The 72089-nt window shown below is 39.5% G+C and overlaps 1 protein-coding gene across 1 annotated transcript; it reads right to left on the reverse strand.

Moving 5' to 3' along the window:
- Positions 1–9883: 9883 nt before the first annotated feature.
- On the reverse strand, positions 9884–51028 carry LOC121379607 (solute carrier family 22 member 15-like). The gene is made up of 10 exons (XM_041508256.1): positions 50848–51028; positions 24938–25311; positions 22026–22254; positions 21204–21396; positions 19975–20208; positions 18162–18296; positions 15789–15992; positions 15239–15311; positions 11933–12196; positions 9884–10504 (listed from the first exon to the last, which is right to left on the reverse strand). The coding sequence occupies exons 1-9, from the start codon at positions 51026–51028 to the stop codon at positions 12014–12016; spliced, it is 1806 nt and encodes a 601-aa protein (XP_041364190.1). The 3' UTR covers positions 9884–10504; positions 11933–12013.
- Between the last annotated feature and the right edge of the window lie 21061 nt (positions 51029–72089).

Genomic DNA, 72089 nt, shown 5'->3' on the forward strand with positions numbered 1-72089 from the left:
CACGTGATTTTGAACAAATTTAACTCTCTTGATTGAGGGGTCGTCTCATATCTCCAAAAAATATTTATATCAACAGAGGTATGGTACAACATCTTTCCAGGGGTCGGTGGGAGATTTGCCTTGACATTTTAACAGTGGCCATCGGTTGGCATACGCGTTACATGTAAGGGGGTGTCAATAATTATGTAACGCTCTAGGGGGAGAGGAAGAGGTCTGAGTATTCGATTTATTTGTTATTTCTATTCATTACTTAGACCTAAAAAGGTGTGTGTGTGTGGGGGGGGGGGGTAATTGCGCGGTCGGTCTAGGATCGATCCCTATCGGCGCGCTCATTCCAGCCAGTGCGCCATGACTGGTATATAAAAGGCCATGGTATGTGATATCCTGTTTGTGGGATGATGCATATAAACGGTCCCTTGCAAAAACAATATAGCGGGTTTCCATGGCGCGTGTGCAGGGATTTTAGCGGGATTGGGGGTTATAGACTGTTGAGCGAAGTTTATATGGCGTCATGCTCCCCCAGAAAATATATTCCAATTTTGTTTAGCTTGGGCAGGTAAATGTTTCGACCCCCAATACCCTCCCCCTTTACATATACTCTAAGATTTTATGTCAAAATTACCAAATGCTTGACATCCAATAGCCGATGATTAATAAATCAATATGCTCTGACATTGATGTCGTTAAACAAAACAAACTTTCCATAGGAAAGAATATTTATTTGAATTTGTTGATTATAACACTCGTAAAATTAAGAAGTGAAAACGTCCAATGTCTGCTTTAGTATATTTTATATAAGAAATATACATGCTCAATGTGTTATACAAACTAAACTTTGAAAGTTCTACTAACACTTTACAAAATATTAATTCTGAAATAGGAAGGTATGATTGTCGATAACACTTTGTCAAGATCAAACCGGTTTTATTGAAAAACTAGTACCCTATACTCAACCGAACGTTCTTCGTACAGCGCAAGATTTCTCATTTAATTTATTGAGATGACCCCTACAATTTCAAATCCGCAGACGCACATGTTAACTGAAATTGACAACAGGCTGTCGCTTGTGCTTTGCCGAACAATGGAGGCACCGGCGACGAATCGAGCGTATACTTTTGACGATCTCCGTTTATAGCGAACTCACACAAGTTTTGTGAAAGTGCATTTGAGCTTGTATTTCATATTTGTACATGATGTTATAATATGGTAACCAGATAATGTAACTTTAAAGGGATATACCCTAGTTTCAGCCCATGAAAATGCACACCAAGTTTAGTTAATCTACAAACCTGTAGCACATTTGGATAAAGTTACAGTTGAGTGAAACATGAGTCTCTGACTTTGAAATAGTGAAATATCCTCTAAAAATAGACTAAAACTCTACTCCATAACTGTTACTTCTCAGAAGCGCGTTCGTTTTTAAAATATGAAAAATGCATTTTGTGATATTAAAAACAACACAATCACCAAAAACACTTTGAATGTATGGAAATGGATAATCTAAAAAATAAAATCTAAGTAAAGTGTGATTTCAGTTATCAAAAACGGCTCCAATAGTAAAAAAATATGTCTTAGTGTTTAAAAACTAGGGTATGCCCCTTTAAGGACGAGTTTTTCCAAATAGGACAGTTCCCTCCTGTTATCGGATGTGTAGTTGGCACACATCTTTCTGGGGTGCGTCTTTAACCTACCTCGTACTTTTGCGCCGAAAATAAATGTTCATTTTGAGAATAATTAGACTTTCTGCTTTTTTTGTTGCTGCATTTAACTCACAACTCATATCGAATGTTCAATACAGATGTAACTATTATCCTATCACAAAATTACCAGCATTACATTTGAAATGGACATGTGTGTACAAAATTGATATTGTGTTGTCAAGGATTGGACGTGTGCCAATATGCTTATCAGGCAACTATGGAGCAGCATGTTTAACATGTTTTATGAATTACGTTTTAGTTACCAGCTCTGTAGCAATGAACTAGGCATTTAGAAGCTTGCTAACATCTAGCAACCAACTAAGTTAGATGCCTTTTATGAATTTGGCCCCAGATGGGTTGTACCCCGTCAAGAAAACCCCTAGAATGACCTCGATGTGAAAGTACTATGCAGAGATGCTGGATCCGTCTGGACATGAGATAATAAGACTAGGGTATAACCCAGATTCACCAGGGTGGGTATATAAAAAAAGTTTGTTTTATTTAACGACGCCACTAGAGCACGTTGATTTTTTATCTTATCATCGGCTATTGGACGTCAAACATATGGTCATTCTGACTGTTTTTTAGAGGAAACCCGCTGTGGCTATTGGACGTCAAACATATGGTCATTCTGGCTGTTTTTTAGAGGAAACCCGCTGTCGCCACATAGGCTACTCTTTTACGACAGGCAGCAAGGGATCTTTTATTTGCGCTTTCCACAGGAAGGATAGCACAAACCATGGCCTTTGTTGAACCAGTTATGGATCACTGGTCGGTACAAGTGGTTTACACCTACCCATTGAGCCTTGCGGAGCACTCACTCAGGGTTTGGAGTCTGTATCTGGATTAAAAATCCCATGCTTCGACTGGGATCCGAACCCAGTACCTACCAGCCTGTAGACCGATGGCTAACCACGACGCCACCGAGGCCGGTCCAGGGTGGGTATAATGCGGATGGGCCTAGCTCCAGAGAGTACGAGAGATGGTACCAAAATAAAACGAAGTAAATTTTGTAAAGTGTAGCAGCAGCCGACCCAGCTTCATATTTCATATCAGAGGCGGATCTAGGGGGGAGGGGCATTCCACCTCATGTCACTGCCCCCCCCCCCCCCCCCAAATGGATTTTCTGGATTCGCCACTGCATATAGTAGTGAGACAGTCAGTTTTCCAGTGTTGCTAGGACAGGTAGAGACAAAACGTGAATAACCGTGGCATTCTGCAGAACGGCCGTCATATGAGTCGCTGAACGGGTCGACTAAAATCAGCCGCAAAATTATGTGGGGAAAGGAATCATGCTAGTAAAGAATCCGCCCTGGTGGTGCAGGCTGTCAAAAGGAGAAATGCTTTCGCATCCAGTCAGTACCAATGGCCGCATACACCCCAGTAGAAAACTCAATTGACAAAAACAACAAAATGGAAGATTCCCAAGTCAAGCACGAGAAAAGTACAAAGAACGTGTCCAGGAAATTGCGCAGAGTGATCTGTATTGTGGTGTGTAACGTGGGTTTTTTTTTTTTGGTTTGTGTGTGTGTGTGTGTGTGTGTGTCAGGTTATCCTAACCCCCGCACACACCGAAACACTTTTAATGGCACAGATGAAACGAAAATGTCTTAATGCAGCAAGCTCCAGGCTGAGGACCTACTATAGGACAAATACCAATCTTGTAATCTTGTTTCGTAATTCACACGAAACATGTTGTATTCCCTCAGGATAATTCGGAATGTTTTCAAATTATTTTCAAATCACTGGCATGATTCTGCAAGTAAGGTTTTGATTGGTGGACATGAGCTCCAACTGGCTGCTGTTAGATCCACATGTAATAGTGGAGCTAATTTTAATTAGATTGGACAAATACTATTTAATATATGGTCAAAACCTCTTAAATGTGTATTGTAATATATACTGTTACAAATAAATAGGGGATATTCCATTTTAAATATCAATAACGAAATGAGATATAAAACTTAAAACAAGTGCACAATGACAAAACGCACTCATTGTTTTGATCGCGAAGCACGTGCGAAGGGTGTGATTTGAAACTGAACACTTAATTTGTGTGTATGTTGTGTGCACCTTGCTGTCACAGTCTTTGCAACATTGTGTAACTTTTCAACAATGTGACGTCTCCAATGTCAGGAACGTTATGCTCCAAGTTGGCACCACCCAGCGAATTGTGGCCCGTAGACTTAATGTGTAACAATCAGTTATTACCGGCCTCGGTGGCGTCGTGGTTAGGCTATCGGTCTACAGGCTGGTAGGTAATGGGTTCGGATTCCAGTCGAGGCATGGGATTTTTAATCCAGATACCGACTCCAAACCCTGAGTGAGTGCTCCACAAGGCTCAATGGGTAGGTGTAAACCACTTGCACCGACCATTGATCCATAACTGGTTCAACAAAGGCAATGGTTTGTGCTATCCTGCCTGTGGGAAGCGCAAATAAAAGATCCCTTGCTGCCTGTCGTAAAAGAGTAGCCTATGTGGCGACATCGGGTTTCCTCTAAAAACAGTGTCAGAATGACCATATGTTTGACGTCCAATAGCCGATGATAAGATAAAAAATCAATGTGCTCTAGTGGCGTCGTTAAATAAAACAAACTTTACAATCAGTTTAATCGATTGTGGGCCCGATATTAACAGACCAGTATTTGGCCAAGGGCCACAACTCCGGTTTAGGAACGCTTCATAGGTTTGGCTAGTGCCCAATGTATTATATTAGTAATACAGTTGATAATTGTCACTAGCCGCGACAAAGGGCTAGTGAAGTTATCGAACCCTCGCATGTCGTCATCCTGATATAAATATCTCAAAATCTTGACTTATTATCTCGAGATCTCGACTTTTATTGAAATCGTGACTTTCTATCTCGCAATGTTCGAGATGTTGACTTATTACCTAGAGATGTCGACTTATTATTAGGGATGGGTATTATAATAATTTTTGTAGCGCCGTATGAGTTTCTTGTCTACCGATTTTAAGGATAGCATGTATTAGACCCCCCCCCCCCCCCAAAGAAAAAAAAAGTACACGATAAAAGTTTGTTTTAAAAGTTGTTTGTTTTGTTTAACGACACCACTAGAGCACATTGATTTATTAATCATCGGCTATTGGATGTTAAACATTTGGTGATTTTGACAGTCTTAGAAACGAAACCAGCTACAATTTTTCATTACTAGCAAGGGATCTTTTATATGCACCATCACACAGAGGTGATGACCAGGTCACCAGTGCCATGCATCCAATGAAAAACAACACGGTGGAAATAGATTATACTGACGTATAGTTAACCTGACAATCATGTGTCTGTGACGCGTAAGTTAATTACAAGTGCAACGGCTGTAAATAACTAAGTCGAGAAAGATTTTCTCAAAACCTGGTTTTTGAGGATATGTAAGAAACAGAATAACATTCGTGTCCGTTAGATATCATTTATTTCACAACTCATTGTTTAAAAACGTAACAACTCACTTTCGCTCGTTAGATACATTTTAAAACAACTCGCTGTGAGATAAATGGTATCTAAATGCCACTGTATTATTATCTATTTATCACATCTCAATCTAATTAAAATTAGCCCCACTGGTTAATTAGTATTACCTGTGGATCTAGCAGCACCCCGTTGGAGATCATGTCCAGTTGACCTTTTATTCGACCAATCAAAACCTTACTTGCAAAATCATGCTAGTGATTGAAAAAGAATTTGAAAACATTCGGGATTATGCCGAGGATATACGAAATTATTCGGATAATTACGAAGTGTGCCGGAAACTAATTTCAATATAAAAGTTTAAGACGAAAAAACAAACCCGTGATGGTATAGCCATAAAATCTGTTTATACTAGTATATAATCCAGAGTTTATTACTGCACCCCCCCCCCCCCCCCCACACACACACCTCTGTTTTTCAATGTTGAAACAGACCAACAAGTTCGCCTATTGCATAAATAGTCTCGCCCAATATTTTTAGAATTTGTATGCTCCCGATTAACGTTATAAAAGGCGAAGTGTAATTGGTCGATATTTAAATTGTTATTTATAGATGAAATGTCACCTGGGCACGGGAGTCCGCGCAGTGCTGTTATATCTACTAGTAGACAGTAGAGCTAATTTTAATCAGATTGATCACATCTTTGAACACAATTAAGAAAACCAGTCGAATCTAAGAGGTCGGGGTTTCCGATTGACAACATACGTGAAATACGGACATTAATAAGTGTAACGATACAGGTACGATATATCGTAATACGTAGTGATTAGCCTTTCAATCATAATATATCGGCATACCGATAATACCGCGCATCCCTATTTATGGGGTGGGGTTGCTGGTGGTGGTGGGGGGCAACTCAGTGGCATAGCGCTCGCCTGATGCGCGATCGATTTAGGATTGATTCCCGTCGGTGGGCCCATTGGGCCATTTCTCGTTCCAGCCAGTGCTCCACAACTGGTTTAGCAAAGGTCATGGTATGTACTATCCTGTCTGTGGGATGGTGCATTTAAAGATCCCTTGCTGCTAACCGAAAAAGAGTGGCCCCATGAAGTGGCGACAGCGGGTTTGCTAATTCAATATCTGGGAGGTCCTTAACCATATTCCCGACGCCATATAACCATAAATAAAATGTGTTGAGTGCGTCGTTAAATAAAACATTTCCTTCCTTCCTGTAAAGCTAGCTTTTCTTAGTACGGATTGGCCCTAATGCTCTTTCGCAAATACTATGATATAGGTATGGGTGTTTTTTTAAAATTTGACTGACATCACTACAGTAGCAAACTGGGTTCATGACCTTTCTGTTTTAGCTGAAAAGATTTTAATGTTAGGCCTAGTGTTAAAACTTGTATAATGTAATATTTATAGCAAGCGCCGTTTTGATGAGTTCTGTATTTTGAGGCAGGCACGAGACTGACTCGAGTGACAACATCAGCCCAACCCCACCTCATCCAGTAAAATTAATGTATGCCCATGCACCCCTTGTCTGTGGGGGCGATGATGATGATGATGACTAGTTTAACGTGCCCATATACCACTAGGGTTTCGCACACGCCCATCCGGTGGCCCGACTCGGGATGGGGGGGTGGGGGGGGGGGGTAGTGTTGAAAATGGGCAGAATTTTTAAAATAGCAATTAGTAAAATGGTTAAGAGGAATAATATAAAAAAAAAAAAAAGTTACGAGCCAAAAATAAGAATTGACTGCTCGGCCGAATATTTATATAATTTGGAGCATTTTAGGACAGTCCAAAAATAAATAAGAGAAAGAAGAGAGGATCGGACTATTTAATAATATTAAAAAAAGATAGTAATTTCGACATAAAAATGGCGCACGTTCCTTCTTCCTTCCTCCTCATCTCGTCGTCTTAGAGTCCGCGTCGCCGTAAACCAAAGTCACGGTCGCCCGTGACCCGGTATACGCGACGCGGAACTCCAGCAAAGTCCCGAACGAAGCTATCATACCTCCCAGGTGGGGGGGGGGGGGGGGGGGGGGGGGTGTAAATCGAGCGCACAAGGTACAGCGTCTTGTCTCTTCGCGAGCTCGAGTCGAAGTCTATGGGGGCGAGACGTAGCTCAGTGGTAAAGTGCTCGCTTGGTGCGCGGTCGGTTTGGGATCGATCCCCGTCAGTGGGCCCATTGGGCTATTTCTCGCTCCAGCCAGTGCACCACGACTGGTACACCAAAGGCCGTGGTATGTACTATCCTGTCTATGGGATGGTGCATGTAAAAGATCCCTTGCTGCTAATCGGAAAGAGTAGCCCATGAGGTGGCAACAGCGGGTTTCCTTCCTCAATATCTGTGTGGTCCTTAGGTCTCACTACACAGATGTCATCTGCCATTGAAACCCATGTTAAATTGCCCAACTTCAAACGAAGATTGCCAATAGAAAGGGTTCTCGTTGACACTAACAACTTACACCATTGCGAACATACATTATATAAGCATTTATTTTCACTCCAAAATTGAGAACATTTCCGTCTCAGTTTTTTGCTATATGATCGCATCTGGTTGTAGTACCGGTCCAAACAGGTGGTTCATTAACCGATTCACTCCGGCTGTCACTTGCGCTATACACCCATGTCCCAAAAGGTCGATGCACAATATTACAAAATAACATGGGCAAAATACAGCCACAAGGCTTACCATTAAACATACATGTTGTTTTAATTCTTCACCATTTCCTAGAAGTGAATATGTGAACCATAACGTGTGTCACAAGTAGGAACTACAGTGCACCATCATTAATCAACTCTCACCCGGAAGTGATCTGTGTAGTGAGACTGTAACCATATGTCCGACGCCATATAACCGTACATACAATGTGTTGAGTGCGTCGTTAAATAAACCATTTCCTTCCTTCCCCTGTCTATACGTCATTCACAAAAAACAAACGCCATAATATATTAGTTGTTCAGTTTCGTGGTTTTTATTCAATACGCAATAACAAATATTTCAATATTATACAAAACACACTTTAAAGTGCCATACCCTAGTTTAAAAACACTACAATGTATGTTTCACTATTAGGACCGGGTTTTTTTTTTCGTAATTTAATTATAAGCTGCTTTAATGTTATTGTTCAGATTATCTATTTTTATACATCGGGGCCCCGTTCCACTAAAGTATCTTAGCGCTACGATTACCTTAGCTACATGACTACTTTATGCTCTTATATTAAGATCTAGGGCCTCCACGAGTAGGCCTACTCGAGTACTCGGGCACGTATCGAGACTAACAGGACTCGAGTACCCGTTTAAGGAAGAGCACACTCATTTAATTATATTGTTTAATATCATTTTGCCATATGTTTCCCTCTGGTTACATTATAGGGCTATGAGACATGGAGGGCAGGGCCGTCTTAAGAATATTTGAGGCTCACGGGCAAAGCAATGTACTGGGTCTCCTATGCCCCCACAATTTTTATTTTTCAAATTGAATTTCGGGGCCCCTAAAATTGCTGGGCTCCCCGCAACTGCCCAGTAAAATAAGATGGCACTGATGGAAGGAAAACAAAAGCCAAATGTGCGGAAGGCAATACGATGGCATAATTTGGAATCCATGTTCAGCGCTGGAATTAAGATGCATAATGCTTGTTTAGTTTATTCCTTAGTCTCATTATCATCTATTGTAAGTGTCTGGTGCTCGGGTCTGGGTCGAGTTTGACCCTCGAGTATTCGAGTCCAATATTCGAGACTCGTGAAATCCCTATTAAGATCGCTTAGTGGAACAGGACCCTGAAGTGTTTGTGGTTATTCTGATTTTGTAATACCCCGAAATACATTTTTGTTAAGTCTAAAAAACCCAAATCACATACCTTTGAGAAGTAACGGTAATGGAGGCAAGCTCTATTGTAGACGGTATTTCCTTATTTAAACATCACAGATTTTAGTTTCACTCTTGCTGTTTCTTTACACAGATACATGTTGCAGGTTTGTAGATTAAACAAACTTGGTGTTAAGTTTAACGAGCTGATACTAGGGTATACGACTTTAAGGATATACAAATACCTTGGAAATACTAACATTCTAAACGACCCGTGATGCCCTTTGATACATAGCACACTATTACACACTGCATATCACAATCATCACTATATATGTACAGTAGACGTTTTCAAAATATCAAAATAATCTAATTTTCATGAACAGTTAAACAACAGTGCATTAGTAAATCCATCCAAAATCGCCCCGACGCAGTACCTAAAGTTCGCCCAGTGTGAAACCAACAGCAGGAACAAGGTATTTCTTAAAATCCGATTCTCTTTATGTTGAAAGCATATTTCACCAACATTTAAAGGCATACTGTCACAGATTTAAGGACGTTATTTCTCTAAAAATGGATAATAAATAAAAATTACATTAATTGTTAGAAACCAAATCTAGCTATTGCATCACCTTGAACCACGATGGAGTGAAATCCATGTCATCCTTCTCGGCAATTTTAGTTTTTGAATTATGAACCATTGCCATAATTCAGTTATTTTTACAAAATGTCATTAATTAATGGAGTATGGTCGTTATGAAGATGGTTGAATAAAATACATTTTAGGGACAAATCAAATTATATTTGTTCAGGTAATACTTTGTTAGATCATTGAATAGGTCAGTGGTCTGTGACAATATGCCTTTAAATGTTTAACTTTTGGTATTTAATTAATTAAAGGGACAGTCTTGAGTTTGTTGCCATTGTAAGATGTTCCGACTAATAAAATATTTTAACCATTAAAATTACATACTAAATATTGTTTCTTCTTTAGAATATAGGTGTTTGTATATTCAATGTTTCTTGTTGTCCTGTTATTTGTATGTAGCCCAAACTGGATTTGGTCTCCGAACAATATCGTACGTACGAACAAGGAAGGAAATGTTTTATTTAACGACGCACTCAACACATTTTATTTACGGTTATATGGCGTCGGTCGTACGAACCAAAATATTTATTGGGAAACGTAATGAAGTTTCAGCTAGTACAATACTGGGACGACCAGAAACACATTTAAATATACAAGCACTGATATTTTATACAGGAAAATGTATTTAATTCAAATCTGTTGTCCTTGAAACGTCTCTGGTAGTCCGCAACATCTTGACAACGGCAACAAACTCAGGACTGTCCCTTTAATGAAAACTAAAATTCGGTGATATTTAAAGATCAAATACAAACATTGTTATAGTTATATATGAAGTGGGCATAGTTTGTAGTTTAATAAAAAGGGACCGGTTTCCTTGGGGCCCCAAACTGGATCCGTCAATGAAATAAATGTTCTTGTGTTGGCCTCATCAAGTTCGTGATAGACATGTTCGTCCACAATAACTGGTCCCCTAAAACAAGAAAAAGCAAAAAAACATTAATTTTTTTATTTACCAATTTTGTGCTGTTAAATCAAATTAAATATTTTAAACGAAAACTTGTTGTAATATTTTCATATAATTAGTTTGTTTTGTATAATGACACCACATTGATTTATTAATCATCGGCTATTGAATGTCAAAGATTTGGTGATTTTTTTCATTAGTAGCAAGGGATCTTTTATATGTACAAAGAGGACAGCAGTCGTGGTGCATTTGCAGGTGAGAGAAATAGCCAAATGGGACTACCCACGGGGATCGATCCGAGATCGACCACGCATCAAGTGAATGCTTGACCACTTGGCTACGTCCCGCCACTAATCTTTAAACACTACTACTTTGAAAGTAATAAGCAAACTGCGTCAGCTAAACGTTATAAGTAAATAAAATGGCACATAGTAGCTGGGTCCCATTTTCATATCCAGAGTACTCTTCCCTTGGAGAAAAAGACGGAAATATGGAGCGAATATAACTCTCCAAATCCATCAAATGACTCCCCTAAATGTAATTTTCCAGATAAAAAAAACATTTATTTGTATTCAGTCACCCTATATTAGAATATAAAAAGAAAACATCTATGTGTTTAAACAATGTAGATACAAGTAAATGTTTAATGGGTTTACAGGCATCGAAATACGAGGCGACCGTCTAAACGACTTTTTGTAGAAACATTTCATGACATCGGAGGGAATTATATTTTTTAAGATCTTAAGACAGTATTCAGTTATTCCCTATATACCCCCCCCCCCCCTCCCTCCTCTCTCTCTCTCTCTCTCTCTCTCTCTCTCTCTCTCTCTCTCTCTCTCTCTCTCTCTCTCTCTCTCTCTCTCTCTCTCTCTCTACATATATATATATATATACTCTTCAAAAAAGTAGGGGAACCTGAAATATTAATGTTAATATCAACTATTAGACCGAACATACGTTTTGACCACAGACATCCTAGTAAAGAACGTTCAGGTCTGTTTATCAACACACCGCGTGGGGTGTCATTCTTGATTTTGGCCATTTGCAGGAAGGTCGATTAACCACTGTAGAACATTATTTCTGTCACTCCTTTTTATTCTGTTGATCATACAGTTGTTATTGTTTTGTTTTTAGTAATTTTTATTGTTTGAATATGCGATTTACTGATAAAAAACGTCAACTTTCAAATTTCACTTCTGACCCCAATCGTCCTTCAACATCTTTGGTGGTCATAAAACCTACTGTAATACTGAACTACCGGTTGTAATGTTTGCCCAATTAATTCATATACCGTACAATTTTGGCAATTGTAAATTCTTATTAGAGTTCTCCTACTTTTTTAGAAGAGTATATATATATATATATATATATATATATATATATATATATATATATATATATATTACACATGTATTAATTTCTTGCCCAACTTACTGTTGAAATGAACTGAATATTTCAGTAGCACGTGAAATACTGAACAAGGAATATCTGCAAGTGAAGCTGCACCAGACTAGACTATGTGGTGTTCCATGCGTTGATCAAGGTGGCCGAGTCGTGCAATGGAAGCGTTCGATGTTTACAAGGCAATATATTGGGGAGTGGTTTGCCCATTGTTTCCGGCAACACAAGGCCCACGAGACCCACAGAAATCATCATGGCTCCAAATATAATGAAAGGCACAATATAATGGTATGCTTCCTGAAAAAAAAGAAAAAAAAAAGAAGAGTTAAAGTTTGTTTTGTTTAACGACACCACTAGAGCACATTGATTTATTAATGATCGGCTATTGGATGTCAAATATTTGGTAATTTTGACATAGTCTTAGAAAGGAAACCCGATATATTTTTTCATTAGTAGCAAGGGGTCTTTTATAAGCATCATCCCACAGATAGGATAGCACATATTACGGCATTTGATATACCAGTCGTGATGCACTGGCTAGAGCGAGAAATGGCTCAATGGGCTATATGGGTTTCATGTTGTTTGGTAAGCTTAAGAACAAGGACTATTTAAAACAAATATTTGTTCACCGACACCTAATCAGATTTTGATACTAAAGCTATTTAGTGTTTAATGCTAGGATCAGACTACCAACTGCCAGCGGAAAGTTAGCCAATTTTTTCTGTCATGACTTCTACGGCTATCCAGTTGTTAGTATAAGCGCTCTTGCGACTCGATTCTCGTATAATCTGAACGCACCCGTCGCAAGTCGGGAGTTTGGTAAATTACAACGCAAACGTCGGGATTTATTAATGATCGGCTATTGGATGTCAAATATTTGGTAATTTTGACATAGTCTTAGAAAGGAAACCCGATATATTTTTTCATTAGTAGCAAGGGGTCTTTTATAAGCATCATCCCACAGATAGGATAGCACATATTACGGCATTTGATATACCAGTCGTGATGCACTGGCTAGAGCGAGAAATGGCTCAATGGGCTATATGGGTTTCATGTTGTTTGGTAAGCTTAAGAACAAGGACTATTTAAAACAAATATTTGTTCACCGACACCTAATCAGATTTTGATACTAAAGCTATTTAGTGTTTAATGCTAGGATCAGACTACCAACTGCCAGCGGAAAGTTAGCCAATTTTTTCTGTCATGACTTCTACGGCTATCCAGTTGTTAGTATAAGCGCTCTTGCGACTCGATTCTCGTATAATCTGAACGCACCCGTCGCAAGTCGGGAGTTTGGTAAATTACAACGCAAACGTCGGGTTGGCCAACTTTGTCGTAATAGCTGACAGTCTGAGCCTAGAATAATATATGGTTGTCTTGACACTTGGTCGAGAAGACACACAGAAGAAACATGCTAGCGCCACACAAGCTATACTCCCAGCAACACGGGAATGCTAACATGTACTTTCCCACAGACAAGACAATACATACCACGGTATTTTATTTAATTCTGTGGGTTTTTTTTTTTTTTTTTTTTTTTTTTTTTTTTTTAAATCTTTGGGTTGCACTTTTCACAAGTTTTTCCATGTGCTCTTTTTCCCTTAGCACCCCCTCCAAAAGAAAAACAAATCCTAGATCCGCCCCTGAATTCACAGAAATTAAATTTATATTTTTGTTATCTCAACTGCTGTCTTTTTTTTTCTTTTCTTTTTTAACACCGCAGCAAACAGTTGCTGACAATGTTTCATCATTTAAAATGTGATCGAGGATCACACGTGTCAGCTGTTTACTATTCATTCTGTAATGAAAATAAATCTTCGTCAGATGTCCAACATTAGGTGAACCATAAGGTAAAACAGCACACACATCGCTCTGTTTAAAACACACACATGGCCGGTCTGCGTAACGTAATGCGTATAATAAAAACCTAAACAGTTTTAAGAGACTAAAACTTGGTAAAAGAACCGCCATTTCCCCGCCATTTCCCCGCCATTTCTCTGTCTTATGAGTGATGCTTGGTTATAAATATTTCTGTAAATACCTTTTATCAGGAGTCGTAATAGTTAATGTTTTTAAAATAAGATATAAAAAGATTTGTTGATGCTTAAAAATATATATTTAATTTAAAATAATATAATTTAAAATACTGCTACTACTACCACTACGACTTATACTGCTACTACTACGACTGCTACTGCTACTACTACTACTACTACTACTACTTCTGCTGCTGCTACTGCTACTACTATTACTACTACTACTGCTGCTGCTGCTACTGCTACTACTACAACTTTTACTACTACTACTACTACTATTACTGCTGCTGCTGCTACTACTACTGCTACTGCTGCTACTACTACTGCTGCTGCTGCTGCTACTACCACTACCACTACTACTACTACTACCACTACGACTGCTGCTGCTACTACTACTACTGCTATTATCATTACTGCTATTACTACTGCTGCTGCTACTGCTACCACTACGACTGCTACTACTACGACTGCTGCTGCTGCTACTACTACTACTACTGCTGCTGCTACTGCTACCACCACGACTGCTACTACTACGACTGCTGCTGCTGCTGCTACTACTACTACGACTGCTACTACTACGACTGCTGCTGCTGCTACTACTGCTACTACTACCACTACGACTGCTACTGCTACTACTACTACTGCTGCTACTACTATCATTACTGCTACTACTGCTGCTGCTGCTACTGCTACTACTACCACTAAGACTGCTGCTACTTCTACTACTACTGCTGCTGCTACTGCTACTGCTACTGCTATCACTACGACTTCTGCTGCTACTGCTGCTGCTATTACTACTACTACTACTACTACTACTACTGGTGCTGCTGCTACTACTACTACTACTACTACTACTACTACTACTACTATTGATACTGCTACCACCACACTACCAATACCACCACGCCTTGTGCTACCACCAAAGCAAATACATTTTTCTTTAATGTATAATGTTTACTGCGGGGGTATTTCAGAGCCTGTAGATTTCAAAATTTGCAAGCGCATGCCCCCAGATCCCCTAATGCCTTGCACCTTCCATGCTCGATCGTTCCAAGAATTGATCTACCCCCCCCCCCCCCCCAAAAAAAAAAAACCCCAACAACAAACAAACACAAAAAACAAAACAAGACAAAACATAACAAAAAGCCCCAACAAAAAACAAACAAACCTAAAAAATCCACAAACAAACTTCTAGCTACGGCCCTGCTGTTATATCTAAAAATAACGTTTTAAAAGTGAAAAACAAGACCCCCCCCCCCCCCCCCCATCATATACAGTGTGTATGAATTTCAGTTATACTTACTAGAAATTTGAACTGATATGAAAGTATTGCTCCGCCCGTCACTGAGGCTAGGGCTACCGCCGCACCCATACACCTGCAAAATGTCAATTGTTAGAGCTTTGCATCAGATATATAGACCTTAGCTGAAACATAATGACCCCAGTTAAATTTTCGTATAACCACAACACTAGAACACATGGATTACTAGTAATCATCGGTAATTGGATATTACGCAATTCTGTTATAGTTTTAGAGGAAACCCGATATATTTTCCCATTAGGATCAGTTCTTCTACCAGTTGTATCAAGCGAGATACCCCACCACCACCACTACCACTACACACACACACACACACACACACACACACACACACACACACACACACACACCAAAAAGATATCCCTTCACATAATAAAAAGCCCATGAAAGCAATAACAAAAACTGCTACTGGGGTAGAACAGGGGCAAAAATGTATACCAATCTTATTTTTGCAATCAGTTAATGACAATTTCTTTGCTACGACATCACCCACTGTACCACACGAGGACATGCAAGGAAGTGGCTAGTTCACCTGATCACCGTGGGGTACATCTCCAATGCTGAGATCGCTATCAGTGAGATGGACGCCGTCACCCCTAGCTTGCCAAACAGCGCCATGCCCTGGACCATGCTGGGCATCGACTGGAGGTTTCCCGTCATGTGTAGTACGATCATGGAAAACAGAATCAGTCCTGAAGCCACGGCGTAGAGGAAGAGACACCAGCGTCGGCCAGAACTGTCAAACAGAAGGTCCATGGTTACAAAGTGTGATACACACAACACACAAAAACTTATAGGGGTCCTATGATTACTGAATGTGATACACATAAAACGCAAAAACTCTTATTGAATGCGATATACACAACGCAAAAACGTATAGGTGTCCTACGATTATTTAATGTGATACACACAAAAGGCAAAAAACGTATACGTGTCCTATGCGTATTGGATGTGATACACAGGAAACGCAAAAAACGTATACGTGTCCTGTGATTATTGAATCTGATACACACATAACGCAAAAATGTATAGGTGTCCTGTGATTATTGAACGTGATACACACAAAAGGCAAAAACATATAGGTGTCCTGTGATTATTGAATGTGATACACACAAAAGGCAAAAACATATAGGTGTCCTGTGATTATTGAATGTGATACACACAAAACGCAAAAACGTATAGGTGTCCTATGATTATTGAATGTGATACACACAAAACGCAAAAAACGTATGTGTCCTATGATTATTGAATGTGATACACACAAAAGGCAAAACACGTATAAGTGTCCTATGAGTATTGAATTTGGTACACACAAAACGCAAAAACGTATAGGTGTCCTATGATTATTGAATGTGATGCACACAAAACGCAAAAACGTATAGGTGTCCTATAATTACTGAATGTGATACACAACGCAAAAACGTATAGGTGTCCTATAATTATTGAATATGATTATTTGTAAAATATTTAGAGTCTGGACCTGAATTGGTTTAATTTGGACTACACACGTTATGTAATCACGAGGGATATCTGTAGTTTAATTTGGACTACACACGTTATGTAATCACGAGGGATATCTGTGGTTTAATTTGGACTACACACGTTATGTAATCACGAGGGATATCTGTAGTTTAATTTGGACTACACACGTTATGTAATCACGAGGGATATCTGTGGTTTAATTTGGACTACACACGTTATGTAATCACGAGGGATATCTGTGATCAACCACCACGATCAAGGTTCAGACGTTTTGAAGGGTCAAAAACCCCAAGGAACTTGTAGCTTTACGGCCCCTGATCATAATAACTTCAAACCCTATATATTTAGGGGAACATAGAATACACGATCGAAACATTATTGTAGTTAAAACAAAATTAATGTTTCAGAGTATTTCTAAACATTTATAAACAGCAAGGCAACACATTTTAAAACTTGCTTCTTTATAACGATCACCCAAGCAACCAATGGATATTATATTGCAGAATAGATGGGGTGTCGACTATAAACAGCATAGATAGACAAAATGGTTCAACACAGGGATAGATCTGTAGTTTCGAAGATATTTTGCGTGGATGTCTATTGTGACGGTGCGTGTGTCTATTGTGACGGTGCGTGTGTCTATTGTGACGGTGCGTGTGTCTATTGTGACGGTGCGTGTGTCTATTGTGCCTCGGACCTAATGGTAATGATGAAGAATCCTATACATATAATGAAATGTCCGAATAAATCTACATTCCTGCGAAAAAATAAAGAAACAAGACTCTAATGGCTGAAACAGATTTTCCTTTTCATGGAGAAAGAAGGAAGGAAATGTTTTATTAAACGACGCATTCAACGCATTTTACGGTTATATGGCGTCAGACATATGGTTAAGGACCACACAGATATTGAGAGAGGAAACCCGCTGTCGCCACTTCATGGGCTACTGTTTTCGATTAGCAGCAAAGGATCTTTTATATACACCATCCCACAGACAGGATAGCACCAGTCGTGGTGCACTGGCTGCAACCAGAAATAGCCCAATGGGCCCACCGACGGGGATCGATCCCCCCGATCCCCTAGAAACTCTGCTTTGCGCCCTCGATCTCATATATATGATGTATACATACATATATATATATATTTTTTTTTTTTAATTTTTTTTTTTTGGGGGGGGGGGGATATTTATAAACATAGATATCCTGAAATGCAAGTTCCTGCAATTTCCTGCATTCTACAAGTAAATTTCATTTCTGCCTTAATATTTACAACCAATAATATTTTTTAATTCAAAATTATTGGGGGTGGGCTAGAGCCCTCTCATCCCCCACCCCCTGCTCCGCCGTACCTGCTGCCGGACGACCACCGGGTTCGTGGCGCTATGCAGGTACATGTATATATTTTTGATCAATCGTTCACATACCATTTATTTACAATTATTGCTGTCCAGGCCAGTGGAAGGTCCAGTACATATGGAAAACAGCGATCCACGTATATATTTCCTATGACGTGTTGCGTCTTCTCTACCAAGCAGAAATATACAGTTGATGCTACAAGACTAGAAACAAAAGAAAAACCCTTTTACATCATTGCAAACAAATACATTTGCTATGTATAAGTTCAAACCAAATTCTAATTGACTTGCAAGATATGCTTTTTTATTTTAGAATCTTTAAAGAGGTATGTTATAGTAAACGTTGCTAATCAGTTCCTAGTAAAAAACACACAGAATAATGTATATGTATATATATATATACACACACACTATATTATTTAATTACTCACTTACTATGATACGTAGATTGATTCACGTGGCATAGTAGTCCAATTCGGACACAACATACGATCACACAGTCTCTTCATATCTTCTTTGTGTGTGTGTGCGTAAATATGCGTCATTATTCCTCACTCCCCAAGAACCTTTTCCTCCCCCCCCCCCCCAATGATTTATTTCAACAGTATGTTTGCCAAACTTAGTGCAGATACAACCGAGGTTAGCTACCCAATCCCTTCATCCCTAAGACTACGGAACGTTGAAACTACTTTTACACATATGCTCAATGTACCACTTTTGATCTGTTAATATATTTGACTTATATACATAGGCGTACGGGCTACCATTTTTCTGTAGGTGGGCAGGCTGGCGTTTGCCGGAATTAAACGAAAATGTCTGAATCTGGATAACAATATTCATTCATATTAGCATTATTAGCAAACAGTTATATAGGGTTGCAAACGAATCACTACGCATTGTTACATGGATTACAACTAATTTTGAGGGTAGAATGGTGGAAATACAAAGAAATATCTACGCATTATTACATAGATTACAACTGATTTTACTGGTAGAATGATGGAAGTACATGGTAAAAAGGTTTCAGGTTAGCACATTTTGCCCGAATATCTGTATCATTTTTGGCCGAATTTGAGATTTTGCTCCATCAACTGCCCTGCCCCCTGACTCGTACGCTTATGCTTATATGCAAATTCCCCTGCGCGTGCTGTAACCTCACCGTGGTGCAGGGGTGTAACCATCTTCATAAATCAAGGCTAATATTCGTTCCTCGTATTCAGCCTTGATACATGTCGTCAAGAAATCGTGCCACAAAATGCTTAAATTTCATTGGATGCGATGAGATCTGATTGCAACGAATCGCAACGCTCCTTATAGATTCCCTTGTTATTGTAAACAAAGATGGCAGCGTCGGCGTCCGGCGGTTAATTTTTGATATTGCTTTCAAGATTGTCACATGTTACCGATGCTGTGATTGGTCAGCGATGTCATCGTGTAAGGGACATAATCGGTGTTACAAATTTTCTTCCAATAGAGGGCGCTAGTAGTGAATATCAGTAATCTTGACTACATGTATCAAGGCTGAATACGAGGAACGAATATTAGCCTTGATTTATGAAGATGGGGTGTAACATTCTCTTTGAGAATGGCCAATACAGCACAAATCCCTTTTTTTTTTTCGAGATACAATTAACATTTTGAATAAAAGTCAGTATCTAACTGTGATATTTGTTTTTTTTGCACTGTTCTTTACACTGTGTTTTTATTTAAATCTTGAATTTTTATATTGATGTTGATCATCACTTTATTTGTTTGCATTACCATAGTTTGACACCCAATGGCCGATGTATTTTTCGTGCTGGGGTGTCGTTAAACACTCATTCATTCATTATATACAAATTATAACATTGGTACAGCATTGTGAAAGATACACAGCCCTCACCAAATATAGATCAAGGCTACAGTCTGTTTGAAGAGATGACGTGAGTGGCAGAAATCCAGATACGTGTATCGCTTCTCGTGCATGTGGCAGACGATCGACGACCTAGCTTCGTCCAGCAAGTAGATCAGTTTTGGAACCACCCGGAAGTTGCAGGAGATCAACTCTTTAGTGGCGAACTCTGCCGCCTGGAATTTCTGTTTACAGAGCAGCCATCGTATACTTTCTGGAACCAAGCTGTAAGACAAGAACCAAACATATCCACTATAGGTTAAGATTACATACACGTATATATTTTCATATAATAACAATTTCATACAGACGTATCCTGTACAGACATAACACAAAACGTTCTAGCAATGGACGAAATAATCCTCACTATTATATGATATATAAAAGGATAACTGCAGAGGCAAATGGCCGATATTACGAAATGTATAAAGAATAATTGAGTATAAGTATAGTAAACTATAAAAAAAGCCCCAACAATAATCAGTCAACGTGACACCATGATACTGAGTTTCACATTGTTTTTAAGACAATACCGTACTAAACCAGGGCTGCGTTCAGCTAATCGGATCAGGTAAACGACGTTCGCTAGCCCGGTTTATGCTATGGCATTCACGTTGAACCAAAAGACCACATCGGAAGTAAAAAAAAATAATAATAATAAAAATAATAATTAAAAAAAAAAAAGAAAAAAAAAAAAAGAGAAGAAGAAGAAACCAGAAGTTTAACGACACTAATAATGCACATTGATTTATTCACCATTGGCTTTTGAGTATCAAAGCATTTGGTAATTCTGACATAATAGTCTTAGAAGATTCAAGAAACCCGCTACATTTGGTTTTCAGTGGCAGCGAGCGGTCTTTTATATACACTTTCCCACAGAAGACAGAATATAAAACGACCTTTTATATACCAGTTTTGGGCAGTGGTTGTGACTGGGGAAAAAACAATCAGAAAATTGGTCCTGTCCAATATTATGCGTACGTTAGCGTTGCTCACTGTCGTTTCACACAGGTCAGGTCAGATCATAGGGCTTTACGTGCACATTCAAAGCAAGCTGTTGTGGCACACGCCTGTCCTGGGCACAAGAGCCGACCTCGACCGGCTTCTCTGTCCAGGACATGAGTTTCACACAGGGATGGATTTCATTTTAAAACAGAGCTAATTTCCATTAAAATTAAATTTCTGAATAAACCGACGTAGATAAAAGTGGTATCACTAACTAATATGTTCCCAGGAACGGAAAGCCAACGGCACCAGAGACGAAGGCTAGGTATCTCCAGTTGTTGGTGATGAGCCCTTCCAGGGAACAGAAGACGACTCCAAGTGTACAAGCGTTGCTCATGACGCATGCGTCGCGCCAACTGTGACCAACAATCTCCACAGGTATAACATAACTGATGGACAAAAAGGCACCTACAAATAAAATAACAAGCGATATTGGGATTAGTATGACCAGAAAGACTGTTTAAACTCTAATTGACTTCATAATGAGCTGTATGATAGTAGAACGGACAGAAAGAAATAAAATGTGTTATTTTATGACACACTCAACCTATTTTTATTTACGGTTGAATGGCATCAGATATATGGTTACGGACGATATAGACAATGAGAGAAGAGACCCGCTGCCTCCATTCCATGGACACGATAGTATATCAGGCCCGTAGCCAGGATTTTGAGCGGGGAGGGGTCGTTTAGGCTTATGGTGAGGCACGAGTTGCAATTTTTAATATTGAAAAAAAGTCACCGGTAGGGGGGTCGACCGACCCTCCCTCCCCCCCATTGGTTACGGACCTGTATATACCATGGTCGGTTGTGGAGCACTGGCTGCAACGACAAATAGCTCAATGAGCCCACCTACGGGGATCGACCCTAGACCGATTTAGCATCAGGAGAGAGCTTTACCCCTGGAAAGGTCAACATATTATAATAATTCTAAACGTTTCTGCTAAAGAAATATTGATCCACAGCGTGCGGTTAAAGGGGTTCTATCAAAGTTGCGTAATGGCTGATTCTCACCAAAACTGTTAATCTAGACTGACCTGCACAAAATCCTGTGAAAAATCGGACGGACAGATAGATCTGCCAGATGTTCGCGAGACCAGTCAGAGTGTGGAAGATAAGCGTCATTAGAAAGTACACGAACATGAGACGGCGTCGACCGAATATGTCCCCCGAAATTCCGCCCATCGTCGCGCCCATCAGCACGCCCGCCGATTGGCTGTAAACAGTGTACCGGGACAATCCTTCCGCATCGAGCTCTTCCATCCACTACAACAATCAACACCCATTGTATTACAAGAGGTTTAAATTTGTATGTTATTATAAAAAAAAAAAAATTGAAAATGAAAATTATGCTTAAATACATATAGATAATTCAAATATAGTGTATACTGTAAAATTACTTTTATTCGCGCATGCACATACACGCACTAGTACATAAACAAGCACAGACACAAACACAAACACAAATTCACAAACACAAACACAAATTCACATACACATACACACACATACACACTAAACAATTTTATTTTTTTATTTTTTTATTTAACGACGCCACTAGAGCACATTAATTTTTTATCTTATCATCGGCTATTGGACGTCAAACATATGGTCATTTTGACACTGTTTTTGAAGAGGAAACCCGCTGTCGCCACATAGGCTACTCTTTTTTCGACAGGCAGCAAGGGATCTTTTATTTGCGCTTCCCACAGGCAGGATAGCACAAACCATGGCCTTTGTTGAACCAGTTATGGATCACTGGTCGGTGCAAGTGGTTTACACCTACCCATTGAGCCTTGCGGAGCACTAAACAAAGAAGACAAAAACTACCAACCCCCCCCCCCAAAAAAAAAAAAAAAGACCCCCCATAAAACTCCAACAACCCCCTCAAAACCCCCCAACAAAAAACAACAACAAAAACAACAACACAAAAATACAAAGAAGAAAAACAGCAAAAAGGCTACACGATAACCTTCATAAAGAAGTAAAATTACATGCAGTTGCATATGGAATGAACACATCTAAATATCCTTTATAGACAGATTATACAAGATGAACATTAAAGCAGGTTTCACTGTACAAAAAGGTTGTAGCGCAACACTCTGTACTGTTTTGAAGTCTAGACTGAAATCTAAATCTGATCACGTATTATTTGTCTGACACAAGTTCATTAAATAAAGGTCATCTGAAATTATGGTCCATCTTTGTGTTGTGACCAATATAGTAACATATCTAGAATACGCTAACCTTTATTCAGCTAATCTCGAATACTATTAGATATAATAACAGTAATTTCGTTCTCGAATACTATTAGATAAAATAACAGTAATTTCATACTCTTAATATTACTGCACATCAACGTTTGAGACGGAACAGGCCTGAATATTTAAGGAATTTGATAATCCTTTTTTTTTCCGAATCCGTCTTTCATCTTCCGCGGAACCTAGTTTCTATTGACTCTAATTATCTTTTGAGAAAATCATTTTGACAGCTTTAATCATCGATTATTGTACTGTACTACAAATCTGAAATATGAACTTGAAGGCAGGGCCGTAGGTAGCGGTGTGTGTGTGTGTGTGTGTGTGTGTGTGTGTGTGTGGATATAGAAACTTAAAGAAAATTCTCTTCTTAACCGTTTAAGGAGTTTTAGTCTACTAGTATTCAGTTTACTACTCAGTTGCCTCCCCCACAACAAAAAATTCTAGCTACGGCCTTGGAAGGGACTAGCCTGAGTGTGTAGCCTTTGTAAGATGTTTCCGACTAGTAAAAACATGTTGATGTGTAAAATAATATTTTAATTACATTTTCTGGTTTAGAATACTAGTGTCTCTATATCAAATGTGTGTGAGGTCATGTTCTATGTTTGTAGCAGTCATTTTTCATTTTTGTTTTGTACGTGCAAAATTTTTGGAATGTGAAATCCGGTTTGATATACTACAAACGTTAGATCGATAATAAACACCCAGAGCCGGTTTAAGTATCCGCGGAGCCTGTAGCAGAATATATATTTTTCAACCCCCCTCGGGGAGAGGAGAAAAATTACCTGGGAAAAAAAAAATGTATACATCATCACGGGGCCCTCTGAAACGCGGGGACCTTAGCACGTGCTACATGTGCTACTAGAATAAACCGGCTCTTTAAACACCGTGTCTATACATGAAGTGATATTCTAAACAAGAAAATATATTTATTATGTAATTTTAGTCATAAAAAGACTGTTAGTTGGACAGTGCCTTTAAAGAAAACAGTGTTGTGTGTAGCCTCCCCATCCATTAATCTTTCTTTCGGTTTTTGTATTTATATTTTATATTACGTTTTTTTTGTATTTTTTTCTACGAAGACCTGTCATTGCCAATTACAGCTATATGATAAATGAGCTCTTTTTTTTTCTGTTAAATGCGACGATTTTTTTCCTCAAATAATTGCTATTTAACTACGAATGCTATTGATATTACATCGGTGTTGAATTTGATAGCTCCGTTTGATTATGTTAACAGAAACCGCACGAACAAAAGTTCTAATTCAAAAACGTGCTTACTGAAGCACAGAAGTGCTTGTGGAATAAATTGGCAAACAGAGAGTGGGTAACAAATACAGCTGAATGGAACCAACGTTTCTATCAACAAAAAAAGCTTTCCACTAAACTCTTAGCCATCTAAATTATCCATTCACCCCCTTCGCGAAACATACAATCTTGAATTCGTCTTATGAGGAATTAGAAGAACTAGAAATCGATTGTTATCATATTTACACGACGAGGTAGACAAGATCCGCCTCGCACTCCAACTGAACTCGGCAATCCATCACGAGGAACTCCTCTGGAGAACCTAAACAAATAATAGCACCTACTTGTCAGAACCCATAAAGACCAGACCTCTCAGAGTTCAGTGCATGTTGTCGTAATTAAGAGACAGTAAAGCAATCTTCAAATGGGACTACTATTACTAACGGACGGCATGCGCAGCGTCAGATCTTGCAAGAAACTTCCGGTCTGCTGGCAGAGGAGGGCATTTGTACCATCGTTGGTGGCATTCGTTGTGGTTCGCAGATCTCGGGCCAGATCCGTGTCGTTGATGGTCAGGGTACAGCCCCTCTCCCCTTTCATCTGTCCGGACTCTGGCTGGGCGACACAGACGTACATGAGGACGGACACCGTGATGGCCTGGAGGGAGGCAGTCGAGAGGAACACCCTCTTCTGATAGAAGCCGAACTGACCGCTCTGAGTGAGGATCGCCTCGAACACCCGCGCGCTCTTGTCATCCATGATTCCCAGAGTCTCATTGGGGTTATCTGCACAACCACATCGTTTTGCGGGTTTCTTCTCTGAAAATAAATAATAGCAGTATAATTTATTTGTATTTTTGGACTAGTATTTAAAAAAAAAATTAAAATTAAAATAAAGGTCGAGAATAATTAATATAAATACAGAAACTAGTTTTCTACCAAATAGTATAATTGTGCAACAGATGAGGGAAATTAAAACTAAAGTTTATTTAGTTTAACGATACTACTAGAGCACATTGATTTATTAATAATAGCTTATTGGATGTCAAACATTTGGTAATTCTGACATATAGTCTTAGAGAGGAAGCCCGCTACATTGTTTCATTAGTAACAAGGGATGTTTTACATGAACCATCCCACAGACAGGATAGCACATAACACGGCCTTTGATACATCAGTCGTGGTGCACTGGCTGGAACGATAAATAGCCCATTGAACCCACCGACGGGGATCGACCCCAAACCGACCTCAGAGCAGGCGATCGCTTTAACACAAATAGTATAATTGTGCAGGAGGCGAGGGAGTTATGCTGCCACGAAATTACGTTCAGCCCAATACAAATAATTTGATTTTCGTGCTTATACCGTTCGTGCCAGAAACTCAGGTCTATGAGTTAGTGTCGGTGGTGGGTTTTGAACGAATTAACAAATGAAATTCTATTATTGCACCACAACAAAGAAAGCAAGCAAGTAAGAAAGAAAGAAAGAAAGAAAAAAGAAACATATATCCAGCCAAAATCTTCAAAATAAAGATATAAATAAATAAATAAATAAATAAATCATAAACCCCCAACCCCTCCCCAACAAAAATAATATAATATAAAATCAAATAATGTTTTGTTGAGAGGATATTGCCAACAAGATTGTTGTATTTGTGCAACTCATCTCAGTCCTTGGCTTTTGAAAAACAAAGGCGAGTGAAAAATCGCACACTTCAAAACGCTTAGGCGAGTGAAAAAATCGCACTCGTCAATATGCTAAGGAAATTGAAAACCAGACATTATTAATTTGTGAAGTAATTGGTACATGTAAATACAGACATATGTTGCAAAAATGAACCAATAAACCAATAATGCTTTCTTCTAATTTTATGTTGTTTGATTCATTAGTGTAGTTCGACTTCTTTTCCCTTTCAGGAGTAGTACTATAGAAATATAAATATAACATGTATACACTGATGCAGACAATTTGATTTTTTAATTACAATATGTACTATTTGGATAATTTGATGCACACAATTATATACATACTTTTTCAGTGTTAGATGGTTTGATGAATGTGCAGCTAAACATATATAGGAATCAACTTGTCTTGAATTTCATTATCATGTACAACGAACATGATTAGGATAGTTGGGATGGGAAAAACCCACTGGTTCCGAGGTGGTGGTTCATGACTACGACGCAAGCGTCTCAGGTGTCCACTACCGATTCATATTATTAAAACATTTTTTAAAATAAAAAAATCGTGAAACGTAGGCTAACAATTACTTTGATTGATAGTGTTGGTTGGGACATTGACATTCACATGACATTTTTAATTCAACAAATACGCAACCAGTCTCCCTCCCTCAACATTTTGTAACACACCATTTGATCTACCGCTACAAGTTACGAACGGCTCTGACAGCGTTACGTCATTGATCTAGAACGGCCCTAATGTTGTTGATAAAAAAAATATACAAACTCTGGCAAAATCTGTCATTACAAAGGATTTTATTCCAAACGTGGGATGCCATAATAAAGATAATACCCCCCCCCCCCTAATTTTAGACACCATCATCGATGCGTGATACGTTGTGTGCGTGCAGAATTCCAAGAGTAAAAATAATCTGACCCCGATAGTTCTGATTGGTCAATATGCCACATAGTACTGCGCATCAAATCATGTTCCAGTCACATGGTCTGTGACTTTCTAACAGACGAAACAAAATATTAAATAGTCAGCAATGATCATTAATTACTGTTACTATAGTGTCTACATATATACGTATATAAATAACATATGCACATTCATTAACCTCTTGCTGGAATACAAATATTTAAATGAAGTTTTATTTGATTTTGTTTAAAGATAAAAAAAAGAGTAAAATAATAGACGTAAAAGAATATCATTTCTTTTACTTCTTTTTATTATTCCGTCTAAATTTCCTTTCCTTTCTTTTTTTAAAAGAAAGTATAAAATTACACGATTGCCATTTTCGGGACTTCGCGTCGAGCAATTTTTGTAGGCTAACAGCTATGAACTAATCGAGACAATTTTACCGACTTCGCATGACTTCAGTAAACGAGTTTTCATTTGTGTAGGCTACAGAAGCGTACTATTTAATAAAATCAATCCCTTTTCTGGTTTTTTGTCATAACTACATGGACAGTATAAAATGATGTTATCCTTATCAGACGTTCTACGATTAAACTTACATATTACCTATATTTTCGTGGACTGTTTCTAATTAATCAATGTAAAATCTGTCTTCTGTCTTTGATCTGCGGCTAGAAACCTAATACAAATATTAGAACCATCAGAACTATGTTAATATACAGCCAATATTCATCTAATGTTTATGCAGAAAAATATATTTGATAACAATCGTTAAAAGTTTTGATCGCATTCTTACGTCTTGCGAAGATGTCTATTAAACCTGTGTTTTCTGATTTGTATAGCAAAGATAAGCACCAGTCATATATTAAAATCCTGCATGGACGCTACCGTTTTCGTAACCTTTTTTTCTGGTATTATTAAACGGATCTTTCTATCAGCTACATACGGTAAATAGTGGCAATCAATATACAAAATTATTTTACATGCGCTGTTTGGTAAGTAACGTGCGTTATTTTTGACACTCGCCAGATTGAAATTACGTGCGCTGTACGAGCGCGATCGCACCCGCGCACCTTAAAAGGCAAGGTCTCATCTGTCTATGAAGGCCCCATCTAGCTGCAAACAGTCCACTTGTCAGATTTTGTGAATCTGTGATAAGACCGGAGTCTAGTCGTAATGAACGCGACTGGTTTCGATATTCCAGAATTATGTGTGAATAGATATCTGTATGATCGATTCATTTGTAGTTATTTATCATGAATAAATGTAAAAATAGTGAAATATTATATCACTTGTAACCATGATACTGCACCTTTAAAACGAAGATATAACAAAAGGACAAATAACTGATCGGCGAATGGACGTACAAATGAATACCGGCCTCGGTTGCGCAGTGGTTAATTCATCGGACTACAGGCTGGTAGGTACAGGGTTCGCAGCCAGGTACCGGCTCCAACCCAGAGTGAAGGAAGGAAATGTTTTATTTATCGACGCACTCAACACATTTCATTTACGGTTATATGGCGTCAGACATATGGTTAAGGACCACACAGATATTGAGGGAGGAAACTCGCTGTCGCCACTTCATGGGCTACTCTTTTCGATTAGCAGCAAGGGATCTTTTATATGCACATAGACAGGATAACACATACCACGGCCTTTGATGTGCCAGTCGTGGTGCACTGGCTGGAGCGAGAAATTGCCCAATGGGCCCACGGGGATCGATCCCAAACCGACCGCGCTTCAAGTGAACGCTTCACCACTGGGCTACGTTTCGCCCCCAACCCAGAGTGAGTTCTTAAGGTCTCAGTGGGTAGGTATAAGGCCACTGCACCCTCTCTCTCTCTCTCTCTCTCTCTCTCTCTCTCTCTCTCTCTCTCTCTCTCTCTCTCTCTCTCTCTCTCTCTCTCTCTCTCTCTCTCTCTCTCTCTCTCTCACTAACCACTAACCAACTAACAACTAACCCACTGTCCTGGACAGACAGCCCAGACAGCTGAGGTGTGTAACCAGGACAGCGTGCTTGAACCATAATTGGATATAAGCACGAAAATAAGTTCAAATGAAATCAAATGAATAAACACACAAATCATAATTATTGGTAAAATGTGATAAAAGGAGAACGAATGACTACGTGGTAGGATAAATGAAAGAACACATTTATGAATGAATAAATGAATGATGAATGAATGAATGAATGTCCTACAACACCATATATAATAATATAGCCCGAGAACAAACATCAGTTTGTCGAACCATCACATTCAGGATGAATGATTGGATGTAGTCGAAGGGTATGGCGGAGATCGGAAGAGATAAATTACTTTGGTATCGCAATCGAACTAAATCCGATAATACTCCGAGTCAGTAGGTGCGCGATGTGAAAGGATCGAATTAAGACTCCGTGTAATATGTACTTTTAATGGGTTCCTCGCCGTTAGAAAATACGTCACGGTTCTCAGTATTTGATTGACGCCATTAATGGAAACCTAAGACTCTACAGATGGGCATAGTCGATATATCTGTCCTTTGGTAGAAAGTTGAAATTTCAGTCACAAACCTGAACAGACAGAAATAACTTCTTACAACCACATGCTTAAATTAAATTAAAATACACCTGCGAAGTCACAGTATTGTCTCAAAGCTCCATTATTTTTCAGCAGGCCCGTTTTCGCCAGTTTTTAGTTCGGGACTTTAAAATGTCTTATAATGCTAATACGGAAACCTGTCCATATAATGCACACACACTTTGAAAATACGCAGCAAAATCGTGTTGATATGTGTGTAACCACAAAAAAAATGTGTCGATACGTGGGCTATTTAGTCAGCAGAGACGACCCCCCCCCCCCCGGAATAATCACTTGTGCGTGTGTGTGTGTGTGTGTGTGTGTGTGCATGTGTGCGTGTGCGTGCGTATCAGCATATCGGGAACCAATCAAAGTTTTCGCTAACTTTAGATTTCTTCGCTGTCACAGAAAAGTTTATTTTGTTTAACAACACCACTAGAACACATCGATTTATTAATCATGGGTTATTGAATGTCAAACATTTGGTAATTTTGACATATAGTCTTAGAGAGGAAACCCGCTACATTGTTCCATTAGTAGCAAAGGATCCTTTATATGCACCATCTCACAGACAGGATAGCACATACCATGGTCTTTGATATACCAGTCGTGATTCACTGGCTGGAATGAGATATAGCCCAAATGGGCCCACCGACCCTATATTACGAGAAGTCAGTTATTGGTGTTTCTACCGGCCTCGGTGGCGTCGTGGCAGGCCATCGGTCTATAGGCTGGTAGGTACTGGGTTCGGATCCCAGTCGAGGCATGGAATTTTTAATCCAGATACCGACTCCAAACCCTGAGTGAGTGCTCCGCAAGGCTCAATGGGTAGGTGTAAACCACTTGCACCGACCAGTGATCCATAACTGGTTCAACAAAGGCCATGGTTTGTGCTATCCTGCCTGAGGGAAGCGCAAATAAAAAATCCCTTGCTGCCTGTCGTAAAAGAGTAGCCTATGTGGCGACAGCGGGTTTCCTCTAAAAAAAATCTGTGTGGTCCTTAACCATATGTCTGACGCCATATAACCGTAAATAAAATGTGTTGAGTGCGTCGTTAAATAAAACACTTCTTTCTTTTTATTGGTCTTTTTAGGGGCAAAATGGTATGATATATGGTAAGGTATAATTGTCTATAAAAACCAACAACCCCAAAACAACCTAATAAATCCGATGCGATCTGTTGTTTGAAAAGCTTTTAGCAGCACATTCATTCATTTCAACTTATTTTCGTGCTTATATCCAATTAAGATTCAAGCACGCTGTCCTGGGCACACATTTCAGCTATCTGGACTGTCTGTCCAGAAGAGTGGGTTAGTTATTAGTTGGTTAGTGGTTAGTGAGAAAGAAGAGAGTGTAGTGGCCTTACACCTACCCACTGAGCCCTTAAAAACTCGCTCTTGGTTGGAGCCGGTACCGGGCTGCGAACCCTGTACCTACCAGCCTATAGTCCGATGGCTTAGCCACGACGCCACTGAGGCCGGTACAGGCGTTCATCACACGTCATTCACGTCGATCTTATCAAAGCACGGGAAATGGAATATGGTAATATGACTCAATATAACAAATGCTGAAGTGAATATAATGTTGCTTTCTTTTGACAGCTTTCCGATGAGGCAAAGACAAGGCGAATTACCCGTAGTTCTTTACACTGGCGTACACCACATTAAACCTTTGGCAGAAACTGTTTGATCTTGAAGATGAAAATACACACATGGTTAGGTTGGTTATATGATAAATATATATTAATTTGTTGCTCAAAGCCAACTTAAGCCTAATTTCCGATGTGTTTGAAGAGAGGATTAATTTGTGAGTGTGAAATATGAGCTGACTTAGCTCGAGTGTTAACCCCATTCTGTTTATATGTGAGAATTCAGCTAGAGTGAACTCTATGAAACAGATAGTCGATTTTCGACAAATACTGTGTCTACAATACAAACATTGTCCTGATCTAACGCCGCAGACCTTTGAAGTGATCCCTTTGGAGTTTATTCATAAAATTATCGACTTACATTTTAGTGACTGACATAAACGTTACATAAAGAAAACCGACACCCCTATCGAAAACCGTCTGATTCTGTGTTTTGAATATGGGTCTTGGGTTTCTTCTCACATTGTCTGTATTAGTCGAAAACACATTCATGAACGTTTAATGTTATGGGTATACTCCTAAAGAAGCAACCTAAATGTTAGTGGTATCAGATTGTAAGAAACTCGGTGTATTATAGACCAAAAAACAACAACAACAACCCCGTAACGATTCTTTGGTCGTCTGGAATTTCAAATTGACTCTTTTTAACGCGTAACGCACTCTAGAGGTATTATTTCCAGTCAGATATCACATTAGGAAGAAAATGTTTTATTTAACGACGCGCTCAGCACATTTTATTTACGGTTATATGGCGTCGGACATATGGTTGTCACCACTTCATCGGCTACTCGTTTCGATTAGCAGTAAGGGATCTTTTATATGCACCATCCCACAGACAGGATAGCACATACCACGGCCTTTGATATACCAATCGTGGTGCACTGGCTGGAACGAGAAATAGCCCAATGGGTCCACCGACGGGGATGGATCCCAAACCGACCGGGCATCAAGCGAACGCTTTACCACTGGGCTACGTCCCGCCCCGATATCACATTGGATACGTGTTAAGGGTGCCGAAAGAAAGAAAGAAATGTTTTATTTAACGACGCACTCAACACATTTTATTTACGGTTATATGGCGTCAGACATATGGTGAAGGACCACACAGATTTTGAGAGGAAACCCACTGTCGCCACTACATGGACTACTCTTTCCGATTAGCAGCAAGAAATCTTTTATTTGCGCTTCCCACAGGCAGGATAGCACAAACCATGGCCTTTGTTGAACCAGTTATGGATCACTGGTCGGTGCAAGTGAGTTTACACCTACCCACTGAGCCTTGCGGAGCACTCACTCAGGGTTTGGAGTCGGTATCTGGATTAAAAATCCCATGCCTCGACTGGGATCCGAACCCAGTACCTACCAGCCTGTAGACCGATAGCCTAAACACCACGCCACCGAGGCCGGTGTTAAGGGTGTCGAGTGCTCGCGAACAATTTGACTGGTTATATCGTCTTCTATCACATAACACGCACTATCACAAAACATGGATCTAACAGGCGTAAAACACAATCTAGTGAACCTTTCCTTTCCTTTTAACTGATTTCCGTTCTTATATCCAATTAAGGTTCAAGCATGCTGTCCTGGGCACACACCTCAGCTATTTAGGCTCTCTGTCCAGGACAGTGAGTTAGGGGTTAGTTTGTTGTTAGTGGCTAGTGAGAGAAAAAGAGTGTGTAGTGATCTTACACCTACCCATTGAGTCGTTAAAACTCATTCTGGGTGGGAGCCGGTACCGGGCTGCGAACCCTATACCTACCAGCCTTATGTCCGATGGGTTACCCACGACGCCACCGAGGCCGGTTCTAGTGAGTCATCATGGTCGCGCGCCCCTTGAACACGCAACAGAGGTCTACGTTTGAGTTTCATTTTGCTTTGCGCCAAACATTAAATCAGTACATGTATTATGGGCAGAGAATACAATAGAATAAAAAGTAGTAAAATATTCCCAAGCGCTTGTTCTCTTGAACACGCCATAGGTAAGTAAAATGGGTTGAGATTTCGTTCGATCCGTTACGACCACCCACTCTTTCGCACTAAATCATGGCAATCCTTCTTGTTTTCTTTGGTTTTTATGAGTTGAGACAGTGTAGTTAAAACAATATGTAAGCATCGGATTATATCATCTTTTTCTCTTTAATATTCAGACAGGGACCCCAATAGCTAGAAGAAAAAAAAAAGAAGAAAAAAAAAGAAGTTTGTTTTGTTTAACGACACCACTAAAGCACATTGATTTATTAATCATCGGCTATTGGATGTCAAACATTTGGTTATTTTGACATAGAGTCTTGGAGAGAAAACCCGTTACATTTTTCCATTAGTAGCAAGGGATCATTTATATGCACCATCCCACAGACAAGATAGCACATACCACGGCCTTTGATGTACCAGTCGTGGTGCACTGGCTGGAACGAGAAAGAGCCCAATGGGCCCACCGATGGGGATCGATCCCAGCCCGACCGCGCATCAAGCTATCTCGAACAAATGCTGCTGTTCTTGTTATCATTGGGGTTGAATAGTTTCTCCTTCAAGGGTTCACCAGAAAGCCGGACTGCTTTTCTATGGTCCTGGGACTAGGGACAAAACTGCAGAAAATGATGACAGTATTTCTGAATTCTGTTATGTTTTATTAGTATTATTTTTGTAATATTGTTTGCTGGCGTTCTAAAATCATTTCATGTTAACCGCTGCACGCTGTTTTACCGCGGCAATGTGTTCTGGTGTTACCATAAGCCTTTGTTATAATGTGCATAAGTCAGACAAGACTTGGCATGTTCCAAAGAGCATCGTATGCCGTGTCAACAAACGATTTAATGGGTGCAAGTATCGATAAACATCCATTTGGTGTTTTATCCACACCCTCGACAGTGTTCTGAGAATGCCAAACATTCGTATGCATACCGTCCAGCTTAGCAGAAAAAATACAGACATATTTAAGAGCATAGTATTAATCTTGCTGACGGTGGTAAATACAACATATTCCACTTTCCCAATTCCCTAAGATGTATTTGCTATGATGTCTTACATGTGTTTGTGATAGTAAATGTAACTCAAATTGCTAGAGAGTGAACAGGTCCGTAACATGTGTTGTTAATGGGCTGGGAGTGGGGGTAATGTAACAACTAGCGGAATTGACAGGCATGTATAAATAAAACCAAATGTAAATGAGCAATGCTGGTGGTGGTGGTAGTGGTGTGTGTGTGTGTGTGTGTGTGTGTGTGTGTGTGTGTGTGGTGGTGAAGAAAGAAATGTTTTCGGCGTATGTACATCGTGTGTATGTGTGTGTGTGTGTATATGTATGTGTGTGTGTGTGTGTGTGGTGGTGAAGAAAGAAATGTTTTCGGCGTATGTACATCGTGTGTATGTGTGTGTGTGTGTATATGTATGTGTGTGTGTGTGTGTGGTGGTGAAGAAAGAAATGTTTTCGGCGTATGTACATCGTGTGTGTGTGTGTGTGTGTGTGTGTGTGTGTGTGTGTGGTGAAGAAAGAAATGTTTTTCGGCGTATGTACATCGTGTGTATGTGTGTGTGTGTGTATATGTATGTGTGTGTGTGTGTGTGGTGGTGAAGAAAGAAATGTTTTCGGCGTATGTACATCGTGTGTATGTGTGTGTGTGTGTGTGTGTGTGTGTGGTGAAGAAAGAAATGTTTTCGGCGTATGTACATCGTGTGTATGTGTGTGTGTGTGTGTGTGTGTGGTGGTGAAGAAAGAAATGTTTTCGGCGTATGTACATCATGTGTATGTGTGTGTGTGTGTGTGTGTGTGTGTGTGTGTGTGTGTGTGTGTGTGTGTGTGTGTGTGTGTGTGTGGTGAAGAAAGAAATGTTTTCGGCGTATGTACATCGTGTGTATGTGTGAGACTTCATTGGAAGATAGGGGCGGGACGTAGCCCAGTGGTAAAGCGTTCGCTTGATGCGCGGTCGGTCTAGGATCGATCCCCGTCGGTGGGCCCATCGGACTATTTCTCGTTCCAGCCAGTGCTCCACAACTGGTGTAACAAAGGCCGTGGTATGTGCTATCCTGTCTGTGGGATAGTGTATATAAAAGATCCCTTGCTGCTAATCGAAAAAAGAGTAGCCCAAGAAGTGGCGACAGCGGGTTTTCTCTCTCAATATCTGTGTGGTCCTAACCATATGTCCGACGGCATATAACCGTAAATAAAATGTGTTGAGTGCATCGTTAAATAAAACATTTCCTTCCTTCATTTGAAGAGATTGGGTATGTGAAATGACGAAACATAACCCATCTGTAAGTTTTTCAAATTCCCAATTTAATGACCAGAACACAAGGTGATTTCAATATACTATATAGTATATGATCGCTCAAACGAATCATAGCAAACAAGCACATGCCATGATTCTTATGAAAATACCAACTTCGTTTCTTCAGAACGTTGTTTATAAGGGCCCATCTAATCTAATGGAACTAGGGAACACGAAAACATTGCATCTCCAGCTAGATACAAAGGTCGCTTTCAAAGTAAAAAAGGCATATATTTTTGTCTGGTAGAGAACTGAGTGTATAGCTTCTAATCAAATCCGAAAGGCGGCAATAATAACATATTGGTAAAATTGGTACACACACCTTTTCAATCAACATATATACACCATGGATATAAATGTTACAACCTCAAACACTTAAAATAAATCAGAAAAAATGGAGTCATCATCATCACATCATCATCATCATCATCATAATAATAATAATAATCATCATCATCATCATCATCATCGTTATTATCATCATTATCTTTTTATCATGTTTCATTTACATTAATTTTATCATCATCATCATCATCATCATCATCATTATCATCAGAACTGATATGTTGACACTCGTTAGATAAAAACTATTTTTGTAAAAACCCTCAGGTTCAAACACCTGGCAAATAAGCCACACAAAACGTGTACGGTTGATTTAATGCTCCAGTCACTCTAATAAATTATATAAACATACTTAGGGCCTGACCTGAATTTTATCTCTTTGATAATAAACAAATTAGCGGTCTTCAAGGATCTCGTGTCGCCGGAAGTCCTTGTTCCTGCAATGCTACTTAATACTTCAGGTGTTCTCTAATCAATGCCAACCGAAATAGCGGCGTCGCTAATTAGAAAACCAGTCACAGAAATCGGAAAGAGAGGGTTATAGGTCAACATAGGTAACATGTGTCTAATCGTAAATGCCAAAATTTCTGTCTGATTTCCAAGTACAAAGAATGCTAATGGCAATAGCTGGTGGGCGTTTTAAATAATATTATTCGTTTCCGTTTCTCGCAAGAAACTGCATTATACAGATACAAACCGGCCTCGGTGGCGTCGTGGTTAGGCCATCGGTCTACAGACTGGTAGGTACTGGGTTCGGATCCCAGTCGAGGCATGGGATTTTTAATCCAGATACCGACTCCAAACCCTGAGTGAGTGCTCCGCAAGGCTCAATGGGTAGGTGTAAACCACTTGCACCGACCAGTGATCCATAACAGGTTCAACAAAGGCCATGGTTTGTGCTATCCTGCCTGTGGGAAGCGCAAATAAAAGATCCCTTGCTGCTAATCGGAAAGAGTAGCCCATGTAGTGGCGACAGCGGGTTTCCTCTCAAAATCTGTGTGGTCCTTAACCATATGTCTGACGCCATATAACCGTAAATAAAATGTGTTGAGTGCGTCGTTAAATAAAACATTTCTTTCTTTCTTTCTTTGCTAATGAAATTGCGAAACTCTACACCCAGTATACCTCTGTGGAAAACAATAAATTATTAGTTTCATTTTATTTCCTCTATATTGCGCTTAGTGTCGTCCTTCTGAGATTACAAATTATTGGTGTGTTGTCTGGACAAAAACAGAGACTAAATAGATTAAGTCTGGTTTCCATAAAAGCTGCTGCAGGTGGCCGACCAATGACCGACCTCGGTGGTGTCGTTGTTAAGCTATCGGATATAAGGCTCGTACGTACTGGGTTCGCAGCCCGGTACCAGCTCCCACCCAAAGCGAGTTTTAACGACTCAATGGGTAGGTGTAAGGCCACCACGCCGACTTCTCTCTCGCTAACCACTAACCATTAATCCACTGGCCTGGGCAGACAGCTCAGATAGCTGAGGTGTGTACCGAGGACAGCGTGCTTGAACCTAAATGGGATATAAACACAACAATAAGTATAAATGAATGAATAAATACCAACCAATGCAGACCGATAAAGACTGACGTAGACCAAAGCTATTTTGTTTTATGGGAACGCATTTCATTTTCATTTCAACTTTTATTTTCGTGCTTATATCCAATTAAGGTTCAAGCACGCTGTCCTGGGCACACACCTCAGCTATCTGCGCTGTCTGTCCAGGATAGTGGGTTAGTTGTTAATTGTTGTGAGAGAGAAGAGGGTGTAGGGGCCTTACACCTACCCATTGAGTCGTTACAACTAGCTCTGGGTGGGAACCGGTACCGGGCTGCGAACCCTGTACCTACCAGCCTTATGTCCGATGGCTTAACCACGACACCACCGAGGCCGGTATGGGAACGCAGCCACAGACTGTCAGCGTTCGGGTCCTGGTTGGAATTCCTGGGCGTTTAGTTAGTACTGGAGGGAACGAGTCTTGGGGAAGCCATTGTTTACGCCGATAACCAACACTTTACAATTTCAATTATGTACATTGTATATGTGTGATCAATTAATATGTATTTTTTTTTGTGACAAATAAATGTAAAAATAGCGAAATATAGGCCTAACATTAGTTGTTTGTTTGTTTTATTTAACGACATCACTAGAGCACATTGATTTTATTAATTTTCGGCTACTGGATGTCAAACATTTGGCAATTTTGACATATAGTCCTAGAGAAGAAACCCGCTATATTTTTTTGTTAGCAGCAAGGGATCTTTATATGCACAATCTCACAGACAGGATAACACATACCACTGCTTTTAATATACCAGTCGTCGTGCACTGGCTTGAACGAGAAATGGCCCAATGGGCGCGCCGACGGGAATCACTAGTTGATAGCGTACCTTTAATGGGTGCTGGTTTTTCAACGTGCATAATTATATTATCTTATCTGCAACGGGATATTTATTTTACCGTGCACATTGCGTTCATCAGTTATGGTTAATTTACCACGACGGGAAATTAGCTAAATTGTAGGTTGTACCCCTGACACGATCCACACGCCGAGAGAACCTCGTCCCGCGATATTACTCGCGTGTGATAACAAGATGATGTTAGGATTACGTATGTTGGAATTTTGTTTTCTTTAACGACACGACTAGAGCACATTGATTTATTAACATCGGCTATTGGAAGTCAAACATTTAGTAATTTTGACACAGTCACAGAGAGGAAACCCGCTACATTTTTCTATTAGTAGCAAGGGATTTTTTTATATGCACCATCCCACAGACAGGATAGCACATACCACATCCTTTGATATACCAGTCGTGGTGCACTGGCTGGAACGAGAAATAGCCCAATGGGCACATATGTTGGATACATTTAATAAAGGGTACTGCACGAGTGGCCGTTAGATATAGCTTGTGTTACATCAAGTTGTTTCAAAATATAATATATCTCATGAGCGATTCAAGCGATTTGGATATGTTCATAAACAGCGAGTTGTCAGATAAATTGTATCTAAAGTTTGTTTTAAAGTATATTTTATTTAACGACACCACTAGAGCACATTAATTTATTAATTTTCGGCTATTGGATGTGAAACATTTGATAATTTTAACATGTAGTCTAAGAGAGAAAACGGATATTGAAATATGACCATGTAGTCTTTGATGATACATCAAAATGCAGTTGGAATCAGCTTTCAGGATTTTATGTTACAAATACAAAATGCATTTGAAGGTAATCGGTAACTGTTCAGTATAAATGTATGTTCAGATTTATCACATTTTGTGTTTTATTTTGCTATTAATGTAATTTTGACACTCTTGCTGGTTATAATGTCTCGAATTTGATTTTTGTCTTGGTAATGTTTCAACTGTTTATTTCCACATTCCTCTGCTTGTCATCCATCAGTTTTAATGCATTGCGGGAAATTATAAGCATTGGCGTATTTCGATTCTGATAAACAAAGCAGGAATGTACGAGTCTTATGGATGACATTCTGTAATAAAACAATTATTGACCACATTTCAGGCAATATCATGTTTTATTGGCCTCGGTCCATAAAACATGATATTGCCCTCAATGATTGTCAACAATTGGGCGGATTCAAGATGGGGGATCACGGTGGTCCGGACACCCATGCAATTTTATAAGTGCCTTTTAAATTATTTTTCTTTTTGTTTTCATCGAATAATAACCTTATTAAAAGTAGAAGAATATGTTAAAATAAACTATCCCCTATATTATATTATATTATATTATATTATATTATCATATTATATTATACATTCATACATTCATACATACATACATACATACATATACATACATACATACATACATACATACATACATACATACATATATATATATATATATATATATATATATATATATATATATATATATATATATATATGTGTGTGTGTGTGTGTGTGTGTGTGTGTGTGTGTGTGTGTTTACAGTACTGTACTGGACTGTTTTAATGGTGCCCTTTTAAAATGTTAACCTGCCCTTCCCCACCCCCTAAAAATAAATGCTTGATCTGCCCCACGAGTGACAAGGAGGAAGGGATTAACATAAACAATGTTCTACATAAAGTCTTAAAATATATAACATTTACTTCATAATGATTGTGAGGTTTTTTTTATGGAAACATGGAACAAAATTATGGAAATGAACTGCGTCTGTCGACTGAATGGTGTAACGTCCTCGTCAAAATTGTTTCCCTTGATAACACTCTTGTTAAAAGAGCGTTCAACTTATGTGTCATTTCCTTTCACGAGATTGTAGCAAATAATTTTCAAAGAATAATTATTATCAGCAATATCATGGAAAGCTTGTTTGACTTGGCGAATGTGTTCATGATTTGGCCTCGAAATGAACTGCGCGGAAATAGCTGTAATTGCGCAACACATGTCGATAACAATACGACCGACTGTTGCCCGAGACACGTTCATGCAGTCGCCTATAATCACGTGGTTCGAACCGCATCCCAACTATCTTAGGGCAATTAATACTTGAAAAGCGGAGGCAGAGACACATTTATAGCAGTCGAACGATGCAATGATACCAATAACAGAGAAGTGATGTACACTATTGTTTCCGGTAAAAAAACGAATCTTCGAAACACGTTTTCTCGCGACATCTCGTCTAATGGGTTCGAACGATCTTCAAACACCCTAAGGGCCCTGAAATTGTCTCGTAGATGCCGGCGTCGTCTGATGTCAGCCATTTCAGATGATGTATTGTGGGTTAGATTGTTTCAGACTTTACGTTATAGTCTGGTGGGTTACAAGACTTTAAATTTAGTCTACATTTTAGTTAAAGTCTCAAGTAGAGACTTTAAAAGTTTTATAAGCACCGCTTTCTTGATTTACGGTCTAGACTTTAGTTAAAATCTTAAGTCTGGACTTTAAAATGTTTATAAGCACGGGGCAAGGTGTGAGATGGTTTGGTGTTTACGATTCCTGGTGATTATGACTAAGACTGGCAGTCAAATGATTACCTTTGTGTCCGTGCTTGGGTTATTTTATACAGGTAGCAGTACAATGTTGCCTTTATATTTAAAAAAAAAAAATTGTACTATTCAAATGGATGAAATAGCCGCACCACGTTGAGTCAGCTAGAAGAATAAGCCCCTCCCCTACGACATCCATGGTAGGTTTAAACGTACTTCGACTTGAAAATAAAGATCCTTTCTGTCCGAGAAAATTGACAATAATATACCTTAATCTAACCAGCGGTAATACAACAAAACAATAAATAATTGTGCGTTTTTAAAGGGTACAGAAGCCGTATCATTGCATATTTAATACCGTCTCTCTGCGCAAGACTGATTCCAACAGATGTTATGAGGGTATGCAGAGGACATCTGATCTTGACCACGATATATGGTTCCAACTCCGTGTGTAAGAGGATTGACACTTTTATAGCGCACGCCAGTACAAACGCCAAAAACCTTTCTACAGAATAATATTTCAAGCCAGCGAATATAAGCATTTTACAGAAATATTGCTAAAGGGCGATGTATTTAAGGGCGACGTATCTAAATAGGGAATTTTAGTTCAACTCAATAAGTCTGTCAAAATTAGGCCTTTTTTAACGGAAATGATACGATGATATTTGTAAGTCAGTCAATGGGCCTTCCAGTCCTCCAAAGTTGATTTGCTTTAGTCGTGCCCAGTAGCAGATCTAGGGGATATGTTTTGACCAACGAGGGTTGGGGATGGGGTGCTTTCTTTTCATGTTCTTGAAATTATATATTCTTAAGCATCACAAGAATAACGCCCACCCTCGACATACAAGGTAGGTTTAAAGAGTCTTCGACTTCAGAATGAAGGTCTTAATGTTTTAAAACAAAAAGAAGGAGCTTGAGTCGCCCAAGACACCTCCTCCAAATCCTCAACTTGCTCCCTGGCTATCATTTCAGTCATTGCAACTTATTTTCGTGCTTATATCCAATTAAGTTTCAAGGTTAGTTGTTAGTTGGTTAGTGGTTAGTGAGAGCGAAGAGGGTGTAGTGGCCTTACACCTACCAATTGAGCCCTTAAGAACTGGCCCTGGCTGCGAATCCGGTACTTACCAGCCTGAAGTCCGATGGCTTAACCACTGCGCCATCGAGGCCGGTCCCTGGCTATCAATACTCGTTATAACTGGATAAACATTTATTTGATCTAATAACCAGCACTGATGTCTAAATACACATCCCTCGAGTGTTGGCAGGGGCGTACAAACACGTTGACCTACGTGTTGGAAGCTACATCTATCTTAATAAGCACGATCACTAATGGACAAGTTGTATAAAGAAAAGTATACGTTATCTCTGACGGTAGGAACATGGGCATCTTGTTTATACAGATTGGCCTAGCATCGATGATAGGATACGGCCCCAACAAGATGAATAGGTGACTGCTTGGTTGGGCACCGAGTGCTGTAGATTATTCCAGTGTTCCACGACTAGCATATAAATAAAAAAAATCCCAGTGGGGCACCAAGTGCTGTAAATTATATCAATGCTCCACAAGTAGCATATACTTAACAAAGTCCCAGTGTGGTACCAAACGATGTAAACCATACCAGTGCTCCACAACTGGTATATAATTGGTAAAGGTCCCAACAAAACATCGAGAGGTGTAAATTATACCAATACTCCACGACTAGTATATAATTAACAAAAGTCCCAGTGCTGTAAACTATGCCAATGTTCCACGACTATTATATATTTAACAAAAGTTCCAATGGGTCACCGAGTGCTGTAAATGACATCAATGCTCCACGACTATCATATAATTAACCAACGTCCCATTGAGGTACCGAGTGCTGTAGACTAATGCAATGCTCCACGGCAAGCATATACTTGGCAAAAGGCCAAGTTGGGCACCCAGTGCTGTAAATTATACCAATACTCCACGACTAGCATATAACTAACAAACATCGCGGCGAGACACCAAATTATACTAATGATCCACGACTAGCATATAATTAAGAAAAGTTCAGGTAGGGCACCGAGTACTGTACATTATGCTGGTACTCCACGACTGGCATATAATGAACAAAAGTCTGAGTGGTGGACCGAGTGCTGTACACTATGCCGGTACTCCACGACTGGTATATAATAAACAAAAGTCCCAGTGGTGCACCGAGTGCTGTACACTATGCCGGTACTCCTCGACTGGCATATAATAAACAAAAGTCCCAGTGGTGCACCGAGTGCTGTACACTATGCCGGTACTCCTCGACTGGCATATAATTAACAAAAATCCCAGTGGTGAACCGAGTGCTGTGGATTATACCAATGCTACACGCCTTGCAGCTAATTAGCAGTCAGTGACCCACGCATTAAACATCAAAGACTAAGTATCCCAACAACTGTATAATAACACACAAAACAGTCGAAGTTAAAAAAAGAGAAAGAAGAAAAAGAAAAAAAAGGGACAAAGAAAGACAAAAGAAAAAAAAAAACGAGAGAAAAAACAACAAAGCCCCAAACTTCCACCCTTTGAGTCTTAATTTTATAAATATAACCTATTATTACTCCAAGCGGGCACTCAAAACCGGGGTAATAACAAAAATCATTTCAAAGACCTTCCAAGCTCTGGCATCAGAGAAGGCATTGCTTATCGGTGCGTGGCAACTTGAAGCGTGCACCAAAAGTCGTGCAATCCGTGCACTGGCAGGCATTAACGTGCATCTTCCATCAGAGTTATGTCATGTCCACGGGGATCAATAAGAACCAAGTGAGAACCTTATTACTGCAGATGCCATTCTCCAGTTTGTGAAAACACTGACTGATACATCATCCTTTGTCAGCTCATCTTTCATCTTTCACTACACGACAGGCTTTCTCTGATTAACAATAGCACTAGAGAACATTGATTACTTGGTAATCGGCCAGTGAATGTCAAACATTTGATAATTTTGGATACGTAGTTATGGAGTAAACCAGTCAGGTTTCAGTTAGCAGCAAGAGCTATTTTATATGCACTTTGATATACCAGTCGTGGGGGGACTGGTGTGGATTGGAAAAACACATAAAAGAATGGGGTAGTTCGATCCTACTATAAGGCCTAAAAGATACCGGATCTGGGTCTGGGTGTGGGTGTGGGTGTGGGTGTGGGTCTGGCGAGTATGGTACCAGTCACAAATTAAACGCATTAAGTCAAATGTGACAACACACGCCGACAGGAAGGAAATGTTTTATTTAACGATGCACTCAACACATTTTATTTACGGTTATATGACGTCGGACATACGGTTAAGGACCACACAGGTATTGAGAGAGGAAACCCGTTGTCGCCACTTCATGGGCTACTCTTTTCGATTAGCAGCAAGGGATCTTTTATATGCACCATCCCACAGACAAGATAGTACATACCACGGCCTTTGTTACACCAGTCGTGGAGCACTGGCTGGAACAAGAAATAACCCAATGTGGCCACCGACGGGAATCGATCCCAGACCGACCGCGCATCAAGCGAACACTTTACCACTGGGCTACGTTCCGCTCGCAACACACCTACAGATTTGGCAACAGACGACAAAGAACATGCGCTATCTTTTCACATTGTCAGACTGGCAGCCGCTCAATGTTCGAACCTTACTAATTTATTTTTCTTAATAAACAACAGGGATGATATATATTAATCAATGTGAATTTCTTATACTTATTGTTGATGTTACAGAAGTAAATGTATCTAAAGATATCAACGCATTAATACATATTGAAAACACGTTACAGTTAAAGACCCAGATGTCAAAATACACCAGACTTTGTCACACTCGCCAGAACCAGACCCAGACCCAGCTTCGGTGTGTTTTGGGCCTTAGATTCTCATACTTAAAATAAAGAAAGAAAGAAATGTTTTATTTGACGACGCACTCAAAACATTTTATTTACGGTTATATGGCGTCAGACATATGGTTAAGGACCACACAGATATTGAGAGAGGAAACCTGCTGTTGCCAGTTCATGGGCTATTCTTTTCGATTTGCAGCAAGAGATCTTTTATATGCACCATCCCACAGGCAGGGTAGTACATACGACGGCCTTTGATATACCAGTCGTGGTGCACTGGCTGGAACGACAAATAGCCCAGTGGGCCCACCGATGGGGATCGATCTCACACCGACCGCGCATCGAGCGTGCGCTGTACCACTGGGTTACGTCTCGCCCCTCATTCTTGCAATAAGGGTTTTTTATAAGCTCGTATCGATCTCTCCCTTTCCAATTCGGCGGACCGATAAAAAATGCGCCAAATATCATTCATTCAAACTGCGCACCTTTTCTCCTTTGGCATTATTCTCGGTGGCGTCGTGGTAGGTCATCGGTCTACAGGCTGGTAGGTACTGGGTTCGGATCCCAGTCGAGGCATGGGATTTTTAATCCAGATACCGACTCCAAACCCTGAGTGAGTGCTCCGCAAGGCTCAATGGGTAGGTGTAAACCACTTGCACCGATCAGTGATCCATAACTGGTTCAACAAAGGCCATGGTTTGTGCTATCCTGCCTGTGGGAAGCGCAAATAAAAGATCCCTTGCTGCTAATCGGAAGAGTAGCCCATATTGTGGCGACAGCGGGTTTCCTCTCAAAATCTGTGTGGTCCTTAACCATATGTCTGACGCCATATAACCGTAAATAAAATGTGTTGAGTGCGTCGTTAAATAAAACATTTCTTTCTTTCTTTATTCCTACGGGACATTCCAAATTTCATAGCACCAAAACCAACCCTACACTTGTTACCGACCCCGGCCAGGCTGCTGGTGCTCTCTTGCACCTGCCAGTGCAGTCAGTCCCTTTTCACAACCCTCTCCTGTCCTGGACGGAGGAGTCGGCCGAGGTCAGCATCTGTGCCTATGGCAGGCGTGCGTTACAACAGCTTGCTCTGAATGTGCACGTTAATCTCTATACCATATCATTCCATACCATACCTAACGTATCGATAGACAGTACAGTACACACCATAACCTTTGATGTGCCATTTTGTTTTTAATTGGTATGACCCCCATATCAGTATCAGTGTGTACTAATCCTGAGTAACTGGTTAGGACGGGACAATGCACGAGTCCTATCAAAGGAAGGAAGGAAGGAAATGTTTTAATTAACGACGCACTCAACACATTTTATTTACGGTTATATGACGTCTGACATATGGTTAAGGACCACACAGATATTGAAGGAGGAAACCCGCTGTCGCCACTTCGTCGGCTACTCTTTTCGATTGGCAGCAAAGGATCTTTCATATGCACCATCCCATAGACAGGATATCACAAACCACAGTCGTGGTGCACTGGCTGGAGCGAGAAATAGCCCAATGGGCCCAATGACGGGGATCGATCCCAAAACCGACCGTGCATCAAGCGAGCGCTTTACCACTGGGGTGCCCATCAAAAGAGATGGAACCAAAGATCAACCTCCTTTAAAGGGACTGTCCTGAGTTTGCAGCCATTGTAAGAGGTTTGCGATAACAGAGCTTTGTTGGCGACTACTGTTTCATACTAAATACATTTTCTTGTTTAGAATACCAGTGTCTGTATATCGTATGTGTTTGCTGTCGTATACTAATGTTTGTAGCACTCAGTTTTTACTTTAATTCGTGATATATATTTTTTCGTAAGTACGAAATTATTCGCAGGTAAAATCCGGTTTGGGCTACTACAAGCATTATGACAACCGACAACTTATAAATACAGACTCTGATATTTTAAATAAGAAAATGTATTTAACTTGTATGTTACGTCATAGAAAAGGCTCTATTGGTCGAACACATTTTACAATGGTTGTAAACTCAAGACTGTCCCTTTAAGACAAACGCACTAGAAGTCAGCTACAGGGATCACAGCGGCCTGTATGCAATGAATTAACTCCGCTGGAAACAATTTCCCCTTTCTTTATTATATATAATATATTTTGTGGGAATTAGATTTGACAGATTTGACAGTTAGGTTATGCAATGTTGAAAGGTTGGACAACTCCTTTAATTATTGTGCAAAATCAGGGTCGATATCAACATATAGAAAAAACAGGAAGTCATATCATGTTGTGTGTGTTGCATGTATACTGAGGTGTATTGAAAGTTGCTTCTCTTTTCATACCACTCGAAATAAAGGGGGGGATAATATTTCTAACTCTAGACTTGTTTTTTTTTCAGTCCGGTTTAATGGCTACACAGGCTGTTTGCATACTCGACTATATATTTGTTTTGTTTGTTTTGTTTAACACCACCACTGGAGCACATTGATTAATTAATCATCGGCTATTGGATGTCAAACATATGGTAATTCTGACTCGTAGTCATCAGAGGAAACTTTTATATGCACTTTCCCACAGCCAGGAAAGCACAAACCACGGCCTTTGTCCAGTTGTGGTGCACTGGTTGGAACAAGAAAAAAACAAAAAAATCAGCTGAATGGATCCACCGAGGTGGTTCGATTTGCGACGCAAGCACCTCAAGCGAACACTCAACCGACTGAGCTAAATCTCACCCCTACTCGACTATCTATCAGGTAAGGGGCGGGATTTAGCTCAGTCGGTTGAGCGCTCGTTTGAGGTGCTTGCATCGCAGGATCGAACCGCCTCAGCCGCCGCTATGGGTTACACCTCGAGCGAAAAAACTTTGTTTTATTTAACGACGCCACTAGAGCACATTGATTTTTTATCTTATTATCGGCTATTGGATGTCAAACATATGGTCATTCTGACATTTAGAAGAAACCCGCTGTCGCCACATAGGCTACTCTTTTACGACAGGCAGCAAGGGATCTTTTATTTGCGCTTCCCACAGGCAGGATAGCACAAATCATGGCCTTTGTTGAACCAGTTATGGATCACTGGTCGGTGCAAGTGGTTTACACCTACCCATTGAGCCTTGCGGAGCACTCACTCCAGGGTTTGGAGTCGGTATCTGGATTAAAAATCCCATGCCTCGACTGGGATCCGAACCCAGTACCTACCAGCCTGTAGACCGATGGCCTAACCACGAAGCCACCGAGGCCGGTACACCTCGAGCAAGTACGTCCCGTTCCAGAATGGGTCTCAGGACCATACCGTAATCGATGATCAAACCTAGCTGCTAAAAGCATTATGCAAAAGGACGCGAACCTTATTCTGAAAAAACCCCGCTACAGTCATAAAACACTTCTTTTTTGTGACTTTCTTTTTCAGCGACTTCGACGTCAAAAGACAATGATGTGGCTAAAACCAGCAAGCAGTACCTGTAGTTACGCAGCCGATGTAATTTGTAGAGCACAAACCATCACTCACGTCACTGTGTCGTTCAAGAGATTTTCTTTACGAGGGTACAGGTATGTGTGGTAGAAATACCACAGTCTAGACTGACATCACCCAGCATCACTCAGTTCACTGTGCTCATCTTTATCCAATCAGACAAAAAACAAAACCCCCCAATAAACCCAGTTTGTTTTCTGTAACGACACCACTTTGTTTTTTCCAGCCCGGTTTAATGACTACAAAGGCTATCTGCATACTCGACTATATATTTGTTTTGTTTAACAACACCACTGGAGCACATTGATTTATTAATCATAGGCTACTGAATGTCAAACATTTGGTAATTTTGACATATAGTCTTAAAGAGGAAATCCGCTATATTTATTTTTCCATTAGTAGCAAAGGATCTTTTATATGCACCACCCCACAGGCAGGATAGCGCATACCTCGGCATTTGATATACCAGTCGTGGTGCACTGGCTGGAACGAGAAATAGCCCAATGGGCCCACCTACAGGGATCGATCCCATACCGACCGCGCATCAAGCGAGCGCTTTACGACTGGGCTACGTCCCGCTCCTCTATCAGATAAATACCCCACGACTGGTGCATCAAAGGTATATGTGTTATTTTGTGTATGGGAAATACTATATAAAAGATCCCTTGCTACATTTCGGGAACTAGCATCGGTGGTACCGTGGTTAAGCCATCGGACGGACATAAGGCTGATAAGTACTGGGTTCGCAGCCCCGGTACCGGGGTGGGCACTCAAAGGGGTAGGTGTAAGGCCACTACACCCTCTTCTCTCTCACTAACCACTAACAAACTAACCACTAACTCACTGTCCTGGACAGACAGCCCAGATACCACAGGACAGCGTGCTTGAACCTTAGTTGGATACAAGCACGAAATTTAAACAAATGAAATAAACTTCTCGGGAGGAGTAGCGTATGAGGCATACTCACAAGTATCAAATAGCGTGGTGTTGAAGTGTTAAATATGTTAAATACCAAATAGCCGTGGTGTTGAAATATGGTATATTAAATATCATATAACCATTTAGTCGAAATAATCATATGTTAAATAACAAAATAGCAATGGTGTTGAAATGCGGTATATTAATTACCATATAACCATCGTGTCAAAATAACCATATGTTAAATATCAAATAACTATAGTGTCAAAATAACCTTATGTTAAATATCAAATAACCATCGTGTCAAAATAACCATATGTTAAATATCAAATAACTATAGTGTCAAAATAACCTTATGTTAAATATCAAATAACCATCGTGTCGAAATAACCATATGTTAAATATCAAATAACTATAGTGTCAAAATAACCTTATGTTAAATATCAAATAACCGTATGTTAAATATCAAATAACCATCGTGTCGAAATAACCATATGTTAAATATCAAATAACTATAGTGTCAAAATAACCTTATGTTAAATATCAAATAACCTTATGTTAAATATCAAATAACCATCGTGTCGAAATAACCATATGTTAAATATCAAATAACTATAGTGTCAAAATAACCTTATGTTAAATATCAAATAACCATCGTGTTAAAATAACCATGTTAAATATCAAATAACCATCGTGTCAAAATAACCATATGTTAAATATCAAATAACCATCGTGTCAAAATAACCATATGTTAAATATCAAGTAACTATAGTGTCAAAATAACCATATGTTAAATATCAAGTAACTATCGTGTCAAAATAACCATATGTTAAATATCAAGTAATTATCCTGTCAAAATAACCATATGTTAAATATCAAGTAACTATCCTGTCAAAATAACCATATGTTAAATATTAAATAACTATAGTGTCAAAATAACCTTATGTTAAATATCAAATAACTATCGTTTCAAAATAACCATATGTTAAATATCAAATAACCATCGTGTCAAAATAACCATATGTTAAATATCAAATAACCATCATGTCAAAAAAACATAAGTTAAATATCAAATAATCGTGGATCAAAATGACCGGAATGTCCCTAAACAAATATTACATTTCTTTCATTTAACATTTTGTGTGCTCGCTACCACAATTCTAGCGTCCAGTGGAAATACCTAGTAAGTCACATTTTCTCACTTTAGAGAAAAATGGGTATATGTGACAAACCCTTACATAAAGATTCACTGAGATACTTTTGAGGAGTTTAATGGTGAAAAACACTATTTATCAATTGTTCTGAAATACCTTTTAGAGGCAGTCCAAAATATTTTACATAACATGATTTAGTGTGATTTACAATGTTTTACCTTGGCATTCATGCAAATGTAAACCATAGTAAGTCACAGTTCGGAGCAGTCTCATCAGTCAGTGAGTTTTGGAAGTGTGTGGAAGTACATAATGAAATCATAATTAAAAAAATACAAGTTTTTTTTTCTTTCAGGATTTAAACATTTACCCTAATGATGATGAATACAGGCCTATGCCCATTCATCGTGATGACTGGCTTGAAGCTTTGGTCTATAGCTACATATCCTAGCCATGCCAGTAAATATACATGAAACATGTCATGGTTTCATTACAACAGTTGTTTCAATGACATGAAAGTCATGAAAGTATAGATCCCATATCCTAGGAATTATTGTCTGTAAGATTTGAAACATCGGCCTCTGGGATATCTAGCCAAAATTTTGTCTTTGCTGGAAGTACACCTGACTGCAACAAGTTGACGATACCTCGTTTCTTTGCGGCAGGAATACCTAGAGGGGTGGTGTGTTTGCTTGGCATTTCAGCAACAAAATTCCCCTTCAGAAATCCGACTTCCTTGGTTGGATTCTCAAATGAGCCTTCTTTGAAATACAAGGATGTAGAGGACTTCCTAAATTCACCCTCAACAATATTGCTCAGGAGAGGCATTGTGACCGATTTGGAATTCCGAGATTTATTTCCTGCCTGAAAATCATAAAAATCAGTGACCTGCAAAACTACTGGCTTAATATCTTTGGCAGATTAGTCAACCAGATCAAAGAAATCATCAAAGGTGTGGATCTCATGTGCCTTCCGCATTTTGATCCCAATACTACTGTGCACATTATCAGCAGCCATGTATGTATGACCCTTTACAAGATATTTGATTTTTATCATGTCTGGGCCCCATTCAGAATTTACGCATGACACAAGAACTGTAAAAAATGTCCAGTTTTTGTTCTGTCCCGCGCAGTTATCAACCCAGAATAGAACCTTCTTGGACCCACACAAGGCAGAGGCAACATCTAAAAACCTAGCAACTCACAAGATGCCTGTGGAATGCACAATGGGAAAAGCTAGCAAGTGCTCTTACTAGGTTTTACCTTTGGATGTCTGTCAAGGTGGTGGACTTGCTATATTTTTCCTCTGTAATACGGAAGCACTGGTGAATATTTTTCAAATGGTTGTAATGAATTTATGTTGGAACAAACCTAGTAAGTCCCATTTTGACCTTAACTATTTTTTTTTGCAAAATGTGATTTATTAGGTATTTCAATTGGACGCTAGAATTGCGCCCACAATTTACCATCACATTGTAAAATTCAGATATATTTTGTTCCTTCCATATCAATTGATTTTTTAGGCCAATATCTAATTAAGATTGAAGAACGCTGTTCTAGCTACACCCCTCAGCCATCTAGTCACGGATGCCTGTCGTCAGTAGTTAGTATGGTTTGATAAAAATACATTATCGTTAATGTTAAAGAAAATATCCTATTTCTAAATATTGGTTTTTCGTTTACACTTTTTTTTTCGAATAGAAACAAACATCTGTTTCTAAATATTGGTTTTTCGTTTATACCTTTTTTTTTTCCGAATTGGATTTTGTTTTATCACGAACTCCAGTCCTCGGGTGACTTAATTTTCGACATTTGATCTATTTTCGTGGTCGTGGGAGATGTGAGAGACGCGAAGTTAGAGACAAATTAAATCATTGCTAATTCGGTTTAGTTTGCCACACGACTACAAATTAGTCATCACGAAGACGGACCGCTTCTTCTGCATTTGTGCTAATTTTACCAAGCAGGAATTGTCAGCATGGCATCACTGTTATGTCACTGTGACATAATAGTATAACAGAGTGGATCACATTCCCAAGATATTACATGATTTACATACTGTGTTTTAACTCTTACTTGGTACTATAAATGAGAGCCAAAAGAAAAATGAAGGCTGGTTCCCATAAAACGGAAGACAGTCGCAGATATGATATCCACTTTCCTAATCCGTTGCAGACCGTTTGTGACTATTATTCCCATTTAACGAAAACCTGTTATCGATTTGCGACGATCTGCGACCGATTGCGACGATCTCGTACGGATTACTACGATCTGGGACAGTTTGCGACGATCTGCGACCGATTGCTTCGAGCTGGGACGGATTGCTACGATCTAGGACAGACTTCTACGATCTGCGACCGATCGCTACGATCTGCGACAGACTGGTACGATCTGGAACAGACTGCTACTATCTGCGACTGATTGCGACGATCTTGTACGGATTGCTACGATCTGGGACAGTTTGCGACGATCTGCGACCGATTGCTACGATCTGCGACCGATTGTTACGATCTAGGACAGACTGCTACGATCTGCGACCGATTGCTACGATCTGCGACAGACTGGTACGATCTGGAACAGACTGCTATGATCTGCGACCGATTGCTACGATCTGCGACAGACTGGTACGATCTGGAACAGATTGGTACGATCTGCGACAGACTGGTACGATCTGCGACAGACTGGTACGATCTGGAACAGACTGCTACGATCTGCGACGAATTGCGACGATTTGCAGCGGATAGACTGCTACTATCTGGGACAGTTTGCGACGATCTGGGACAGTTTGTGACGATCTGTTGAATGATTGCAATGATCTGCTACGGAATGCAACGTGTTACAGATTTTCTGGCAATCAATCTGAAAAACAACCCTAAATTAACGGTTTAAGACATTAATGTTTTGTGATACTGTGTCTGGTATGTGAGAGAATACTGTCGCTGCCGACACATAGGTTACTCTTTTCAATTATCGCCGCAGCCAGTGCACCACGACTGGTACACCAAAGGCCGTGGTATGTGCTATCCTGTCTATGGGATGGTGCATATAAAAGATCCCTTGTTGCTAATCGAAAAAGAGTAACCCATGAAGTGGCGTCAGCGGTTTTCATCCCTCAATATATGTGTGGTCCTTAACCATATGTTCGACACCATACATCCGTAAATAAAATGTGTTGAGTGCCTTGTTAAATAAACCATTTCCTTCGTTCATTCCTTTTCAATTAACAGCAAAACATATTTTAAATTAACTTTCCATTGCACCAGGCAGTATACAACAAATTCAACATTTGATCATATATTAAGACAAAAACGTTTAGCAATTTGATATTACTGCATTGTACTTTAACCAGCAACCGGCCTCGGTGGCGTCGTGGTTAGGCCATCGATCTACAGGCTGTTAGGTACTGGGTTCGGATCCCAGTCGAGGCATGGGATTTTTAATCCAGATACCGACTCCAAACCCTGAGCGAGTGCTCCGCAAGGCTCAATAGGTAGGTGTAAACCACTTGCACCGACCAGTGATCCATAACTGGTTCAACAAAGGCCATGGTTTGTGCTATCCTGCGTGTGGGAAGCGCAAATAAAAGATCCCTTGCTGCTAATCGGAAAGAGTAGCCCATGTAGAGGCGACAGCGGGTTTCCTCTCAAAATGTGTGTGGTCCTTAACCATATGTCTGACGCCATATAACAGTAAATAAAATGTGTTGAGTGCGTCGTTAAATAAAACATTTCCTTCCTTCCTTTAACCAGCAAGCAACATTCAGTGACGTAACAGTTATGCATTTCATGTGTTGTGTTGAATATATCCTGTTACTCGTACTAACAAACAATGCGTCCATCATATCAGGTGTCTAATTTCATTTTGAAAGTCACGAGTTTGCTTTTATATATGGACGTTTACCAAATTGCTTTGCTTTTTTTTGGTCTGAGTTATGTAAATGAGTTACGCGTTGAACTGATGGGAAATGTCACTAGCATTTGTTTTAGGAGCTAGTGAAGTCAATAAACGGTAAGTTATACATTGTAAAACCCCCCAACTTTTCCCGTCTATTTAAAGAAAACAAATCACACTAAAACGGCCATACAATACCAATAAAACATTAAAAAAAACTCCAGACGCCCATTGTGGCTCGGTGGTGTGCAATCCTATTTAGCGATATCGTTTCCGCTGGTGTAATCCACTAGCTTAAAGGATGTGATTTATATCAAGTACTCAACCCCCCCCCCCCCCCCCTCCCCCCAAAAAAAAGAAAAAAGAAAAAAAAAGAAGATAAAAAGTGATAAAAGTGAAGTGATAAAACATTGAGAACACTAGCTAAGCCTGTGATCCCGAAATGTATTAAGACACGCTGCACCATAAACAAGAGAATCTGCCAGACTTCTTGGTAGGATCTATCGGATTTTTATTCCGTTCCAACCACTGCCCCATGACTGGTACATATGAAAGGTGGTGCACCTGTCTGTGGTTAAGTATACTGATTTATCAATTCAAATGTTTGACATTTATTAGCTGATGATCGATTCACTAATGTGCTCTAGTGGTGTTATTAAACAAATTAAACTTGAACTAAGATTATAATATTTATTTCTGAACTATCACTTCAAATGTTTGACATCCATTAGACGATGATTAATTCATCAATGTGCTCTAGTGGTGTCGTTAAGCAAAACGTTAAAGTTACAGTTTGTTTTGTTTAACGACATCACTAGAACACATTGATTTATTCTTTAACGGCTATTGGAAGTCAAACATTTAGTGTTTTGGTCATATTGTCTCAGGGAGGAAAAACCAGCTACATTCTTCCATTAATGGCAAGGGATCTTTTGCAGGCAACATCCTACAGATAGGATATCATATACCACGACATTTGATATACCAGTCGTGGTGCACTGGCTGGAACGAAATATAACCAGATCGGCCCACCGACGGGGATCGATCCTAGACCTGGACTGGTAGTAATACATAGCATTGGTTATTTGCAGAAATATTTATCTACGTCTAACGAAAGATAGCCCAAAGTGAACGTTTGAACTCTTTCTTACCGGAATCGGTGGCGTCGTGGTTAGGCCATCGGACATAAGGCTGGTAGGTACAGGGTTCGCAGCCCGGTACCGGCTCCCACCCAGAGCGAGTTTTAACGACTCAGTGGGTACGTGTAAGGCCACTACACCCTCTCTTTTTTTCTCACTAACCTCTAACAATTAACAACTAACCAACTGTCCTGGACAGACAGCCCAGATAGCTGAGGTGTGTGCCCAGGATAGCGTGCTTGAACCTTAATTAGATATAAGCATGAAAATAAGTTGAAATGAAATAAAACTCGTTCTGTTCAACTGAATATGGCTACACTGAATGAACCTTTTAAAGGGACATTCCTGAATTTGCTGCAATTTTTAAGATGTTATCGACTAACAGAGACTTTTTAACTATTGTAATTACATATCAAATATAGTTTTCAGCATAAAATATTAGTGGCTGTATATTAAACGTGTTTCTGATCGTTCTAATATTTGTACTAGGTTAAATTTCAGTTTATTTCCTAAAATATTTTTTTGTTCGTACGTACGAAATTATTGAAGACAAAATCTAGATTGGGCTTCTTACAAATATTAAGACGACCAGAAACACATTGAATATACAGACACTGATATTCTAAACAAGAAAATATATTTAATATGTAAGTTTAATCGTAGAAATATTTTAAAAGTCGGAAACATCTTACAATGCAGCAAACTCAGGAATGTCCCTTTAATGTTCAGAATGATCACAGACAGGGCATCACAATACCACTGCCTTTGATACACCAGTTGTGCAACACTGGCTAGTTATAAACGGCCACTAATGGGTTCACTGAATGGGACTGGACCCCACGATCTAACGCACCTCAGGCGGAGGAACCTAACAATGCATGACATCTCCTTCCTTTGATGTGTTGGATATAAAACAGAAACTTCCCAGTGGGAATAGACATATCTTTTCGTCTGAATATTGTTTATGGAACACGAGATCGCTGCCACTGTTAAGAAGTTCCCAGTGGAATTAAATTATTATTCTCGAAACATAAACGTAATGTCCATGTTTAACTCTGTGCATGTTAAACTGTCCGCAGATGAAATCGAATTCCCCAAAGTAATCACTTTCCGTGATCTAGTTAAAGTCGTTTGGTATTTGCACGTGACTGAAAATATTGAGGATATTATATTGATTTCTGCTCACTGCGTTACGAACCTCGTAAATCGCGTCTTAGTATTTTCTTCGGAACAACCTTTTTAACTTTAAGTGTTAGATAAATTTGCTGAGTAACTATGACAACCACTTTATGATAGATATGCTTAACATCATTTTAAATTAATATTTAATTTCATCTTCTTTAAAAAAAAGAGAGAAGAAATTCAGTTTATACATTGCAAATTATGATTCTAAAAATACCAATCTGATTAAAATTAGCTCTACTGATGTAAAAGTAATTAACCAGTGGAGCTAATTTAAATTAAATTGTGAAAATACCACGTGGTAATTGGTTCAGCTTAATAGCCTGATATTACTCTCAAGTGAACTTTGTAAATATAGTCTCGTTCCAGCCAGTGCTCCACAACTGGTGTAACAAAGGCCGTGGTATGTACTATTCTGTCTGCGGGAAGGTGCATATAAAAAGATCCCTTCCTGCTAATCGAAAAAGAGTAGCCCATGAAGTGGCGACAGCGGGTTTCCTCTCTCAATATCTTTGTGGTCCTCAATCATATGTCTGACGCCATATAATTGTAAATAAAATGTGTTGAGTGCGTCGTTAAATAAAACATTTCATTTCATTTATAAATATAGTACCGTAAATTCGAACATTTTAAACTTTATTTATCTATTTGTCACTACTCTGAAATTATTTAATTGATCACAGATCGGTGTCTGTGGAGTTAGTGCGTGCGTGTGTATGGCCGTCCGTGTGTGTGTGTGTGTGTGTGTGTGTGTGTGTGTGTGTGTGTGTGTGTGTGTGTGGAAGTTGCATTTTATATCGTTATGGTTATATAGCATTTGTTTCAATATGACCGGCCTCGGTGGCGTCGTGGCAGGCCATCGGTCTATAGGCTGGTAGGTACTGGGTTCGGATCCCAGTCGAGGCATGGCATTTTTAATCCAGAGACCGACTCCAAACCCTGAGTAAGTGCTCCGCAAGGCTCAATGGGTAGGTGTAAACCACTTGCACCGACCAGTGATCCATAACTGGTTCAACAAAGGCCATGGTTTGTGCTATCCTGCCTGTGGGAAGCGCAAATAAAAGATCCCTTGCTGCTAATCGGAAGAGTAGCCCATGTAGTGGCGACAGCGGGTTTCCTCTCAAAATCTGTGTGGTCCTTAACCATATGTCTGACGCCATATAACCGTAAATAAAATGTGTTGAGTGCGTCGTTAAATAAAACATTTCTTCTTCTTTCTTCTTCTTGTTTCAATATGCATACTGACTTTAAATATAATTATAATTGGTTGGTGGTGCATCGACACTAACGTTCGCGAACTATTTAACTAGTTCCAAATGTGGTCATTTCGTTCAACGAGAAGAGAATAAACCTTTCTGGCGAATTGTGTCCGATTGGTCTGGCTGTACTCAGCTCTGGTTTTCTCTCTTCCCATCTCTCCCCCCCCCCTTCTCTCTCTCTCTCTCTCCCCCCTCAGGTTAAAGGGACATCCCGAGTTTACTGCATTGTAAGATGTTTTGCACTAATAAAATATTTCTACGATTAAACATACATATTAAATATATTTTCTTGTTTAGAATATTAGTGTCTGTATATTCAATGTGTTTTTGGTCGTCTTAATATTTGTAAGAAGCCCAAACTGGAGTTTGTCTTAAAATAATTTCGTACGTACGAAAAAATTGTTTTTAGGAAATTAAATTAAATTTAACCTACTACAAATATTCGGACGATCAGAAAAAACTTTCAATATACAGCCACTAATATTTTATGCAGAAAAATATATTTGATATGTAATTACAGTCGTCAAAAAGTCTCTGTTAGTCGATAACATCTTAAACATTGCAGCAAACTCAGGAATATCCCTTTAAAGAATATACATTAATTATCACTACCTCTTGTCTATACATGTTGATATGTAGATATAGGCACGAAAATACATTAGGGCAATTATGTGGTGACTGACCTTACATATACAGACAATGTTTTAATTTCTGTAACCTTTATTTTCTTCACTATTGCGTCCAAGCATTTCTTGCTATTAGGTTCGTGTCAGAAGGACATAAGCTACTGAAACCTGCAAAAATAATTCACCAGACTATCTAAAGTGGCATTTAGTGGCTATGTAATTGATCGTGTTTGATGATGGTCGACGCTATCAGACATGCCCGTGTCAAAAACAAATTGAGGGGAGTGATTAATTGCTCCCCTAATTTAGATTATGGATAGACATATTGTTGCCATGCAAATACACATGCTAAGGGGAGTACTCTCCTTGAAATGGTATTAAGGGAAAGAAGGCGAACAAAAGTGATAGCCCCTTATATTATGTGATGTCTGCGTTACCAAAAAAAAAATCCAAAAAAATCAGTTCTTTGTAATGTCAGTCACAGTCAATTAAAGGGTCACCAAAGTTTACACAATATTTAAACGCACAAAGTGTCAAAACGTAGACTAAGCATTTGTTATGTCCAGGGTTTGACAAATTCTCTAGCCCTCGGCCCCGACTAATGACGTTTTGGTCTGGGCTAGTAGAAACTATCAATTGTATTACTATAATACATAAGGCACTGGCCAAAGCTTCTGTGAGGGCTAGAGACGTTCTCAAACATTTGTCGCACACTGTATGTTATGTTAGGTTCAGACAGAACTTTGCGTTGTAATTTCCCACAGTTTCAACTTACGACGGATACGCTCAGATTTACGAGTAATCGGTTGTAGGAGTTGTATATACGACGAGAATGGAGTTATTAAGAGTGCTCAGACTACCAACTGGACAGTCGTAGAAGTCGTAAGATAGGCGAGTTGGCCAAACTTCGTCGTGACATTTGATAGTCTGACACTAGCAGTATCATTAAGTAGAATATAGTTATCTGATGTGAACATAACAGTAACAACTGCATGGATGCAATAATTACAAAAAATATATGAAATTCCCAAATTGGCTATAAAAAAAAACCGTTAGAGAAGTATTGTCCATACACCCATCCTGCCACACATCATGCAACACCTGTGCATGTAAAAACAAAATTGTTGTACAAACAAACGCAAATGTGTTTCGCTATATTACATAAGCTCATAACGCTTTAAGCACGTCACAGAGATATGCGTTCCTATGTCGGTAACGATAATAATGGTTTGAAAGAACAAGTGCAGACAAGCAATAACGGAAGCACGCATTATGTTCTCACCCACGTCAGACTAAACCCAGCATGAAGAATCACTTAAGTGTTTGCATCAATGATCCAAGTGGGGTGTTTTTTTTAACAGTTAACATGAAACCTGATATGCACCACACACAAAATCAGAGCTATACGGTTTAGGCTCGTATCTAAAAGGCGTAATGGGAATGCACCCCACCCCCTTAAAGTACGAAGTGCAATACACTTAAGTGCTTGTATCAACGACGCAAGTGTTTATGTGTGTGTAAGTGTGTGTGTGTGTGTGTAAGTGTGTGTGTGTGTGTGTGTGTGTGTGTGTGTGTGTGTGTGTGTAGGGGGTTGAGGGTCCAGGCACAACAGTAAGCGGGAACCGTGATATTCACCACACCCAAACACCAGAGCTATACGGTTTAGGCTCGTACCTAAAAGGTGTAATGGGGATGCACCTCTCCGTTGACGTACGAAGAGCAATGAGACATATCACTTAATAAGTTCCTGTATTAACGATACAAGTGGGGTTTTCCCAGTCAATATAGTAAGCGGGAACCCTGATATTCACCACACTTAAACAAGAGCTTGTATCAAAAGGGTGTGATGGGGGTGCACACCTCCCTTGAAGTACGAAGTGTCCTGGAAATGCGTTAATGAATATATATCATATTTCAGACTGTTCGAGCGTGTCTGCGTCCGTGCGCGTGACTTTGTGTGCGTTATGTGCGTGCATGTGTGTTTGCGAGTGTGTTTGCGTATGTGTGTGTATGTGTCACTGTGTGTGTATATGTGTGTGTACGTGCGTACGTACGCGTGTATGTACGTGTGTGTGTGTGTGTGTGTGTGTGTGTGTGTGTGTGTGTGAGCGTGAGTGAGCGAGTGTGTATACGCGTGTTAGTGTGTGTTATCTTGCTCGAATACGTGCCAGACTGGCATTTATATACTGCATGTTAGTCTACCTTAAAATATACTAGGTCATCATTTTAAGTTACCCCCCCCCCCCACCTCCCCATACACACACCTTTCTGGGAAATTCCTATAGAACAAAAGATCCATCATCAGTGATTACCCATCCTCTACGCCGTCATATGTTCCCATCATATGACGTACTTACGATTAAACATTTGCTTTTGTTTGCTTTTCTAAAACAAATCGGTCAGTCCAAAGCTGGCAGCAAAATACTACTTTATCATGTATTAGCCGTGAACATGTGGTACAACAATACAACAGAGCATAGCGGTCTTATAGGTAGTACTAAACCAAATAACTTCCGGCTGGGTCAAAGTTCGATGTGCACTTTTGATAGAGAAGTTAACACCAAGTATTTTATAAGAACAGAAATAATATGATCTTCTTCATTTAGATAAAAAGGGAATTTTTACACAAAAAGGATACATTTTGTGGTATTGTTCCCTTCCCCGGTGGCAGGTAAGACAGTATCCAATTGGGTTTTTTAAGAGACTGTCCTGAGTCTGTTGCTATTGTTGGAAGTACTAAACCAAATAACTTCCGGCTGGGTCAAAGTTCGAGGTGCACCCAACTTTTGATAGAGAAGTTAACACCAAAACTCCTGTGATTGGTGATAAATGTGAGTGTGTTGGTTGTAAAAAAAAAAAGTTTCATCTGGGCAAAAAATTTATGCAGTTTTATTTCATCTAGTACCACTGTCTCATGTAGCCTTTTGCTTGAAACATGTATGGGGCACCTGTAAAAGAAAGTACTCATATTTTGTGCGGAACTAGGTTAGTCATAGACACTACCAGTTATCTTTAAAATGGGCAGCTTGACCCCCAATTTTTTCGTATTCACTTTAAGGGTGAGGGATGGTAGTATTTATATCCGTGGCCTTTATGTCGATTGATACGCTGCAGGTAGGAGTTTTAGCCACATATGTTACTATTGTTGTCCATGGGCTTTGATTTGGTAGTATGCACCCTATAAGGAGACGATACTGATTGTCTATCCCTAGTGAATTAATATTGTAAACCTTCGCCAGCGGATCTAGTTTACAACAGCATTATTTCACTCGTCAACGAATGAGTTTTACAACATTAACTGACTCGTTACTGGCTCATTACTTCACTAGGGACAGATTATTAGTGATGGCCCGTAGCTCGTTAGCTATTACATGCACTAAGCAACTGTAACTTTTTTGACAAATAAAATATATAGAATTAAAATCACTAATTAAACTGCGTAGCTATTATCTATTGTCTGCAATCTGTTTTGGCAATTCTCTGCCTACACACATACAAAATATATTTAAAATCATCATGATCATCATGATTGTCATCATGATTGTCATCATCATCATCATCATCATCATCATCATAATCATCATCACTACCATGATCATCATCATGATCGTGGTCATCGTCATCGTTACATCATCATCGTCAGCATCCCTTAATCTTCCCCACTAAACGGATTCTATTACTATTAGAACATCCAGTTTAGGAAGACAATTCAGATACGTAAAAACCGAATATATAGTAAAGACACACAAACACAATATTTAATCTGTCTTCATTACATAAGTAAAATATATTATTTTCTTTTATTTGAACCAAACAGTATTGGCTATTGCTGACTTTACAACATAAACTTTCCACAAAACTTCAATTCATCCTATTTTATACCTATTGCTGATTCTATCCTAAGTTTTCGTTCGACGGGAAAGCCATTGTGATATGAGGAAAAAAACCCAAACTATCTGTCAGTGAAATTTTAAACTAGAAATAATGCTGATTTTTGACGGTTGCCATGCGTTTGAATTGTATTCATGGTTGTGGATACTGTTCCCAAAACCTAGTTTAAAAGATAAACACACTGGATTTTTTTTTTTTTTTTTTTAAAGAATCCGAAATGTCTTCAGGGGCAGCTACTATTCCAAATCCCCAAAAGGGGTATATTACCCTCGCCCTGGCCCTCTTAGTAGCTCGGTGACTTCCATTACAAATATTATCCGTTGTTTATATTTATGCCTGCACCCCCCCCCCCCCCCCCCCCCCTTGATTATCTGCAATTGGTCTCGGTTACCCGGTATAGTTAATAAATCAGAATTTCCTATCGACGATTATGCAAATCTTGCATGACGTAAGCTGCATATTTAATTTCGGTCCCTGGATTTTATTACAGAAAGAAAGAAACGGTTTATTTAACGACGCTCTCAACACATTTTACAGACCGTTATATGGCGTCAGCGCTTATTACTGTTAAAAATTAGTTTGTTCTGGTTAATTTAGCACGTGCTTTATTAATCGTTGACTATTTGATGTCAAACATTTGGTAATTTTAACATAGTTTCTGAGAGGAAATCCGCTTCATTTTTTTCCAGGATAGTGATGCACTGACTTGGAAAGGGGAAAAAAGTTCAGCGATTGGGTCCACTGAGATGATTCGATCCTACGACGCAAATACCTCAGCCGAGCGTTCTACAGACTAAGCGAGATCCCACTCTGTTCGAGGGAAATGTTAAACTTTAAAAAATATCACCAACTGGCAACAATGTTCTAAAGTACATTGATATGATTTTATGATGTGTGGCAATCTTTACCACGGTCACGCTGCTGACGAAGATAGTACATCAGCTCCATTAAACAGGTACACCCATATTAATCTATTGATTTTAGGAGCACCTTCATTGTTTGAAAACGTAAGGTGTGCGACCCAAACTACTCACTCCTTGGCCCCGCATTTGTATGTGTATCTTCCGACAAGGTGGGAATTCACATTAGAAAGAAGAAGAAAGAAGAAGAAATAAGAAGAAAAAGCCCCAAAAAGAGGAAAAAGGAGAGAGAGAGAGAAAAAAAAAAAAAAAAACAAGAAAGAAGAAAAGACGAACAAGAAGAAAAAACAAGAAAAAGAAGAAAAAGAATAAGAAAAAAAGGAAGTAGAAGAAGAAGAATAAGAAAAAAAGGAAGTAGAAGAAGAAGAATAAGAAAAAAAGGAAGTAGAAGAAGAAGAATAAGAAAAAAAGGAAGTAGAAGAAGAAGAATAAGAAAAAAAAAGGAAGTAGAAGAAGAAGAATAAGAAAAAAAGGAAGTAGAAGAAGAAGAATAACAAAAAAAAGGAAGTAGAAGAAGAAGAATAAGAAAAAAAGGAAGTAGAAGAAGAAGAATAACAAAAAAAAGGAAGTAGAAGAAGAAGCCCAAAGAAGACGAAGATGAAGAAAAAGAAGCAGGAGAAGGGGCGACTGAGGCGATAATTTAAAAAAGAAGAAAGGAGGAGAACATCAACAGCAGCAAGAAGAGGAGGAGGAGGAGGAATAAGCAGAAGAAGAAAAAGAGCCACCCCTCGCTACTAAAAACTTATCGGACAAAGGCAGCTGCCTATCCTGTCGCCCACTAACTACGACCCTGGTGAAGGTAATGCTGTCGTGACTAAATGCTAACATACACAAATTAAAACTTAGCGAAATAAATTTGCAATATATAACTCCCAAACAAAGAACGCTATGTCACTTAATTACCCCTTTACGTTACAACCTAAAACATAAACCATACCTATAACGGATTATTGGCATTGTTACCGAATGCTCATTGAAATATATAGGACGTGTGATACAATAAATAAGCAAGTAGACAAGTACATCAGAACTGAAAAATGTAGGTCACACGTTTTTTCCGAACAAAACCATCAGTATCACAGCAAACAAACAATGATATACAGAACATATTATGAATCATACCCAGCACTAAGCCTTTCAAAAGCCAGATATTACATTCTGTCTAGAAGAGAAACATAACAGACACGACGGCTAATAGTGAAGACGACCACAACTAAAGACACAATAATAACTATTCTACTATTAAAAAGAAAAATCAGTTTTATAACAGAAATAAATTATGTGCAGCATTATTGTGACATATAAGATAGTTATTCTTATTACTAACAGAAGAAGAAAAAAGAGCCAAGAAAGCTACTAAAAACTTATCGGACAAAGGCAGCTGCCTATCCTGTCGCCCACTAAACTAAGACCCTGGTGAAGGTAAAACTGTCGTGACTAAATGCTAACATACACAAATCAAAACTTAAAGAAATAAATTTGCAATATAAAGAAACAAAGAACGCTATGTCACTTAATTACCCCTTTACGAGAACAAAAGAACATAAAATACCTATAACGGTTGGCATTGTTACCGAATGCTCATTGAAATATATAGGACGTGTGATACAATAAATAAGCAGTAGACAAGTACATAGAACTAAAATGTAGGTCAGACGTTTTTGCCGAACAAACCATCATAGTATCACACTGTACCAAACGGCTAAAAGACAGACAACATATGAATATACCCAGCAGACGGCTAAAGAAAGCCAGATAGTAATATTCTGTACCAGACGGAAACATAGACAGACAACACGGCTAATAGTGTACCAGACGGCTAAAACTAAAGACAACATAGTAATATACTACTACCAGACGGCTAAAAGACAAGACAACATAGTAATATACTGTACCAGACGGCTAAAAGACAAGACAACATAGTAATATACTGTACAAACGGCTAAAAGACAAGACAACATAGTAATATACTGTACCAGACGGAAAAAAGACAAGACAAGATAGAATACACTGTACCAGACGGCTAAAAGACAAGACAACATAGTAATATACTGTACCAGACGGCTAAAAGACAAGACAAGAAAGTAATATAATGTACCAAACGGCTAAACGACAAGACAACATACGAAATACTGTACCAGACGGCTAAAAGACAAGACAACATAGTGTATACTGTACCAGACGGCTAAAAGACAAGACAACATAGTAATATACTGTACCAGACGGCTAAAAGACAAGACAACATAGTAATATACTGTACCAGACGGCTAAAAGACAAGACAACATAGTAATATACTGTACCAGACGGCTAAAAGACAAGACAACATAGTAATATACTGTACCAGACGGCTAAAAGACAAGACAACATAGTAATATACTGTACCAGACGGCTAAAAGACAAGACAACATAGTAATATACTGTACCAGACGGCTAAAAGACAAGACAACATAGTAATATACTGTACCAGACGGTTAAAAGACAAGACAACATAGTAATATACTGTACCAGACGGCTAAAAGACAAGACAACATAGTAATATACTGTACCAGACGGCTAAAAGACAAGACAACATAGTAATATACTGTACCAGACGGCTAAAAGACAAGACAACATAGTAATATACTGTACCAGACGGCTAAAATCCAGAGCAACATTAATTCCCGTTTGAAAAAAAACACAATCACATGTCGGAATGGCAGAATAGCGTTCCGCTGATCGAGATATATCGTTTTATTCCTTGACGTGTTGTCCACTTGGTAATGTTATCGCAAAGACGCTTCCGCTACCATGTCCGACAGCGAATCAAAGATCGACTATTTTGGCAGTGCTCTGTACAGCGTAACACAGGCTGGTGACGCAAACGCTACAATAGACCGGTACCTTACCGCAGACAGGAAAGGGGAAAAGGAAAATCCATATGACTCAAAAATGAGAGCGAAAACACTGTTTTAAACAGACGAATAGTGATCATTGCCAAGTACTACAAATTCACTGTTACTTATTGGACGTTTATTTTTTTTGTTTTTATTTTTTTCCCACCTGTTGGATTTTTTAACTTAAGTCGATAATTTTTCGTAGCTTTGCGGAATGATATAGAGTGTCTTGAAACTGTGCAACAAATGCTATGTAATGGCATTAATATTTTCATTCCAAACATCTGTATACTTGAAAAAAGAATATGCAATGAATGTAAGTTTCTACGTAGTGACGCACTTCTATATCAAAGATAAGAAAAGGGGGTGGGGTGGGGGGTGGGGTGGGGTGGGGGTCGGTGTTGTCTGTCAGGTAATGCGAAACAAGAAACCGGTTTGTTGTGAATTAAAAAAAAGGTACTAAATGACTCACAATCTACATGTATCACCCATAGCTAGTATTGGTAAGGGGAAACGTAAAAACAGGTTAAAGTTTGTGTTTGTTTAACGATACCACTAGAGCGTATTGATTTATTGATAATCGGCTATTGAATGTCAAACATTTGGCAATTTTTCATATAGTCTTAGAGAAGAAACTACAATTTTGTAGCAAGATGTCTTTTTATGCACCATCCCACAGACAGGATAACACATACCACGACCTTTGATATACCAGTCGTAGTGAATTGCCCGGAACGAAAAATAACACAATGGGCCCACAGACGGGGATCGACCCTAGACCGATCGTGACACAGACGAGCGCTTTACCACTGGGCTACGTCGCGAAACACCACCACCACCACCACCACCAATAATAATACTGCTACTGCTACTGCTGCTGCTACATATACTACTACTACCTTTACTACTACTAAATCATAATAACAAGGGCGGGACGTAGCCCAGTGGTACAGCGCTCGCTCGATGCGCGGTCGGTGTGAGATCGATCCCCATCGGTGGGCCCATTGGGCTATTTCTCGTTCCAGCCAGTGCACCACAATTGGTATATCAAAGGCCGTGGTATGCACTACCCTGTCTGTGTGATGGTGCATATAAAAGATCCCTTGCTGCTAATCGAAAAGAGTAGCCCATGAAGTGGCGACAGCAGGTTTCCTCTCTCAATATCTGAGTGGTCCTTAACCATAGGTCTGACGCCATATAACCGTAAATAAAATGTGTTGAGTGCGTCGTTAAATAAAACAGTTCTTTTTTTCTTTCATAATAACAAAACGTATTAATATAAGCAAACGTGATTCAGTATCAATATTTTTGCCTGAGAAATATCCCCCAACCCCAATAGTAAAGAGCTCACTTGATGCGCGATCGGTTTCAGATCGATCTACGTCGGTAGTCTCATTGGTCTGTTTCTCGTTCCAAGGCCGTGGTATGTGCCATCCTGTCTGTAGGATTGTGCATATAAAAGATCCCTTGCTACTAATGGAAAAATGAAGCGGGTTTCTTCACTAAGAATATATATAAAAATTGCCAATAGCCGATAATTAACAAATCAATGTGCTCTAGTGGTGTCATTAAACAAAACAAACTTCATTACCCAAACCCCCGCCCCCTCCACCACTCGTCTTTTAAGCCACCTATAATATAGTCACACTCAACATGAAAACCATACCACAGCAATAAACTTGACCCCAGAATCTCGGCCAGTTTGATGGGTCTATAATGAATTCCAGCCAACCGAGCATAAAGCCACAACATTCTGCCATCCTTCAACACTGACTCGTTTAACATGCGTCACGTGATCCATCAACATTCTGCACGTGCAAATATGACAGACCAATGTGGAAGTTTATCCCATTTTGTAGTTACTTTGCAGCCAAAGCTTACAGTATTGATGGTAGACCCGTTGACAGTTGGCGTTGCAGAATTATTTAATGGGATACGATACTCCCATATGGCACTAATTTCACCACATTTTCGTAAACAAGTCGCTGTAAAAGTAATGTTTTGACTAACTATACATCGGACTACAGTCTGGTAGGTACAGGGTTCGCAGCCCGGTACCGGCTCCAACCCAGAGCGAGTTCTTAAGGGCTCAGTGGGTAGGCGTGAAACCACTACACCCTCTTCTCTTTCATTAACCACTAACCAACTAACAACTAAGCCACTGTCCTGGACAGACAGCCATCTCGTTCCAGACAGTGCACCACGACTGGTATATCAAAGGCCGTGGTTTGTACTACCCTGTCTGTGGGATGGTGCATATAAAAGATCCCTTGCTGCTAATCGAAAAGAGTAGTCCATGAAGTGGCGACAGAGGGTTTCCTCTCTCAATATCTGTGTGGTTCTTAACCATATGTCTGACGCCATATAACCGTAAATAAAATGTGTTGAGTGCATCGTTAGATCAAACATTTCGTTCCCTGGACAGACAGCCAAGATAGCCGATGTGTGTGCCCAGGACAGCATACTTGAACCTTAATTGGATATAAGCACGAAAAAAGAAGAAGAAGAAGGGGGGGGGGGGGGGGGGAGAGACTAACCATATTCATTTCGTTTTTATTTTCCTGCTAACGGTATCTCGTCATTATTGTTTTTAATTAGCCGAACATATAACTATTATCCTAAGTTGTAGTAACGGAACCGGAACCCCCCCCCCCCCCCCCAATGTTCAGTTTTCTACATTAGAAGAAAAGAATAGCGCCCGACCCCTTCCCCACCCCCTCTTGTCCAAACCAATGCCGCTAGGCTGGCACATCAAAGGGCACTATGTGTGCAGACTGGTCTAGGAAAGAAAAGTTTGTTTGTTAACGTTTGTTTTGTTTAACGACACCACTAGAACACATTGATTTATTAATCATCGACTACTGGATGTCAAGCATTTGAAGCAAGGAATATTTTATATGCACCATCCCAGAGACAGGATAACACATACCACGGCCTTTGATATACCAGTGGTCTACGAAATAAAATAAAAATGCAAATTGAATATCTCTTGAGTAGGAATATTAGCGGAGGTGGTGGCTCTAAACTGAAGGGAGATACGTTTAAAGGGGCGGGGTCGACTCGTGCTCACCCAGAAAATATATTGGAAAAAAAAGTTTGCTTAAGCGAGGGTGGGGTTCTACCCGGACCCCACCCCAATGTAACTAATGTCTGATTTCAATTAACAAAAGCGGATCTAACAATGACAAATATGCGGTAGTGTTTAAAAACTATCGTCTGTCATTTAAAAAAAGAGAGGGCGGGATGAAGCCCAGTGGTAAAACGCTCGCTTGATGCGCGGTCGGTCTAGGATCAATCCCCGTCAGTGGATCTATTGGGCTATTTCTCGCTCTAGCCAGTGCACCACGACTGGTATATCAAAGGCCGTGGTATGTGCTATTGGGATGGTGCGTATAAAAGATCTCTTGCTACTACTGGAAAAATGTAGCGGGTTTCATCTCTATGACTGTATGTTTGACATCCAATAGCCGATGATTAATAAATCAATGTGCTCTAGTGGTGTCGTTAAACAAGACAAACTTTAACTTAAAAAAAAGTTTAAAAATCAACTACTACTCACTTGTGTGTACATACGTTAACCGTCAATTCCAAAGAAAGAAAGACATGTTTTATTTAACGACGCACTCAGCACATTTTATTTACGATTATATGGCGTCAGACATATGGTTAAGGACCACTCAGATATATAGAGAGGAAACCCGCTGTCGCCACGTCATGGGCTATTCTTTTCGATTAGCAGCAAGGGATCTTTTATATGCACCATCCCACAGACCTTTTATTACACCAGTTGTGGAGCACTGGCTGGAACGAGAAATAGCCACCGACGGGGATCGATCCTAAACTAACCGCGCATCAAGCGTACGCTTTACCACTGGGCTACGTGCCCCCCGTCAAGTCCAAGTGCTTGTTCGTGGGATCGAACCTTCTCGGAGGACCCATTGAATTTTTCCCGTTCCTACCAGCACAACGCAACTGGTATGTCGAAGGTCGATTCTGCGGATAAGTACATTTAAATATGGAAAATGGAAAAAAACATGAAGCGGGTTTCCTCTGATTAATTCATCAATGTGCCCTAGTAGTGTATTTAAACAAATAAACCTTATTTAAAGGCATACTGTCACAGACCACTGACCTATTAAATGGCATAACAGAGTATTACCTAAACAAATATAAATTTGATTTGTCCCTAAATGTACTTTATTCAGCCATCTATGTAACCACCATACTCCACTTACTTATGATATTTTGTAAAAATAATTTAATTATGGCAATGGTCCATAATTCAAAAGCTAATATTGCCAAGAGGGTTGACATGGATTTTACTCCATCATGGTTCAGTAATGGTGATGCGATAGCTAGATTTGGTTTCCAAACATTAACGTAATTATCATTTATTATCAATTTTTAGAGAAATGAGGTCCTGGAATCTGTGACAATATGCCTTTAAACTTTATTTAATATTATCAAACATATACATGTTATCAGAATGACATTTCCTAATCTGCAAACCATATATTAAAGAGATAATGTTTGCACGTGCTGTTTTCCATAGATAAAACTCTTTCGGATGTCAAATTCTGTTACTATTTTGTAGTTAGACATGTAAAAATTATGCGCGTTTTTGCACTTCTGTCATATTTTTTGTTTTTGTTTTAAAAAATGACGAAGAACTTCAGATGGCAAACGTGCAATTGGAAACCGCAATTTGTTGTGGTTAATTATAGATAAGGCGTGTTTCTGCATTTGTGGTTTTGTTATGCTCTCAAAGATGATGGATTGGTCTAATCGATGTGTGAACGCCATGGTTAATGTATCTGCTCTAGGTGATGGGAGCAGGGCAAACATAATAACACTGAAGCTTATCAACTGACATACGCCTGCAAAAACGTTCATTCATATACAAGTGTGCATTGTATTGTGAGCAGGAGGGCGGGACGTAACCGAGTGGTGAAGCGATCGCCTTGTGTGCAGTCGGTCTAAGATCGATCCCCGCCTGTGGGCCCATTGGACTGTTTCTCGTTCCATCCAGTGCACCCTGTTTATTAATGCATATTTTGAACTACAATAAAAACCTCCAGAATACTAAGGAGAGAGAGAGAGAGAGAGAGAGAGAGAGAGAGAGAGAGAGAGAGAGAGAGAGAGAGAGAGAGAGAGAGAGAGAGAGAGAGAGAGAGAGAGAGAGAGAGAGAGAGAGAGAGAGAGAGAGAGAGAGAGAGACTCACTCTTCAAAACTTTGACTTTTGTTTTAATACCCAATTCGTGCTCGAGCACGCTATTCTGGACACACATATTAGTTCTTTGGGATATCTGATGAATAGAGGTTATAATGATTATTATCAATTTGTTTAGTGATCTTACACCTCGCAAGTGATCAGTTAAACCACACGCTGGGTGTGAGCAGGTAATCGTATGCGAACCCATTACCTACCAGCTGTACATCCGATGACATCAAAGCTGACAAGGGTTTTCCTAGCTCGTTGGTTAAAAAAAATGCCAGGCTCGGCAACTGCAATGTTTCACACGTCAATGAACCCACTGGGTTAGTCTGCAATTTAACCTGTGTTCCACGACTGGCATATCAGAGGCAGTGGTATATATGCGATAACGATCTGTGGAATGGTGTCTATAATTGTTACATATCACTTGTGAGTAATGAGGGTAGTTATCTAACATTCTTCAGCCAGAATCACCGGCTGCTCCACACCTTAAAACTTTGATTATTTCCAAGGAAGTTTATGGGCGAGATGTAGATCAGAATTAGAACACCCGCCTGATGAGCGATGGATCGTGGGTTCGGTCGCACACGGTGAACCCGTCAGATCAACCAGAAACACATGCATTTTATATTAAAGGGACATACCCTAGTTTTTAAACACTAACGCATATTTTTGACTGTTATAACCGTTTTTCATAACTTAAATCATACTTTACTTAGATTTTATTGTTTAGATTATTAATTCCGTACATTCGAAGTATTATTGGTCATCCTGGTGTTTTTAATATTACAAAATGCATTTCTCATATTTTTAAAAACGCACGTGCGTCTGAGAAGTAACACTTATGGAGTCGAGTTTTAGTCTATTTTTAAAGGGTATTTCACCATTTCAT

This window comes from Gigantopelta aegis, chromosome 8 (assembly GCF_016097555.1).
Source record: "Gigantopelta aegis isolate Gae_Host chromosome 8, Gae_host_genome, whole genome shotgun sequence".
In the NCBI taxonomy this organism is placed as follows: domain Eukaryota; kingdom Metazoa; phylum Mollusca; class Gastropoda; order Neomphalida; family Peltospiridae; genus Gigantopelta; species Gigantopelta aegis.

Excerpts from the sequence above, each read along its gene's own strand:
- LOC121379607 (XM_041508256.1), bottom strand. The coding sequence starts at position 51,028 with ATGCCTCTCCTGAGCAATATTGTTGAGGGTGAATTTAGGAAGTCCTCT. Across the intron at positions 15,993-18,161 it reads GCAATAATTGTAAATAAATG|TTCTGGCCGACGCTGGTGTC; the intron begins GTATGTGAACGA and ends TCTGTTTGACAG. Across the intron at positions 12,197-15,238 it reads CATATCAGTTCAAATTTCTA|GAAGCATACCATTATATTGT; the intron begins GTAAGTATAACT and ends CTTTTTTTTCAG.